Raw genomic sequence first — 72,089 nt, forward strand, 5'->3', positions numbered from 1 at the left:
CCCAGGTGCAGGTCAGTGGGACTAGGCAGAAAAATGGTTCGGCACAGCCAAGAAGGGCCAAAAGGCCTGTTTCTGTGCTGTAATGTTCTATGGTTCTCTGGTTTTAATGTTGTAAAACAATAAAAGATCAAAACTTCCAAAGCGGTGAATACTTTTTACAGGCTCTGTAAATGTGGCTCATCCAGAAATTGACACTATGCTGAAACCCATTTAAATCATACAGTCATAGATGTATCTGAAACCATGTAGGTATTCCTGCAAAGGAGGCTGTGAAGATTTACATTTTCCATCTGGACTCAGCCAGGTGATTTATTGATGAACAATATTAGTCTTAAGGACTATGATGGTGTTGAGAGAGTCACTCACAGAAAATTGGGACTTTGACATAATGGGCTTTGAAAATGGTCTCTTAGTACATCATGCAGACAATGCTTTCCCCTTCCACTCCAATGAGAGATCAGCCCAGATGGAACTTCCTTGGGTATCGTGCTGCTCCCACAGTCCTCAGACTCTGGGTCTGCATACTGTACTGTCTCTGGGACGAGCTGTCATCTGCCATTGGCTGGGTAATGAAGTGCCTTGAAGCTTCCACACTGGACTCATACAATCTGTTGGGTAGCCCAGGCTGACACCCAGCAACAGAATCTCAGGTTCAAGAACAAAAGCATTCTCAGTAATAACTCTGTACATGTGCGTCTCTCACTGCCTTGGTATTGTGCTGCTGTGAAGAGGACTGTAAATTGGTGAGTCTCTTGGAAAATGCAGAATATAGTTGTTGTGCCCTATCATCTATCCTTCTGGGTAATGCTAGCAACTAGAAGAAAAAAAGTGTAATGTGAGTGCTTTGTGAAAATATGGGTATTATGCGTGTTAACCATGTGGAAATTCTGTTGATGATCCACAAGCAGCTGTATGTATGAGAAAGCAAATGCATAAAAAGATCAGCATTATTAATGGGCACCATTATGGGCCCATGACTGCAGTTAATTGGATGTTTGCACTCAAGGGAAGCCAACACTGCTGACAAATCCCTGACTGAAATCCCACCAACTCCTCACTGCAATCATTGTGCAAGAATTCCTTTTGTTCTCCTGTGCCTGGTAACCTCACAAATATAATGATAAATGAGCAGAACATTGGGACATATGGCAAACATTCTTTTTGGCCCCTTTAGAAGGAAATTGTGATGGTGACGTTTACAGTAACTGAGTCGTGGCTGAAAGAAGGCCATAGTTGGGAGCTGAACATCAAAGGATATACTTTGTATTGAAAGGACAGGTAGGAAGGCATAGACAGTGGTGTGGTGGCTGGTAAGAGATGGAAATAAATCTTTGGAAAGAGGTGACACAGGGTCAAAGAATGTTAAGTTGTTGTGGATGGAATTAAGAAATTACAAGGGTGAAAAATCCATTATGGGAATCATAAATAGATCTCCAAAGAGTAGCCAAGATGTTGGGTTGAGATTGCAAAGGGAGCTGGACAAGGTATGTAATATGGGCGACGACACAATTGTAATGGGGGACTTCAATATACAAGGGGATTGGGAAAAAGAGGTTGGTGTTGGATCGCAAAAGAGAGAATCTGTTGAATGCCTATAAGATGGCTTTTTAGAGCAGCTTGTGCTTGAGTCTAATCGGGGAAAGGCCACCTTAGATTGGGTGTAGTGTAATAACTCAGATCTTATTAGGAAGCTTAATGTAAAGGAACCATTTAGAGGCAGTGATCATAATATGATTGGATTTGTACTACAATTTGAGAGGGAGAAGCAAGTCACATGTATTAGTATTGCAATGGAATAAAGGGAATTACAGAGGCATGAGAGAGGAGCTTACCCAGGTGGATTGGAGGAGGATACTGGTGGGAATGATGGCAGAGCAGAGATGGCTGAGGTTTCTGAAAATAGTTCACAAGGCACAGGACAGCTCTGTGCCACAGAAGAAGTTGTTTTTAAATGGCAGAGCTACGTAACCGTGGCTGACAAGATAACTTAAGAACTGCATAAAAGCCAAGGAAAGGGCATATAAGGTAGCAAAAGTGAGTGGGAAGTTGGATGATTAGGAAGCCAGAATAGGATCCCTTTATTCCCACTTTCTGTTTTCTGCTGACCAGTCTATGCTCCACCCATGCTAGTAACTTCCCTGTAATTCCATAGGCTCTTATTTTGCTCATGTGCGGCACCTTGTCAAAGGCCTTCTGAAAATCCAAGTACACCATGTCTACTGCATTTCCCTTGTCTACCCTGCTTGTAATTTCCTCAAAGAATTGCAGTAGGTTAGTCAGGGAGGATTTTCCTTTCAGGAAACCATGCTGGCTTTGGCCTATCTTGTCATGTGCTTCCAGGTACTCCATAATCTCATCCCTGACAATCAATTCCAGCAACTTCCCAACCAGTGATGTCAGGCTAACAGGTCTATAGATTCCTTTCTGCTGCCTCCCACCCTTCTTAAATATCGGAATCTTAGGACACTACCTCACTTTTTAAAAAAAATATACAGTATTCCTGTTTTTGCATGTTTTTTAAAAATCTATTCAATATACATAATTGTTTTACTTGTTTATTTATTATTTTTTCTCTCTCTGCTAGATTTTGTATTGCATTGAACTGCTGCTGCTAAGTTAACACATTTCATGTCACATGCCGGTGATAATAAACCTGATTCTGAAAAACCTAACAAAAGGCAAATAAAAAAGCTGTAATAGCAGAGAAAAAATGAAATATGGGGGCAGACTAGCCAATAATATAAAGCAAGATGCCAAAAGTTTTTTCAGTTATATAAAAAGTAAGAGGGAGGTGAGAGTTGATATTGGACCACTGGGAAATGATACTGGAGAGGTAGTAATGGGGGACAAAGAAATGGCAGATGAACTTAATGGGTATTTTGCATCTATCTTCACTGTAGCAGTATGCCAGAGGTCCATACTTCTTAGAGAGCAGGGATGAGTGCCATTGCTATTACAAAGGAAAAAGAGTTAGGCAAACTCAAAGGTCTTAAGGTGATAAGTCATCTGGGCCAGGTGGACTATCTCTCAAAGTCCTAAGAGAGGTTTCTGAAGAGATAACAGAGGCATTGGTCACCATCTTTCAAGAATCACCCGATTCTGACATGGTCCCAGAAGATTAGAAGATTGCAAATGTCACTCCACTGTTCAAGAAGGGAAAAAGGCAAAAGAAATTGTTAGCATAACCTCAGTGATGGGGAAAGCTTTGGAGTCTATTAACAAAGGATGAGGTTTTGAGGTACTTGGAGACTAATGATAAAGTAAGTAAAAATCAGCATGGTTTCTATTAAGGGAAATCTTGCCTGACAAATCAGTTAGAGTTCTTTGAGGAAGTAACAAGCAGGGTGACAAAGAAGAAGCCGTGGATGTCATTTATTTTGATTTTCAAACGGCATTTGATAAGGTGCCACACACGAGGCCTGCTTAACAAGATAAAATCCTATGATGTTACAGGAAGGATTCTAGCATGTATAGAGGAACAGCTGACAGGTAGGAGGCAGCACGTAGGAATAAAATGGACCTTTTCTGGTTGGCTGCCAGTGACTAGTGGTGTTCCTCAGGGGTTAGTATTGGGACCACTACTTTTCACATTGTTTCTCAATGATTTAGATAGTGGAATTGATGGCTTTATGGCAAAGTTTGTGGATGATATGAAGATCGGTAGAGGGGTAGGTAGTGCTGAGGTGGCAGTGTGTCTGCAGCAGAACTTAGACAATTTGGAAGAATGGGCAAAAAAGAGGCAGTTGCAGTACCGTGTTGTGAAGTGAACGATAATGCATTTTGGTAAAAGGAACAATAGTGTGATCTATTATCCAAATGAGGAGAATGTACAAACATCAAAGATGCAGAGGGATTTGGGAGTCCTTGTGTAAGACTCCCACAAGGCTAACTTACAGGTTGAGTTGGTGGTAAAGAAAGCAAATGCAATTTTGGCATTCATTTCAAAGGGAATAGAATATAAGAGCAAGGAAATAATGCTGAGCCTTTGTAAGACACTAGTCAGGCTGCACTTAGGGTATTGTCAATAGCTTTGGCTCTACATATCAGAAAGAATGCATTGTCATTGGAGAGAGTCCAGAGGAGGCTCATGAGGATGATTCCAGAAATGAAAGCGTTAACATATGAGGACAGTTTGGCAGCTTTGGGCCTGTACTCAGCAGAATTTAGAAGAATGTGGGGTATCTCATTCAAACCTATCCAATGTAGAAGAGACTAGATGGGGGTGATGTGCAGAGAATGTTTCCAACAATGGGGGTATTGAGAACTTAAGGGCACAGTCTCACAATTGAGGGGCGACCTTTTAGAACTGAGGTAAGGAGGGTTATTTTAGCTGGAGAGTATTAAATCTGCAGAATTCTCTGCCACAGACTGCAGTGGAGACTGTATAATTAAGGCAAAAGCTGATCATTTCCTGATCGGTCGGGGTATCAAAGGATATGGCAAGAAGGCATGGGCGTGGGGGTTGAGTGGGATCCAGGAACAGCTGTGATGGACTTGCAGAACAGACTCGATGGTCTGAATGGCCAAATTCTGCATCTATGTTTTATGGTCTTATTAACATGACTGTGACCACTCTACAGGGGGCAGTCCAAGGATGAGTGCACAGACCAAAGTTTCCCTACTGTGTTTCACTTTCCTTGTAATGATATTCTTGAAAGCACTGAGCCTGTGATCACTTTGCTCAGCAGTAAAATCCAGGTAATAAGTTAGCTGCAATTCACAGGATTGAAAGAGGCTGCCGAGAGTTGAAGACTCGGCCAGCTCCCATCGCAGACACAACTGTCCCCACCATTGAGGCGCCTCAGGAAGGCGGTATGAATCTCTAAGGAGCATCACCATCTGGAACATGCCCTCTTCTCATTACTACCATCAGGAGGAGGCACAAGAGCTTGAATAACCATACTTCATGATTTGGGAACAGCTGCTTCCTCTCTTTTATCAGATGACTACCTCATTATTCCTCTCTTTTTGTAATTTATAGTAATTTCTATATCTCACATTGTACTTCTGGCACAAAGCAACAAATTTCCCAACAGACTATGTTCGTAATAATAAATCTGATTCTGAACCTAGAGCCCCAGGGTCGCCAACCCTACCCATGTTCTGGCCATGAGCAGACAGACATGGCTGCAATAATGTTCTGCTGTAGCAGTGTCACTACTGAGGCATCCAATGCTCGAGAGGGCACCAAATTTGACCCTAAAGTGCACCATGAACTGGTTTTCTCAGAATTCTGAAGTGAATTCTGAAGCTGGCAAGTCAGACTTCCAAATACCAGTAGAGTACTTTCTAAAAGCAGACATCCCACCTCTCCCGGAAGTTCTGGGAATCTCCCGTATATTGATAGTAGCTCTCTGATGCCTGCAAATTATACGCAATATCCCAGAAATCAATTTTTTTTTGAGAGGGAGAGGAAGAGCTCCTCTGTGGGCGGGCTTTACAGTCAACCTAAAAAATAATGACAGTGTTGCTCGCTGCACTGTTTGCAACAGTGACTTTTCTATTGCCTATGGTGGGTTAAAATGTAAAAGACATGTTGAGGTGAGTTTAACAGGTGTCATTCATTCATTAGCATAACTAACGTTATTTAAACTAGCTGGCTAGCTGCTAACAAGCTACTCTATTGATGTCCTACGTGATGAGGCCAAACTCCCTGTACACCTGCTTAAAATTGTAATAGAATAAAAAATGACTCCATGATAATAGAAGTACATATTTTAATGTCATATTTTCTGCATATACCTAACATGAGATACAGATTAGACAAAAATCACGAAACAAAGTATTACCTACACCTTTGGAGATCGACCGGGGGTTGGAAGGGGGGGGGGTGCTACCTCCTTGAAATGAGTTTTTGCAGGGTGGGATATCTGTAAAAGCATCAAACAGAGTAGCAAAATAGTCCAATATCCTCCTAACTGCACTAAAAATGTTCAGATCTGGTGACAAGTTATGTCAAAAAGGCCAGAAATTAGCACTGTCAGTGCACACTCAAAGCTGAGAAAAGGTCAAATATTGAGGACTGATACTCTTCAATGACAAGATGGGCAGAGTTTCGCTGAGAAGTATCTGACAGTATAAGCCACAAAATGCAAAGTTGATTCTTGAATGATTAGCACCACAGAAGCAGACAATAATTAGTTTAAATTCTAAACACCTGGGTCCTGGCAGAACATTGGGTAGGGCATAGCCAAAGATGATTCAAAAAATGAAAACCATTCAAAATTGCACAGAGATTACTTCAAGCTCTGTGGATGATATTCAAAAAAATTGCTTGGACCAAGCTACATCAATGTCAGGCTTTATTTACAGTGATTCAGCTGAATGTTCTCCGCTTTGGAAAATGGTCTCATCACCATGTGAAACAGCGAAAAAAAAAGTTAATGAAGCACTAAACCTCTTAAGGCTATAGAAGGTTGATTTGAAATTTGTTTTTCATATTAACATTGTGTTGCTTTAAGGACCTAATGAACAAGGAGTCTAAGTTTGGAGTTGAAATAACTTTTAAACTCTGTAAATTCTGTGCTGTTAGGTTAATTTCATCCTGGTACCTTCTAGTCAAGCACTTCTATTTAAAATCACATGGGCCAAATGATTTGGATTTGAAAGTTATGCTGTATCAATTAAGTTTCTTTGTGTAAAATCCCATTGTTTTCTCCAGCCCTCCCTCTCATTTTGACATTGACACCCTCCTTTAACAGTGGCAACTATGGCAAGGAAACTTGCCACAGGAACCTTGACAGTGAGTGGCAGAAGGATAATTGATTGCCTGGCGCATCACTGCTCAACTTGACATCGTCCTAATGGAAAATTCTCACTGTCACCAAGCGGCAATCAGAAGAAGAAATCCTGGTTAATATTTCGCTTCTACCTCAGAAATGCCAAGAGTGATTTTATGACTTTTACTGCTGCCTGCACAGGCATTAGTTTTCAGAGGTAGGAAACAAAACATTCGATTTTCCGAATGCATGAGGCTGAGCATCATTTCATAACACTTAGCTACATGTACTCATCCTACATTAGCTCACAGGGATGTGGTTCAAGTCACTCGAGCACAGAATATTCCAACACCTTCAGTAATGCAGTGCAAATCAAAGATGTCATGACTGAGGTACCTATTGTTAATTGTTGGAGAAATCACTCATTTATTAGCTTAATCACTTCGCAATGTCTGAGATACCATCTTTCAAATGAGTTATTCCTACGAATTTTCATTTGTTTGCACAAATGTACGTAAAAAGAAATATGAAGGTTACTCTCCTTACTGTCTTATTGATGATTCACCAGTGTGCTGATCTCGGTCATCATTGCTGTAAAAACTGCTATTTGGTTTGCTTTGTTTTTGTGGGAATTTGTAGTGTCCAAATTGGTGACTTAATTCCATGTATAAAACTATTCCATTAACTTCAAAATAAATTCAACAAACTTCAAAAAAAATCATTTCTGGAAAGCAATTAGGAAGTCTGGAGGGTGTGTAACTCCCTGAAGAAATACTAGTTTTTAAAAACACACTGAAAATGGCAATTTTGGAAATAAGTTATTTCCTACTTTTAGGGGGAAGATCCCAACTGTGCCTTTCTTTTTTTAATTATATCAAGAACACATTCCTACCATGTGACAAACCCTCTTTGATGGATATTCACTGTCGTGGGATAGGTGGTCTCATATTTGCTAATCCTGCTTTTTAAACAACAACCGCTACCAACTGTAAGATCAAAAACAGTTGTAAGTAAACTTCCAACTTCAGTTGGAAACTGACTAACTGTTTAACTTCAGGTCATAAATGAGAGTTAGTCTTCAGTTCCTAAAATGTAAATGGAACATAGTAATCAGTTCAAAGTTAAAACAAAGTATCTTCTGTTGAGCAGTTTTACAAATAAACTCTGTAAATAGGAAGAAGCTCAGTCCATGAAAAACCAGAGACAAGTCACTGCATCTGCATTTTTTTTTACTGCTCAATGTATAGTATAAGACAATGGGCTGTTTCAAATGGACAAGCTGACTCTTAACAACACACACAGACTGCTGGAGGAACTCAGCAGACCAGGCACCTTCTACAGAAAAAAGTACAGTCGATGTTTTAGGCCGTTGCCCTTCCTGCCAAAGGGTCCTGCAGCATTTTGTGTCTATTGATTGGATTTCCAGCATCTGCAGTTTTTCTCTTGGTTGCAAGCTGACTCTTAATTTGCTTAGTTCAAGGAAGCTTGCAGAACAGATGGATAATATCATTTAGCATACCCATAAGTGATGTGTTTATATTCTGAAGGTTTTAAGTGCTCATAGAAGTTAGCTTCACAGCATTTAGTCTTAGTTAAGATCAGTCTCCAAAAAATGTTTCAGATTGTTTGTGTTAAAAGGATATCAGAGGAAATATCATATGCATGTGAAGTAACCCAAGTGAAAGAAAAAAGGTATAAGATGTAGGCAGCAGTTCAGGCTTATTTGGAAAGGAGTAAAGGATATTAAGAGAAACAGAAACACAGGGTGGACTTGAATCCATTCCTCCAACTTCAGTTTCTGTAACAGATGACTTGTTTGCTTTCAACTTATTAGTATGATTTTTGGTTTATAGGAATTGTAGCTGTGTGAGTTTTTAAAGTGTTTTAAGAGCATTGTATGGATTTGTATCACTGCAAATGAATATACCGTGTTTTAAACTATTTTGTTAGCTGGAAGTATCCTCTCCTTGGCCGGGAGATAGGACCCACCACTCAAATTATGGGTATTGGCAGTTAAACTTACTGTGGTGAATAAACAAGGAAGTGAACTGGACTTTGAAGTTTGTTGTTACAATATAATCTCCCTTTAGTCAGAGTACTTGTGGCTACTTTGATCCAATAGAGCTGAAGATCTTCGTCTGAGATTAGAACTTCGCGATTAGAAAATCCAATACTGTACCTCCACAGTTGGCCACCGATGTGGTCATGTTATAACAAAAGTATTATTTTAAAAAGAATTATTATTTAGCAGTAGTCCAACTCAGAGAGCTCTCAACAAGTGCTACGGCACTCCACCTAGCTCTAAAATGGTTGACATGCTTGTTTGCAGCAGTTAGTTGCTGGGGCAAATGCTGGTCAATATTATGAATGTGTCAATAATTCAGCAAAGATATGGGATAATACCCAACTGCTCCTCAACTGAGCACAATGAATATTTTATTCTTCCAGTCAGAGACTGCAATGATGAAGGGATATAACAGAGTGGGATGAAGGCTAGAGGGGCTAAACCTCACACTTTGACCTGTTGGACTCAGGCCATCAGAGTTTGTACCAGATCCCAACAAGGTAGCAATAATTTTTGTCCAGAGACAACAAATTGGCCCCTTTTTAGATAGAAACCAAGCATCTGAGTGGAGACCACATGCTTCTTTGATAGAACATGGTGACACATATTTTAATCCCGATGCATGGGAACATCATGTATTCCTACCAGGCACACAAGAGGTAGAGACCACACTAATGAAACATGAAGAACCGATGCTTTGAAAAATGCACTAGAATTACTAAGATAAAGAAAGATTGACTTTCATCAGGGAAAATAAAATACAAGGGCATTTTCCTATACAGAGAGCCATTACAGCTTCCCCTGTACAAAAATCTCATCACGATTTTGGACCTTTGACTATTCAGAGTTTGTGGGCCATATGCAAAACCCCTCCAACTGATGCTGAAGAAATTCTGAAGTAGGGAGATTACATGCCTTCTGAGCCAGTCATACTATTAATGTTACATCCCGTAGCATCAGTAGCACCTCCACCCAAGTGTGGGAATCCATATCAGATATATGTACGGATTTCTAAACATAGAAATAAATAAATAAATGCTAGAGATGTCGATGGAGGACATAGTACTGTGTCGAGTAAGACAGTCAAATGCAAGGGCTTAATCACAAATGACAAGAGTAGAGTGAGACCTAGCTCTTCTATAATGTCACCCCTCTATCCTAATGAAAATCTCCGCACAGTGTAGAATAGCCCTTAATCAACACCTAGTATGTGAATGTTTTCCTTCTGTTGAAGAGATCTGATGCACTCACATGTTGCTATCAGGATTATGGCTCATTCCCACACAAGGGCAACAAGGCGCTGCCACAGGGTCCTCCCCTTTTCCCTTTAAAGGGCATGTAGGGTCAGTAACAAAGTCATCAAGCCAGGTTCTCTTCCAGATCAGCTCAATGCATTTTATGCTCACTCAGACCACCAAAACATGGAGAAACCATCACGGGCTCCTGCAGCTGCACACCCCTTTCCCCAGTGACCCTGTGATATCAGGCTCTGAGTGTGATGTCGGAGCACCCCCAGGAGCATGAACCCAGACGGGGTAGTGAGCCATGTTCTAAATTCTTGTGCTGATCGACTAGCTGGAATGTTCACTGAGATTGTTAGCCTCTCACGTCGGTAGTGTGAGGTTTCCATCTGCTTCATGCAGATTTTACTTATGCTGCTGCACAAGACGAACACCAGAACCTGCCTCAATGACTATCATCTGGTAGCACTTACATCCACAGTGAAGAAGTGCTTTCAGAGGTGGTGATGTAACTTAAATCCTGCTTGAGAAGTGACTTGGATCCCCTCCATTTTGGCTACCAGAGGAACAGGTCCATAGCAGATGCCATCTCACTGGCTCTTTATTACAAAGCTGGAACATCTGGACAGCATAGATGCACACAATAGGATGCTCTTTACGAGTACAGTTTGGCTTTTTAGTACCATTATTCCTCAAAACTAATCAATAAGCTTCAAGTCCATGGCCTCAATAATTCATTGTGCAATTTTGGACCCCAGTCAGTTCGGATTGGCAGCAATAGCTTCTACACAATTTCCATCTGCACAGGTCCACCACAAGGCTGCGTGCTTAGACCCCTGCTCTACTCACTTTACAATTAGCACTGTGTGGCTAAGCACAGCTCCAATGTAATATTCAGGTTTGCTGACAACACCACTGTCATCGGCTGAATCAAAGATGGTGGAGAACCAGCATATCGGAGGAAGATTGAAAACCTGGCTGAGTGATACCACAACAACAACCTCTTCATCAATGTCAGCAGGACCAAGGAGCTGATTATTGACTTCAGGAGGAAGAAACCAGAGGTCTATGAGCCAATCCTCATCAGAGGATCAGAAATGGAGGGGGTCAGAAAATTTAAATTCCTCGGCTTTATCATTTTGAAAGATTTTTCCTGGGCCCAGCAAGGAAGTGCAATTATGAAGAACGCACAGCAGTGCCACGACTTCCTTAGGATTTTGCAAAGATTCAGCATCACATCTAAACCTTTGACAAATATCTATAGATATGTGGGGGAGAGTGCTGCATATTGACTGGCTACATCGCAGCCTGGAATGGAAACATGCCCTTGAATGGAAAACCCTACAAAAAGTAATGGATTTGGTCCAGTCCACCATGAGTAAAGCATTCCACACCACTGAGCAGACCTGCATGAAGCGTTGTCGCAGGAAAGCAGCATCCTGCTTTCATAAGGTCCCCCACCACCCAGGTGATGCTCTCTTCTTGCTGCTGTCATCAGGAAGGTGATACAGGAACCTCAGGACTCATACCACGAGTTTCAGGAACAGTTATTACCCCTCAACCATCAGGCTCTTGAACAAAGGTGATTATATCACTCAACCCATCATTGAACTGTTCCCACAATCTATGAACTCAGTTTCAAGGACTCTTCATCTCATGTTCTCGATATTTATTCTTTATTTATTATTATTATTTCTTTTATTTTGTACTTGCATACTGGTTGAATGCCCAAGTTGGTGTGATCTTTCACTGATTCCATTACAGTTATTAATCTATTATGGACTTAACTGCAAGAAAATTAATCTTAAGGTTATATATGGTGACATACAATATAAAAGTACTTTGTTAATAAATTTACTTTGAACTTTGAAACCACTTCTTTCCTCAGATCAATCACATTCATCGCATTCTTTTACACCAGCCCCTCAGCAGGGAAGATGTAACAACAAACTAAACAAGTTGCCTGAAGACAGTCTGCCTTAGGAAGAAATATTCACCCATAACCGAGATGGCTAGACAGTATGTATAGCTCACAATCTGTAGCTGCACACCCTTTCTTTGCAGTAAAAGTCTTAGACCAAGATACTCCTGTGACAGAGGGATCATTCAGAGACCCCACTGACATTATGGAGAGCATGAACGGAGCACACCTATGATGCCCACCTCGTCCTTCACCTTCTAAATATACAATGGGTCAGGGCCCATCCCAAACACCCACTCCCTTCCCCTGCAACTCAGGGACAACAAGATGTATAAAAGGAGGCAAACATTAATGTGATAAAAACTGCACAGGAATATCTCAGCAACAACTCTACTCAAAATGTTCTATCCATCAAATAGGATACAGGCATTTCCATATACCAAAGTTCATATTTTTGACAAAATTTGCCCCAGCTGGTTGATACAGGAACAGACTTTTCAAATGCTGCAAGGAGTGGCTCATAAAAAGAAAAACTTTACATAGATCTGGCCAGTGGCTTCTGATCACACCTACATCTTGAAAGTGACAGACAGAGGCTCTGTAATTCACATTAAAATATCTCAATTCTGCTGTACAGATGTAAATTTCCTAGGTATTACAATTACCAATCAGGGACATGGTTTTACATCTGAATTTAGACAAAAAAAATTGCTACAGTAGGATATCCAAAGACCATAAAAGCCTTACAATCAACTCTAGACCGATTGAATTATGCTCATCTTTCATACCTGACTATGCTCAATTGTTAAAACTGTTATATGACAGAGTTAGACTGAAAAATGAAAAACCTTTTGTTTTTACCTGATTATGAGGCACTAGAGAAATTGATGAATGCAGTTCAAATTCATAATTCAAAAACCACTGTAGCCATTTGCTATAATAAACAAGGAGAAGCATAAACCATCATACATTTCACTCAAGTAATGTCACCCCAACGGAAGAGAAATTTACTACCTTAGAACGATGTCTTATTATGGTATTCCATATTGTAGAAGACTACTGCAAGGGACAAGTCAATTATTATACAAATAGAGCTTGTGGCTTTAAAACAAGATAGCAAATTGCCAACAAATAAATGAATAGCTACCATAACTAGATATGGAGAACGGTAAATACTTTTACAAGATGACACCTTAAAGTGAGAATACGTTCCTGAGACCTCCGACTTACTTGTCATGGAAGGCGCAGAACAATTTTCTATGACCCAACATAGCACAACATCCTCAGAGCACTATTCTCAAATATGGTACTGTGAAGGATCAGCAAAGATGGATCTGCTCAATTATAATTCCTGCTCCTGATTATAAATGGAATTTTGTTTTTCAAATCAGATTCTGATTTTAAACACATCCTTTAGGGAATCATACAGCTCAATTTGCAAAGGCTAAACCCCTAGAATATGTCTAAAATAAACACCACAGAACCTGTCTTGACTCTAATTATGTTAGGAATGAGGAGATCAGGATTGAGAACACACTGAGGTAAACTGCTTCCACATTTATCCATGTGGCAAAATATTTATGGGTTATCATTGACTCACCATTAGTACAGATGTTACACGTCCCAGGATAAGCTGCAAGCCCCTTACACAGTTATGATAATAGATTAAACAACAAGCAAGCAAAACAAGCTGTTGGGATGGACCTCACTACAGTAAGAGATGCCAGATAACCAGGATGATGCTTTAAGGATTCTCCTAGATACTGACAAACCCAATTCCAAAGATTTTCCAAAAGATATAAATATGAAGGTGAAGGTAAGGTTTGGGTATGCAAAGAAGCAATTAACTCCTGGCCACACTCCAGGTACTCCAAAACTCTTCATTCCTATATGCTGGCACCCCCGGCTGCACACATGCAGACTGGGGGTGGTGGGAGATGTCTTTCTTCAGTGGTAAAGGCTTTCAAGCCATGTGTGATCAAACAGGCATGCAAGTACTCATTTCCAGCTGAAATCAGGTAGCATGGTCGAGCAAAGGCTTTGAGAGATTATGTAAGGCCTGGCAAAGCTGGTCTACTCTAGAGGCAAAGTAGGCTACACATGTCACTGAAGGGCAACAGTCTGTAAGCAATTGTGGAAGTAGGAGTACACAGGAAAGTTACACTTCATTTCTTCATTTCTTAGTCCATCTAAATACACCCTCAATTACTAACTCAAGCTGACCATCTCCTCAAATAATTGAGAGAGTTTATGGGAATTCAAGAAAAAAGCAAAAGAATGTGACAAGAAAGATTGGAGACTACAAAAACATCCAAGAAATGTCATAAAAATAACACTGACCCTAGTCTCATTACCAAGGTTATCAATAGAACTGTGGTAATTGAGACCGAAATGGGAAACAAGATTGTAATTAAAACCATCTCCAAAGGTAACATTAAACTTGACTCAGCAAGATTTATCCCTGCGGAATGAGTGAACCTCTTATATTAGATCGGCATATGGGTTCACCATGGAACCCGTGCAGGAAGGGGACTGAGCTGTATTGAAAACATTGAACATATATTTACATCTGAAAAAAAAACACACAGAAAACACCTGCTCACTTGAGGAGGATCTCAAAGATAACTGCCCAGGGATACAGTAGTGTAGTGGTCAGCACAACGCTTTAGGTTCGATTCCCACCACCGCCTGTAAGGAATTTGTACGTTCTTCTCATGACTGCGTGGGTTTCCCCGCAAGCTCTAGTTTCCTCCCACAGTCCAAAGACGTACCAATTAGTAGGTTAATAGGTCATTGTAAATTGTCCCATGATTAGGATAGGATTAAATTGGGGGACTGCTGGGCAGTGTGGCTCCAAGGGCTGGAAGGGCTTATTCCATGCAGTACGTCAATAAATAAAATAAAAATAATAAATCCACAATGCATCATCGTTTTCAGAATAAGACAGACTCAAACTCTAGGAAGAAATGTCACTCTTGCTGTATTTTACTTTTAACATTTATGTCTATAATAATATTGTTCACTTCTGCATTTGTTTATTTGCAGACAGAATTGCATTTACCACAGAAATTGTCTTATCTGGCTCAGACACCCCTAAAACCTAATGACTCAGAGAACAGTGGATTAAGGGGATCTGTAAGAAATGATTATTCTAATTTAACTCTCAATAAACGGCCCTTGCCTCTTGGTCATATGTGAACTAATACACTAACCCTTAATCTTTGCCTCTGGCAAAGTGGTTGTTCTTGTCCACATAAACATTCACTCTGACTGTTTTGCAGATGAAATGAGCGTAGATAAGTGAACAAAGATTCACTTGCAGAAATGATTAATAACACCCTAACAAAACTAAAAGACCCCAGCCCAGATGTTGAAGGTCGACTAATAGAGGAAACCCTCCACGTGGTTCCCTCTCCACTTGAAGAAAAGTATAGACACTGTTATGTTATTAAATGAACACACTCAAGGCATTGAAATCATTAGCATTTTGAATATCCCCAGAGTACTTTTTAATGAAAACTTCTCTATTAAACAGATATCTTATTGCACTTTCCCTTTAAGTCCATCAAGTATTTGAACATACTTACTACAAAGGTGTTGGACACCTCCACCTCTCCAATTATAGCCACTATTCCATTGTTAAATGTCAGGGTAATATGACAGTGTTCTGCATTTCTGGGTTATGTTCTAAATGGTTCAACGAAGACCTTGATCTGTGTTTTTGCACGGCAAGATGGAAAAATACTCTAAAACAGAAGCTAAGATGAAACACAAATGTTTTCCTCACTAGTCAACTGAAATTGTTAAGTCCAATAAGATTTTTTTTTAGAGAATGTAGTCCCGTAGACTATTGCATCTGTAAACTTTTAGAGACTTTTCATCCCATGGATTATTGTATCTAAACAATTTTCCTACTTGCCCTTAATCAAACTGTCATGAATAGTTTGTGCTATGGTATGAATAATACATTACAATGAAACTTAGTTCAGAACTACTGGCATCCTTACGAACTCAATTATAATTCAGACAGACTTAGACTACAAATTGGAAAAAGGGGAAATAAACCTATGACAAAATTTACTGTTGTTGGAGATCAATGATAATGTTAAATTTTGGGATTACAAGGATCACATTACATCCCAAATAGACAACATTACATACGCAAACGAGCCTTCAATTATTGCTATGTATTCAGTCGCATGGTGTTACATCAACAGGCAGAAAGAAAATCAAATGATTCAGACCTGAACAATTTTCATGATTTAAAACATCCGAGTAAAACTGCCTGTAAAGCTACGCCTTGGCAATGCTCACTCTCATAATAGCACTGATGTGATCCTTCAGTTAACTCAGAAGAGAGAAATTTATGATGACAATAGTTGTTCCGACATACTGCTAACAGACAATCACTCACTTTTTAAGGTTTATAAAGGAAATGGCTCTTGAAGTTATTTGTTTATAAATCCGTTGCAAATCTCAAAGACAGAAACGCAGGTCAAGTTTTAAGGAACAATTTATGATTGATGGAACAAAGAATGTTCTAGAAGGATCTGGTATTTGTCAACAATAGCTGGAAGAAACTCAGTCAAATTAAAAAAAACTTTATACACTACAAGAGTAATAGAGCTGACACAATCAGACGAGCAAGGCACCTTTTTATTTTTACACAAGTTTTTTTTTGCAGACCCATACTAAGCATTTGACTGTCTTAATGCTCTAGCTGAAACAATAGCTAAGAACTTCCAGCTGTTGTAAATCTGGCTTCCGCAGCAGCAAATACAGTTTCCGGGTGGATTGGCACTACTTTAAACTGGGTTGAAGTTTTTTTTTTGCAGTTTTCCAATAGACAACACCCTTAGGCATTGGAATTATTGTGTTCATAGTGCTCTTTTTGTTCTGATGTTGAAGCCTGCAAGGATGGAAGCTTGGTGACTTCTGCTTTTTTTGCATAAAGGCTTCACTCATAAGACTCCATTAGCTCACTTACGTAACCTACACTATACTGGGTTATCACTCATATGTCTGATTCACTATATACTTTCTCATACTAGCCTTTTACCTATTCCTCTGCTTCATCCTTAACCCCAGGAAGAGTGAAGAACAGAGACTGCCCTGATTATGTTATCCTTGCCCCTCTCCTTTTCCTAGTCCTGATCACTAAGGTTGTGTATGGGGTAGGCATGTTTCTTGCCTCATCTTGAGAGGAGTTAGGATGTGTCTTCATGAGTAATTGGTCTAATAACACAGTCTCATGGAAAGATGAGTCAACAAACATTATTTTTCACTTAACTATTTGAATTTGTACTTTTTTACATTCGACATGGTCTTGCTCTAAAATTCAACCTTTTTGGACAAATTTAAGACTTTTACTGGAACAAATTACAGGAACACAATTTCCCCATAATCCAATATTATTTTTACTAGGTGATATTGAAGGGATAAAACCGAAACTCAAACTAAATAAGTATCAGAAAGAATTTATAAAAATTGCACTGGCAGTAGCCAAAAAAGCTATTGCAGTTACTTGGAAATCGGATTCACATTTAAGTATAGATTCTTGGAAGAAAGAAATCTATGGTTGTATTCCATTAGAAAAAATTACTTATAATTTAAGAGATAAATATGAAACATTTTTGAAAATTTGGAGCCCTTATTTACAAAAGACAGGATTAAATATATAGATGCTTTTAAGATGAAACAATTGGTTACTAGGGGAAAGAAATAAATATACATATTAAAATTATTACGAACTCCATGGAGCATGTGGAGATCTTCCAACCACCAGGCATTCTTTCTTTCTTTCTTTCTTTCTTTCTTTCTTTTTTTTCTAAGGGGTAGTTAGGGGGGAGGGGTTAAGGGGAGGGGGTATGGGTTATATACATTGTTTTTTTCATACTTTGTAATCATTTAAAAATGCAATAAAAAATTATTTAAAAAAAAACTATTTGAATGTTGCATATTTACTTTTTAACATGGGTGATATTTATATACAGTTTATGGTTCTTAAGTTTTTAAACAATGTACTTTGTAAATGTGTTGCTCACTGCTAAAGATGGCATTATATTATTATGGTTTACATGTTTAACTTTAAAACCATCCATCTTACTGTATTTTGTGTATTATCTTATACAATGGTAGAAGACTTGCCAGGAGGAGAAGAAACACTACTTCCATGGAATGCTATACTCCTTTCTTTTCTTTTTCAATCTTTTTATTGAATTTCATATATAAAGAAAAACATAACATAATATAAATAGGTTATAAGTGCACTAGATTTGAAGTTAAATTTATAATAGGATAACAATATCTTATTAAATATCAGCCAAAAAAAACTTACAATAAACAATCAAACCTATTTTGATTGAACATGAAAAAGAATAAAAATGGTCATCAAAAGAAAAAAAATGTAAAAATGCATGAAAAAATATATATTAAAAAAAATAAACCTAAACTAACATGGGCAATAATACCAGTTTATATGAGTATGATAGTGTCAAAAACTCCGGAACTCCATACCAGAACAAGAATAAAAAGAGAAAAGGTCTGAAAGAGGCCAAATTAATTCATATGAAAGTGTCGAATGAACGGTCCCCAAGTTTCTTCAAATTTAATTGATGAATCGAAAATAGTACTTCTAATTTTTTCTAAACTCAGACAAGAGATAGTTTGAGAAAACCACTGAAATGTGGTAGGAGGGTTTACTTCTTTCCATTTTTGTAATATAGACCTTCTGGCCATTAATGTTACAAAGGCGATCATTCGTCTGATTGAAGGGGAAAGTCGACTACCATCCTCATTTGGTATACCAAAAATTGCAGTAATAAAATGAGGTTGTAAATCAATATTCCAAATTGAGGAAATGGTAGCAAATACGTCCTTCCAATAGTTATGTAAAGTGGGACATGACCAAAACATGTGGGTCAGTGAGGCCACATCTGAATGACATCTGTCACATTGAGGGTTAATATGAGAATAGAATCGAGCAAGCTTATCTTTAGACATATGAGCTCTATGTACCACCTTAAATTGTATTAAAGCATGTTTAGCACATATAGAAGAAGAATTAACCATTTGTAAAATTTTTTCCCATTTTTCTGTTGATATATTATATTGAAGTTCTTTTTCCCACTCTTGTTTAATTCTACCTGATATTTCTGGTTGTATCTTCATAATCCTATTATAAATAAGAGCCACTAATCCTTTCTGACAAGGATTCAAGGTAAAAATCATGTCTGAAAAATCTGTCAAAGTTGAATTGGGAAAGGATGGTAAAACTTTATATAAAAAATTTCTAATTTGTAAATATCTGAAAAAATTAGATTTAGGTAAATTAAATTTGTTGGAAAGTTGGTCAAAAGACATCAAACTACCTTCAAAAAAGAGATCATGAAAACATATTATACCTTTCCTTTTCCATATGCTAAAAGCTTGATCTGTTAAAGAAGGTTTAAAAAGAAGTTAAGGGAATGCTATACTCCTGATAACCTTTTTGCCTACTGCTCTGATTTCTTCAGACATGGACATATAATCCTCCATGGTGTACAACGTGCTATATAGTCACAAGGTAGAACTATTTGAATGTGATTTGTTTACTATTTGGGTATATGCATATATTGCATATGTGGCATTTCTAAAACACGACATGTAGGACTACCGAGCCTGCCAATATTACTATTTGTGTTATATTTAATCAGGTGGAATAATTTGTACATTTGGTTGATAAAATCCCATGGTTTGACTTGCTCAGTTAAAGATTTCTGGGAAAACTCAGAAGTTGTTCAGTTGTGTCACTTCTTTGCAACCAGATCCAATCCTTAACAACGGGAGAAGACCTGAATAAATTATACACAGAGTCTAGAATCACAAACAATTGGAAGAAACCTATGCAGATAGAATGTTTGGTATCAGAATGTTAAGTTACAGCATACCAATGGATGTTCACTCCCATGGGAGGGACTCACATGACTTGACATCTTTTTTTGTGAGCTTTGTATTAAATGTACAGATGGAATTCTCAACTGGAGAATGACACCCTTCTTGTTTTTGTAAATGTTTCATTTTTTATGTACATTTTATTGTGAAATCATGTAACTAATGGATAAAATTTTCTATAATTAATATGAGAGATTACTAAACCTTGGGCAAAAGAAGACAACAGTAAACAATCAATAACTTGTTTACAAGACTCGTTTGCTGGAAATAGGAATGAAGTTATGCACCATGTCTAAAGCAATGTCAACACCTCTGTGAAAGAGATCAACTATCTTTAGCTTATTGAGAGACATTGCCAGCTGATTTGATGAATGAATGGTAACAGAGACAGTGATCCAAACTTGCATCAAGAAAATGGCATGAACTGATTGTGGGGAAGAAGACTCATAAAAATGAACTAACACGGAATTGTAACATAGACATTGATATGTCATCACATTGTCATGGAAAATTGTAATGGTGACATTCCTTTGAGATGTTGGAATTGTGTGCAGCTGAGATTGAGGGAGTGAATAGTCTGAACAGAAAATCACATAAAAATCTATATTAGGAAGTACTCAATCTGAGCTTTGTGCATCAGAGGGAAGAGAGTCTTTTCTAGCATCGGTAACCGACTGGAGCGGATTGGTGGAGTGATAGTCTGTTCTCAGAAGGTGTCTTGATCTCAAAGCTGAAATCAGTAGGAAGAAACTGGGTTAGAAATCTTTACTTAGCAAGAGGAAGTGTGCTGGATACTCACTGTCCTGGTACAGGTCGTCTCATGTTCGTGATGCTTACTTTCTAAACAACACTAGCCATCACTGGTAAGATCAAAAACAGTTGTAAGTAAACTTCCAACTGACAGTTTGTTTAACTTCAGTTGTCAATGAGAGTTACTCTTCAGATCTTAAAAATTAAATAGAAAGCAGTAATCAGTTTTAACTTCAAACTAAGAATTGTCTATAAAGCAGCTTTGCAAACAAGCACTTTAGATAAGAAGACAGTCTTTCAGTAAGAAAGCAGATAGCAGTACTAAAGAAGGTACGATAACTGACATTTAATTTGGGTGGTTTCAAGTGGACAAGCTGACTCTTCATTTGCTTAGTTCAAGGAAGCTTGCAGGACAGATGGATAATGTCATTTAGCATATCAGTAACTGATGTATTTATAGCTGGAAGTCTTTGTGTGCTCAAAGTTAGCTTCACAGTATTTATAGTCTTAGTGAAGACCTATGTCTCCAAAATACATTTTGAGATTGTTTGTATTAAAAGGACATCTGAGGAAATATCATACATGTGTGATGTCACCCAGGCTTATTAGGAATAGGGCAATGAACATCATGAAGAAGCAAGAAGGAAACATGGGGTGAACTAGAATCCTTTCCTCCAGCATCATTTTCTGACTTGTTCATCAGCAACTTATTTGCGTGTCTTTTTAGTTTATAGGATTGTACCTTTGTTTTGGAAAGCCTTTATCCTCTGCGCTTAATGCTTTATGTTCAAGAAAAGCTTTGGGATTTGGAGATGTTTAAGAGAGAAATCCTCTGTGAGTTTTAAATGTGGTTTATGAGTGTTTTGTGGATTTGAAACTATATTACTGTAAATAAATGAACCGTGTTTTAAACTTCATTAGCCGTAAGTATCCTCTCCTTGGTAGGGAAAGGGGACCCACCACTCAAATTGTAAGGATTGGCAGCTAAACTCACCATGAAATAAACTAGTCTTTGAAGTTTGGGTAGTTACAGTAAAATCTCCCTTTAGTGGAAGTATTATGGCCACGTATGTTTATCTAATTGGGTTTAACATTTTTGTTTGAGTTTAGAACTTCATTGTCAGCAAACCCAATATCATCGCACCTTTGCCATTTAGACTGGCAGTGACAAAGAGAATGTTAGCATGATTCAAATTATCCAGATCATTGCCCGCTCCCAATTGTCAATCAAACTCACTTATAGTGGCAACAAATACTAAAATACACTGCAAACAACTTCAAAAATTGCACAAGAATATGGTCTGCTTTGTGAAGCAGAGATAAATCAAAACACAACAGATCCTATTACAAGCAGAGGCAGTTAGGAAACTTGTTGATTCTTCAGGGATAAAACAACAGTGCATCATTTAAACCTTATCGTCACAAAACTGAAACATGAATTACATCCTTGGAGATTCTACCAATGAAGTGTTCTTGCTTTGCTGAGATACAACAAAAAAAAAGATATTCATTTCTGCTATCGCAAAAATTATATTGACAAAAAAGTGGAATTCATTCCAATAAAAGCATAAAACATATGACATAGTTCATAAATATATTTGGTTAAATTGTTCACTTTTCTCACTCAACGTCTGGAGTTTACTTCTTATGAAATATTACTTCTTGTAACAGCAACAAGGTGTCTAACCTTTAAAAGCTTGAATTGATGATGACACTGTAGCTCATAGATAGATAGATACTTTGTTGATCCCAAAGGAAATTACAGTGTCACAGTAGCATTACAAGTGCACAGATATACAAATATTAGAAGTAAGAAAGAATTTTTTAAACAATAAGTTACCTCAAGCAATCTAACAGTAAGGGGTCATCACTTCCCCAGAAATAGGTTGACTAATTATAGAGCCTGATGGCCTAGAGTAAGAATGCCTCATATAGAGCTCTTTGGAGCAGCACAGTTGTCTCAGTCTATGCCTAAAAGTGCTCCTCTGTTCATCCAAGTTGTCATGCAAAGTGTGAGAAACATTGTCCAGAATTGCCAGGATTTTCCATAGGGTCATTTGTTCTACCACAGGTTCCAATATGCCCAGTTTGACTCGTATAACAAAACCAGCATTTTTAATCAGTTTATTGAGCCTGTTGGCATCATCCGTGTTGATGCCATTGCCCCAGCGCACCACTGCATAGAAGATTATACAGGCTACAACACACTGGTAGAACATGCGAAGGAGAGGTTTGCATTCTCCAAAAGAGCTCCCTCTCCTCAGGAAGTAAAGGCAGCTGGCAATTCTTGTACAGTTTCTGACATCCGGGTGCATCATGATTGACTTTTCAATTTTTCTTCTCTTCCTGCAAGAATACCTGTTACCCCAACACCCTTCCTCCATTTGGCAACCAATACAAAATCAACAGTCTATAGGAAATTGGCATCAACATTATTTTTGCTGCTATTAAAAGAAACTATATCCAATTTTGCTGATGAAATCACTAGGTGGCCATGTGGGCTGTCAGAAGAATGTGAACGTGCAGATGATTTGGGCCATAGCAATATGACATGAATAAACAACAAAATGGCAAAATGGAAAAAAAGCTAATTTGGAAGAATTCTGAAGAAAATTATAGATAGGAAGACTTCTTTAGTTGGTAAGGAAATGAAAGTATTCATATTCAGACAGCAAGAAAAGGTTCATTAAGCGATTCCTGAGATGGTAGGTGTGTCATTTTAACTGACATTAAGCAGACTGAGTTTATATTCTTGAGTTTAGAAGAATGAAAGGTGATCTCATTGAAATTTATAAGAATCCTTACATGATTTTTCAGAATTAATCTTTCCCTTGGCTGTGTTTTGCCATTCAAGATAGAAGTAAGATATTTTTCATCCAAGGGGTAGTGAAGGAGGATTTGTAATTACTAAGTGTATTCTAGAGCAGGGGTTCCCTTTTATTCCAATTAACCTATTTCTGCCGCTTCTCAGGTTCTCATGTTCAGACCACTGTCAGAGGAAGTGGTGTAGGCAGATACAATTGCAAATGTTAAGAAAACATTTAGACTGGCAAATGGAAGGGAGGGGTTTAGCGAATATAGGCTAAATGTGAGGAAATGGTGCTCCTGGGGTACTCATTGGAGCGTATCACCCACATCCCTCACGGCCTAGGCCAGGGAAACTGAGATGCCACAGCCATGGGAGGACAAGCAATGTGGTAAGCCGCCACCAATGCCACCGGAGGAAGAAGAGGATAAAATAGGTCCCACCAATCAATGCATCAAGGTCCACCCTGAAGCACCCCAGATACAATGATCCCAGCGGCCTGGAGCCATACCTGGCGCACTTGAAACTTGCTGCATGTCATAACGGAGCCCCACCGAGATGGCAGTGAACCTTGCCTTGCCCTGCAGTCCCTCCTCGGCCTAACACTGGCTGAGCAACGTGACTACAACGCCCTCATAGCGACACTGTAGTGGCGTTTCAGGCAGTGGTCATTGGAGGACGCAACAATGGAAGAACTGGGCAGCAGGTCGCATGGGAAAAAGCCTGGGGACGCTCAAAGCAAATCACTGCCACCGTGCTCAGCATGGTGTGGCAAGACAGGCTATGTGACCAGGGTCCGTCCCACGCTGGCACTACACCACAACCCAGCGCAGGCATCAAGAAATGCTGACTAGGTGGTGCTGCCCGAGACCTCCAGCAGAATCCCTCCATTGTCACCTTTGCGGGTGGGCTGTTTGGGTGAAGAGCAAGGTTTGTACATGGACTGCATGGCCCAGTCCACCTGGGGAGGGCATCACAAGCCGTGCATTGATGGATACAGGTCAGGCATCACCATCATCCATCCAGGTGTCCTCCCCAACATGGACTGGGTGGACAACAATGGGATTCCATCCAGCTATGGTCACCGGCGACTGTGTGGCAATGCGAGGGAAGAGGCGGTTGCTCATCACAGTGGGGGAAAACACAGTAGAGTGCAAGGTGTGGCTAGCCGACATCCGGGACCTGCTGTCCCCCGGGGGGGCCCCACATGTCTGTGCCAAGGGCAACACTCTATCTCGGCACTGAAGGTATGGCTCTCTGGTAAGGCAGCTCCAGAAAGCCGACTCGAAGGGGGCAGCAACAACCACCGCTGGTCTCACAGTGGCCTGCTGCAACACAGCACATCCTGCACCCTGCAGAATCGAAGCAAAACTGAGCTTATGAGCGGGCAGGGATAGGGGTTCAGGACATTACTTGGGGGGTGGGGAGCAAGGTATGGGTCTACTGCCCCTACCAGAAGGAAGCTACAGGAAGGGGCTGGGAGACGTGCTCGGCCGCATCTACGATGCGGTATGTCAGCGGCAGAAGGCAGTCATGCTGCTTCTCGATCGGCTGGCACCATACTGGCATCGAACCACCACCAACCCAGCGAGACTGGAGGAAGGAAGTGGCCCTCCTGGTGCCTTGCCTCACCAAACAGTGCCACCCTTGGGTGGGGGGGGGGGACTCCCGATACCTCCCAGCACCCCAAGCACGCAGTAGTGTCGACCACCATCAGAACTCTTGGAATTAGATGTGGGCCCTGGGGTTGCCGGGGATGGCTAACCCCTCTGGTGGGGGCAGTGTAGCACTTCTCGGATAGGGGCAGGGGTCGTGGTCAACGGCTCACCCCAGCATTCCTGGCCGCCATCAATATTTATCATCTTTGTTTTAACATGCATTTTTGGGATGTTCATGTTCATTTATTGCTACACTTTAGCTTTGGTTATACAGTTATTCGTAAGTGTGCTTGTGGGTCGCCCTGACAAACGGGGTGTGCGATAATCACCTCCCCTCGTCTATATGAGACTGAGCGGTTCTCTTCCCGGGTCGTAGCACCTAGTCTGTTTTGTGCTTATCGCAATCAAGCTGGCAGTTGAGCCAAATGAGCTTCTCCCATCTGTCATCATGGACCAAATGCTCGCCACAATATCCTAGTAACTGTGCCTACTTCAAATTTAAAAATAATTGGAATGAATGCTTTGAAAGAGAGGAAAATCATACCACTGGTTATTGATCAGTCTAGTTGATCCACTACTGATCAGCTAACTAATGAAGCATAAAACGAATGGGTATTCCAACACTATAGATGAATTGATTCCATTGATTTGAGATTGAATTGTTCCAAGTTAAAAGCAGAAACCTCTGCAGTGATAATGGATAGATGGTGACAATGGAAGGGGAGGGGGAGGTGAATAGTACACACATCAATCTTGCATGGGCGGACAGCACTTACATTGCAGAGCTAGAGTGCAGCGCTCAGAATTTTGATCATATCACAGTCTAGTAACCATTTGTATTTAGTGATAACGGATTAGTGCGCCGGTAGTGCAGTATACAACGCCTTGACTTCACTCCTATTGATATGTCAGAATGATGGAGAACAGAGAGGAATTGTATAATGGCCTCATCAGTTCATTCACCGTTTACAACAATTTCATTCTCACCTCAATCTGCCTTGAGTTCAACAATCAGCGTTGCCAACTCCCTAGGAACAGAAAATTAAAAGCCAGATTTGGTCTGATAAAATGTGTGCTTCAAAAGAGCCACAGCAGCCTCTCATTAACCCTTTTGTCGTCACATTTCTGGAGACACCATCTATGACTCCACTGTCTATTTAGTGAATGAATGATGGCACCTGAAATGCAGATAGCAAATACAACACCTTCCATCAGTCACAGCATCATGGAGATTTCGAGAGCTCATTGCAAAGATGGCATAGATAAACATCTCAATGCTTTAATGGAAATAGAGGCAAATAGTGGTGAAGGCCTAATCTTTGACATGATTGTTTTTTCAGCCATTCAAGGACAAGTGGTACAGAATTTTAGATAACATGGCTACTGTTTGACCGTGTCCTCTGCCAGAAGTCCCTCAGAGTGCAGAGGTAAAGAGCATGAAGCAAAATGAGTATTCTCTCAAGCAGTATTTGAATTTAATGCATGTTTGAGTATTTCAAAAGTGGGTGAAGAGAACAGACATCAATAGATTTCCAGATACAGTTTCTCTAATTGTTAAGTATTTTCTTCCTACTTCTGTGAGCTGCTGCTTGTAAGCGAGAAGATAGAAGTTAACAAGTGAAATGAGGGCTGTGCAAAGCGCAAATAAAAGGCTGTTAAAACAATTGGATTGTTACTTTGATTACAGCAACAATACACAGTTTACAAAGAGATTTGTCCATGTATTGTGAATAGCAATCACTTTCCAAAAACCAATAAAATTCTTGCGACATTGGTCGGAGCTAGATGGCAGCGGTGTGTTACCTTACTCACCATGGACTACAGTTTGTCTTTGTCAGGTTCTCCACTCTTGGCCTAGTCCTTAGTGGAGAAATTCTGAACAATGACAGCACCTTGAATGGGAGGGCCAAAGAAAAACCAACAGAAGCACCAAAAAGAAAAGTTTAATAATCACCAATAACTTCACTTGGCTTAGCTGACTGTTAAACCTGGAAAGGAGCATGGACATTGCTCAGTATCTCAAACTTTTAACATTCTATACAACTATTAACAACCTTTAATTTAAAAAAGCACAATAAAAACCTAATAGTGAACTCAACTAATTCAAAAATGTAGGTTCTTTCCAATCAGACTCTTCGAAGTAATGAATGAACCTGCTGTTACTGAGTTAGATGTAACCTGGCCCAAGTTCAGCAGGCAGGTTGCCTAGAGCTTTATGGACACTCTCGAACTCTGCAAGAACAGTCATGTTTCCAGCAAAGAGTAGCTAGTAAATTTGAAATTCTCATTTGCTTGGAGAAGTGTCAGTATGCATGGAGTGCCAGAATGTTACAGAAAATTCCAGTCCATAATCTCTGGTAGATAATCCTAAATTCCAATTCCATTAGTAAGTATATGTTTTTTTCAATTACTTGCACAGAAAAAAATGATTAGTCTTGAAAAGTATAACCTTGAACATATGACTGATGCCACAAAGAGAGCATTAACAGACAGAGAAGCATTCTGAGAACGTTGAGCAATACCTTGCATGGGCAGATGCCATTGCAAGCTTTGATAGTCTTCATCACTGTCCACTATACCCCTAATCTTGGTGTCATCCACAAACTTGCCGATCCAATTTACCACATTACCATACAGGTCATTGATGTAGATGACAAACAACAATGGATCCAGCACTGATCGCTGCAGAACTCCACCAGTCACAGGCCTCCAGTCAAAGAGGCAACTATCTACTCCCACTGTATGGCTTCTCCTGTGAAGCCAAGGTCTAATCCAATTTACTACCTCATCTTTAATGCCAAGCAACTGAACCGTCTTTGCCAACCTTCCATGTGGGATCTTGTCAAAGGCTTTGCTGAATTCCATGTAGACAACATCCACTGCCACGCCTTCATCAACTTTCCTGGTAACTTCCTCAAAAAAAAACATTTAAGATCGGTTAGACATAACCTACCACACACAAAGCCATGGTGACTTTCCCTAATCAGTCCCTGTCTATCCCTATATTTATTTATCCAGTTTCTTAGAATACCTTCCAATAACTTACCCACTACTGATGTCAGGCTCACTGGCCTATAATTTGCTGACATATTCTTAGACACTTTCTTAAACAACAAAACAACATTAGCTATCCTCTCACCCATGGCTAAGGACATTTAAAATATCTCTCTGTTAGAACCCCTGTGATTTCTGCACTGCCACAGAGTCCAATGGAATGCCCTAATAAGGGATCTAGTTTCTAGATTCTCTAGTTGGGACTTCTATTTACTTTTAAGGAAACTTTCCTGAACATATTTGACAAACACTTTCCTATCCAGCCATTTTATTGCCTGTGAGTGTCAGTCAATATGTGCAAAGTTAAAATCATTTTCTATCACAACCTCATGTTTCTTGCAAGAATCTGTAATCTCTCTATAAATTTGCTCCTTCAAATCCTAAGGACTGTTGAGTGATCTATAATATAATCCCATTAATGTGGTCATACATTTTTATTCCTCAGTTTTACCCATAAAGCCTCACCAGACAAGTTCTCCATTCTGAGCAATACCAGGACATTGCCCCTGACTAGTAATACCACCCCTCCCCTTTCAATACCTTCCCTCTATCATGTCTAAAACAACAGAACTCTGGAACATTGAGCTGTCAATCCTGCCCCTCCTGCAACTATGTCTCACTAATGACTAATTTCCTTCGAGTTCTTTTCTGGCTTCTTTATAATCCTTCAGGGCTTGGTTTGATTCTAACTTCCTGAGATTTATATACTTTTCCTTTTTCCTCTTCACTAAATTCATCACCTCCCTGGCATTCATTTCTTTTACCTTGTCATCTTTGTTCTTCCTTCTGATTGGAACATACTTGTCCTATACTCTTTGCAGTTGGTCTTTAAACACCCTTCTCATGTTAAATGTGGGACTTGCCAAAAACAGCTGTTCCAATTAACTCACCCTACTTCCTGCCTAAAGTTCTTGTAATTTGCTCTGCTCCAGTTTTAATACTCTACCACAAGGTCCAAGCTTATTGTTAGTGAGTATTCTGGAGTTATGTAAATATGGCCGATATTAATTCAAACACAAATGAGGCTTCAGTTCTTATTACGAATGTAAATAAGTTCAGGAAGCTCGCAATTAGACTTCAGTTCTTATTGTAGATTGCAGCAGTAAATTGAAATTAAACTGGCCTACAGACTAAGAGGTTGCATGTACTACAGCCAGACATTGAGATAATGGGGTTGTGTTAATTGGCTTGCATTGAACCAGGCATCATGGCCAAGTTACTTGCACCAGTGTGACGGAGTTCAAGCTGGCAGAACAGACCAGAGAGATGTTGTCACTAAGCATATCAAACATGGCACGGGTATAGAAAATCAATAGTTTTGTGTACTCAGAGACAGTCCTGACAACATTATTTTTGGACGTCTATCTCTTTCTGTCTTCAGACATTTTTAAAATATCTGTGTCAACAGGAGTATTTCAATATTCAGAGTTTGCTCCCACTGTAGATATGTAATTCAAAGGAAGCAAAATCAACCCAAAATATTGAAGAAAATAATGTGATTGTAACTTCTTTTATTGTATTGAATTGCCAGCTGTTACCTTTGATCTTAAAGGTATAAAAATGTTATGAACTTTTGGTTTAGTGAGCTTCCACCAACAGTGTCTCCAGAATGATGTCTGATTATTGCAACAAATAAAGGTGTCCATATCACAAGATTACATGACTCTCCGGTGATTTTGATCACAGTCATGTCATTTATCTATAGCTATCTTAAAGCTTAAGGGGTTGTGGTCACTGTTCCCCAATTGTGCCCCCACAGAAAAGTCAGTCACTTGGCCAGACTCATTATCCAACACCAGATCTAGTACAGGCCCTCCTCTTGCTGGACTATTATTGATTTAAGAAATCCTCCTGGATACACCTAACAAATTCTGCTCCATCTAAACCATTTGGCCCAAGAAGGTCCCAGTTTATATATGGGAAGTTGGTCCCTCATCACAACAGCCCTACTGTTTTAATATCTTTCATTAATCTGCCTGCATAACTGTTCCTCAATGTTCCGGTGGCTATTAAGGGGGTCTATAATACAATCTCAGAGTGAATGAACCTTCCTATTTTTGAGTTCTATCCACATGACTCACAGGACAAGCCCTCCACTAGTTCCCAAGTGCAACTGTGATATTGTTCCTGATTAGTAGTGTAACTTCAACCTCTCCCACCCTTTACCTCCCTATCTTTTCTAAAATATCAAAACCCTGGGGCATTATGCATATACTCTTCTCTGTCTCTCAATCAAATCGTCACAGCATCATAATTCCATTAACTGATCCATGCTCTAAATCATAGGTTTCAAACTCAAGGCCCGCGGGCCATATCCGGCCCGGCGTACAATTATATCCGGCCCGCGAGATCATTTTAGATAGATCTATTATTTCAATTATTAATGGCCTGGCAATATGAAACCTATGATTGTAAGTTAATACCAATCATAAGAATAATGCTTGCTCAGCAGTCTTCTTCATAAGAAACGGAATTTGTGTAGTGAAACACTTTGTAGTTATAGCAGAGACTGAGACACATGAGAACAGGCTGAAAAAACGGAGGCAATGAAAGCTGCGTTCGCACACGCCCGACTGATCCGGCCCGCATGAAGCTGCATTTTGCCCAATCCGGCCCGTGACCTAAAATGAGTTTGACACCCCTGCTCTAAATTCATCACTTTATCCCGTAAAACTCCTTGCATTAAATGTATACACCTCAAATAATCCATTCTGTCGATATTACTTTGTTCCTGCCTGTTTTTAAATGGCCATGACTCCTATCTTCCTCTGGATTCTGCTATCCTCTGACCTTCATCCCCCTGCCAAACTCAACAAAAATCCCCCCCAAGTAGCACTAGCAAACCTCCCAGCCACAATATCGGTATCCACCCAGTTTAGGTGCAACCTGTCCCTCATACTAATGTTTCCCCTGTCCCCTGCATCAGTTTCTCAGCCACTCATTCATCTGTACTATCATCCCATTCCTGCCCTGATTACCATGCGGCACCAGGAGTAATCCAAAGATCGCAACTTTGAAGATCCTGCTCTTTACCTCTGCTGGACCTTTTCTCCCTTTCTGCATAACTCATTAGTGCCAATGTGATCCACAAAATATGGCTGTTCACTCTTTTCCTTGAGGACATCCTGCATCTGCTCTGAGACATCCTGGACCATAGCACCTGGGAGGTTTGGTCATCCACAGTTAACAAGTTTCACATCACATGTTGGTGATAATAAACCTGATTCAGATTCTCTGATTCTCCTATCATTATTGTTCTGCCTGAGTTTTCCCTCAGAGCTGGCTACAGTGCCACTGGCCTGGCTGCTGCTGCCGTGCCCTGATAGGTCAATTCCAACCACCAGCCCCAAAAGTATCCAAAGGATATTTGTTTTTGAGGGAAAGTTGTTAACCAAAGAGTAACGAATCTGTGGAATTCATGGAGCTGTGGAGGCCAAGTCTTTCTGTATATCTAAGGCAAAGGTTGATATATTTTGGATTAGTCAGGACATGAAGGGATATGGGAGATGGGGTGGTGGGGGGAGGCATGAGGAAATATGAATCAGCCATGATGAAATGGCAGAACAGACTCAATGGGCCAAAGGCCTAATTCTGCTCCTATATATTATGGTCCACAGGGGAACTTGGCACTGACTTTTTACTCATCTTACTTCTTCTGGTGGTCTCCCATCTACTATCTGAAGCCTGCACTATGAGTGTGGCTACCTCAGTAAAACTTCCATCTATAATGTTTTGAGACTCCCAGACTATTTGGAATACATCCAGTTTCTCCTCCAGTCCCTTGGCCTTGTCAGTCAGAAGCTGAAATTAGGTGGACTTTCTGCAAATGTAGCCATCAGGTACTCTGAAATCCAAAGGTCACAGGAGGAGCTTTCCACTGCTTAAAACTATCCTGCCAATACTGATCTAAGAACTAAGGATTTGCAGACAATTAAAAAAGCTTATTTTTTTAATAAAATTCCTTCTCTCTGGAATCTTCGTGCTTCACACTCATCTAAATTGCTTACTCAGATTCTTCTCACCAAGCTTGTTATAACTTTAGCTCCAACTTCTCAATCCCAAGTTCCACAATCAAAACAAATGATAAGACACGACTGAGCACCTTCGCCTCCACCTGTTCTTGCTGAAGTCTGTTGAGCCAAAGCCTGACCACTCTAACACAGGCAGCCGACAATGACAGCTCGGCCTCAACCTCTTTTGATATTGACCGAAAGTAAACTCACTTCCAAGGAGACTTGCTCTTTTCAAATGGCTCCCGCTCAGCAACAATGCCACTCACCTATTCACTAATTCAAAGAATGACTTATTCCTGATGAGGTTTGTTCTTTTCAAATGTGTCCCACCCTTCATCAGTGCTGCTCTCTCACTCACTACTTCAAAGAATCTGTTTTATTATTAAATCTCACCTTTTTGAAGAGTCTATATTCTCTAGAAATGAAGTTAGAGGCACAAAAATAATAAAATATTGTAATTTCGATGCCAAGGGTAGCAAATAGTCAACACATTTATTCTAGTAAAAGGTAGTCTGTGGATACAAGAAATCCATTAATGACTTCAGTGCTGTAAAGACAGCTTTTGGCATAGCAAGAACAGGTTATTTTCTGCACACAGTACATCCCACATTTACTGAATATTGTATGGAATCATTTTCAATATTCGTAACACTCAGTGCTGAGAGGCATCAGTTAATCCGATTACCTCATTTGGAGGATAGATAATCCCCTCTCTCATGGGTACGTGTCAATCTAGAAGGACATAAGCAACCCACTAGTTTAGGTTTTGATTGTTAGCAAACAAGAGAAGACATGAAGCTGAAAGCAGCTGTGAGCTACATGCTTGGCTGCCTGACACAAACCTTAATGTTTCAATATATCCAGCAAAAGGGACTTCATTTATTTGTGGCCTTCAATACTGTGATAAAGTAGTTTGCAGACAATAATAGCTCATTTCATTGGGAGCAGATTGTTCCAAATTTGTTCATGGAATGCAGGGAGGTCTGTGAAAAGACAGTGGCTTTTCGAATTATATAACTTGAATTAATTTTTTTGGAGTGTGGGGAAATGTGGACAGGAAATGGTGACAAGAGAATTATTAAGTAGCACTGTGTTGTGCTGGCACGTGCACATACATATTCAGAATTGTACCTTTTTTCTAGTAAGACTGGGGAGTTTGACATCTAACATAGTATCTTCAATAACACTTCAATATCAAAACTTCAATATCAGAAGTTATTGAATGGAGAAATGTAATAGTCATTTTTGTTAAGGAACTGATATTTTGCAGTGTAAAGCTGAGTGTAATTCAGACTGCTAACCAGAACTTCACCATTCCCTTAGATTATCACAGAACTCACAAACCACAACCACAGCTGGAAGGGAGGCCTAATTTTAGGACGATGAAAAATGAGCAGAGAGCAGTGCTTCGTTATGTAAAGTATCAACACCATTAAAAATTGCTCCTTTCATCCCATGCAATCATTACCTGAGGTTCATCTACAGTAGGAAAGCAATCTGCAGGTGCTGCAGGTCCACATTGGAGTCCGATATCTGCTCAAAAGAAAACTTTAAAACCAAGAGGTCGAATTTACTTGAGGACAGACATGAATGAAGTTAAGGTACAGATTAGCCATGATCGAACTGCCGATTAATGTACTCCTGCTCCCATATGATCCCCATATTCCTGACTTTTTCATTTATATTTTTTTCCAAATAATAGCAAAGGTGCAGTAGATAATCTAGAGCATTGAACTTCAATAACTGCTTAATTCTAAGAAACAAAATGATTCACAGAGAAGAGGCTAATGAGATAGAACCAGCTTCATTGTCAATCGCGAACTTTCCAAATATGCTGTGGATTCTGGAAAACTGAAATAAACAGAAAAATGTTGGAAGTACTCCTAAATAGGTTAGGTAGCATCTGTGGAGGTTAATATTTCTGGAAATAATAAATAATTTATTTTTAAATTGCAGGGAATAATGGAGAGAACTAAACAGAAGATCTGTGATAGGTGAAGACCTGGGTAGATGGATAAAATGGGGTGGTTACAGCTAGTGAACCCTGATTGTTCTGATGAAGGGTCTTCAACTTAAAAGTTTACTTCCGTTTCTCTGTCCACTCACACAACTTGGCTTGTGGAATGCTTCCATCATTTCCCACCTTTATCTTGGGATTTTCATATCTGTAGTTTTGCTTTTGATTTTCACCTTAATTTAAAGTTATTCTAAACAATTTCTAGTGTTTAACAAAGTTCAATGCCATTTGTGCAAATTACCAAAAGTTTTGATTCTTTGAAACCCAGATTAAATAAAGCAGATCCCAGATTAAATAAAATTGCCTTAAGGAAATTGAATATTGTTGATTACATTAGCCAGGAATATTTTAAGGTTATCAGTCTACATCAGTATTTGACATGAACCAAAGGGTTATTGGTTTTGTCGGGTATTTTACCTTGAATATATTAATGGTCTCAATGCTGATGTCATCCACCATCACATTAATTTAGCTCATTTATGAACATTAATGCAATCAAGTCACTGAATGTCTGTAATCAATGAGATCTGTGTTCTCCCTAATCAGGTCCCTTGACTCCCTGAGATATGGAGTTGATATAAGGAAGTTATGGGTAAGTTTTTAAAAAGTAATAATCTTATTTAATGTTTGAGTAAGTCTGAATTTCTAAGTGGTCTATTCCTGCTACTGATCATCTCTTTCTCTCCCATTAATAGCTTTGCCTTATGTTGTCTTTAATGTTAGCGTTCTCTCTCCAAACCTCATCAGCTTTTCTCCTTCATAAAGTTCTCCTTAGAACCCACCTCTTTTGCAAGTTGTGTCCCAGAATTTCAGCATAAGGTTTGGTTTGACAGCACTCAAAACATGATAAAATTGTCTTTCAACTACAGGTCTTTAACAAAAATACCGTAATAGAATACAACAAAGTGAACTCCCCTTTCATCTGTATACACAAACAAGCAGCAGAGACTACAAAAACAGTTCTTTTTAATGCTATATTTTGCAAAGTCGTACACCTTGGTGGCAACAGATTGTGTGCAGTCACAGAGAAAAACAAGGAATTTCTAACTCTGTCTTGCCAGGTTTCCTTTTTTTTAAGTTATAAACAATCAAGCACAGCAGATAGTCGGTAAATTTAAGGTGAATGCTCAATGATTCTTCCTGGTCACTGCTGTGTGAAGGACGGTATTGCATCACAACCAATGTCATACACGAGAACACCCTGCCCGACTGCAGGATAGCATTCAGTGAACCAATTGCTTCTCACTGCTCCAGAATTCTAACTGGAGCTGCAGCCTCTCAAGCACCAACTGCTTACTAATCCCATTGAGTGACTGGTGGTACATTCAGATAGCACCAACCAACCAGATATTTAATGCGAACACAGCAGATTATTCTGTAGCTAATGATTTTGAAAGGTGAATTTGATTTCTTTTGAGGTTATGCTGCAGGTGAAAACAGTCTTCCCAAAAGGCTGGTTACATTTCAGGTGCTGATGACCCGAACTGATTAATCAACTCACTGGTTTCCTAGCAACATAGATGTGTTTATTTTGTCAATGTACAAGCTGGGATACTGAGACATACACTCGGTGGCCACTTTATTAGGTACACCTGTACATGAGCTCATTAATGCAATATTGAATCAGCCAATCATGTGGCAGCAGCTCAATTCACAGAGGCACGCAAACATGATCAAGGGTTTCATGTGGTCTTCAGACCAAACACGAGAATGGGAAAGAAATGTGAACTAAATGACTTAGACCGTGGCATGTTTGTTGGTGCCAGATAGGATGGTTTAAGTATCTCAGAAACTGCTGACCTCCTGGGATTTTCATGCACAACATCCTCTAGAGTTTAGAGAATTGTACGAAAAATAAAAAAAAAACAAATCCATTGAGCAGCAGTTTTGAGGCAAAAGACTCCTTGTTAATGAGAGAGGTCAGAAGAGAACGGCCAGACTGGTTCAAGCTGACAGGAGGTGACAGTAACTTACTTGCATTACCACACTACACAACAGTGGCGTGCAAAAGGTAATCTCTGAATGCACAACACGTTAGCCATGAAGTGGATAAGCTGCAACAACAAAACGCCACAAAAATACACTCAATGGCCACTTTATTAGGTAAAAGGAAGTACCTAATAAAGTGGCCACTGAGTGTACGCATCAATAATGAGGATCAAAGTTTTTTGGGTTAGATCTTGCTGAACTGAGCCCATTGTGTGGATTTGACACCCAAACAGCCGACACACTTGGACTTATCTTGGCGAGATACAGAGAGGTCACTCTTTGGTTCCCTGCAGAGTTCTTCTACAGAGTGCCTCTACTTCCTTCGATAATAAATTTAATTTGAACTTTGAACTCGATGACAGAAAGTAAAACTGATTTACACCCTGTCAAAGCTGGCAGTGTTTTTAACATTCAAGAGAAAATCTGCAGATGCTGGAAATTAATGTAATACACACAAAGTGCTGGGGGAACTCAGCCGGCCAGACAGCATGTTTCTGGCCAAGACCCTTCATCAAGACAGGGTAAAGGGTTTCAACCTGAAATGTCGACTGTTTACTCTTTTCTATAGATGCTGCCTGGCCTGCTGAGTTCCTCTAGCATTTGGTGTGTCTTACAGCAATGTTAACAGTTTAAAAACTATTGAAATTAAATAAAATAGAACAATTATGAATGTAAACATAGTTAATTAGACCACATAAATCACTGGAAAATAAATTAAGAAAATTAACTTGCATACACCAGTGGCAAGTGATCAGTCCACTGCACCAGTAAGCGTCCCTATCAAGATAAGTGGGGGTTCAGATCCTGTGTCAGATCTGATACCAGTGAAACACTGAAGGATCCCAGCAAGACTCACCCCTACCATTGAACTCAAAGGAGACTGCGACTTGTGCAAAATGAAGAAATCGTAGTCGAATAGCTTCACGCCAGTGGCATCATTCAGAGCAGCCAGCCTCAGCCCTATTGCGTAAACTATCTGTAATATAGCATCTTCCTATCCCTGTAAACAGCTGCTTTAAGGAACACTTCATTTTCCAAGTGCAGTTAGATCTGCCCTTGTAGTTTTCCATTAGTTCTGCAATGTGATTGCAGCAATTTTTGTTGTGTTTGTCAGGTATTTTAATTGTTCTGCAGTTGTGGCAGGATTAAGGAAAATTTAATCTAATATGGTGTGCTGTGTCTTTTAAAATCACCACAAGTTTTAGAAATGAGGCAGCTCAAATGTGATTATCTTACATAATGACAATGCACTGGAATGACAATGAATAATCTTAAGAAAGAAGGCACTTGCTCATCTGCAATATCAGGGAAAAAAAGAACAAGCCAAACTTATTAACTCACAGGATGTGAGGATATTACTGAAAGATCATATATATATTGTTCATCCCTAATATCCTTTGTACCTATGTGGCTTGTTGGTCACTTCAAAGCCACTTTAAAAGTCAGCCACAATGGTGGATCTAGAATCACATGTGGACAATAGGTTAGAATGCCTTCCTCAGTGACCCAGAACTCAAAGGTAGTCATACTGCGGTAGCACGAGGGTTTTGAAGTTTGGGGTCAGCGCAAAGCAATGGCGCTATCACTAATCTTGAAGAAAGCCATCAAAGATTCATTGATCCCATGGTGCGAGTTTTGCTTTCCCGTGTGCAGCCTCAGACAGCCTGTCATCAGCAGTCTTGTGATACAGAATAATTCCCACACACCACAAACCAAGAAGCAGCCAGCATTAACTTTTAAACCATTATACATTAAGCAGATTGTGTGGGAAAACACAAGATTAAAGGATAGACTAAAACATCAAGCAAAAATTAAAAACATTTGTTTGAAAATTGAACAGTTAAAATGAGGGAACTAGACTGCACATAAAATTAATGCTTGAAATAATATTTGATTTTACAACAAAGTAAATAGCATGCCGTTCAGCATTCGATATGAACTCAACTCAATGACAAAAAGTGTAGGGGTTTAATTTTACAGTCCTATTGGTCTTAACTATTTGATGGCTTTGTCCATTCAGTGACTCCTACCCATTATGCTGTTGGTTGTTATAACAATGCACCCCACAAGGGAGCAGAAGGTCAGTGATGGAAACACGTGGATTATCAAATTTATTTCTACATGTGCAAATGCTAGAGATTGCCCTGGAGGAACAAGGCACTACAGATGCTAGAATCTTCATCAAAAAACAAAGAATTTGGGAGATTAGGCAGCATTTGTGGATGGAAGTAGATAATCAACACCTCAAGTCAGGAGCCTTCATCTTAGCAGATAGAGAGTAACTGTAGAATACAGTGAGGGGAGGGGTGGGGTAAGTGCAGCCCTATCATTTAAGTTCTTTCCCCTACCACATTTACCCCACCTGACCATCACCTACACATTCCTCTTTCATCTGACAACAATCCCTCCCTTATTTGGTTCCTTTTCACATTCCACAATTTGCAGCTCTTTCACACCCCACCCCCACCTCTTCGTCTTTCCCTTACACATCCGACTCCATCTGCCAATCAACCCAAACTTGTCTGGATCCACCTATCACTTGCCAACTCTTGCCCCACCTCTCCCCCTTGCCTCTTTATACTGGTCATTTGCCCTCTTTTCTTTCAGCCCAGAGAAAGGGACTTCACCCAAAACATCAATTGTGATTTCCTACCGAAGATGCTGCCCAGACCCACTGAGTTCCTCCAGTAACACATTGCTTGTAAGTGATTGCCCTGTGACACCGTGATTGCCACCACTAATAATGATACCATACCATGTGGAGAATCATTCTATTATGAGCAGGGGCACCTTATCTATAAGCACAAATACTGCCCTGGGTAATTTACCAAACCCCACTGGAGCAGGATGTTCTCATTTTTATGAAACAGTTCTATACAATCTCTTTGCACCAGAAATTGACCAGGCAATCTTTGACATTCACAACACACACTATTCCCTCTTCATTCTTTGAAACTTTTAGCCTATTTATGTATTGATAACAGCGTGTGCTGTTAATGTACTATAATCTTTCAAGCGCCATATGGCCCAATCTATTTTGTGGATAGATGTAACAGTATGCATTGATGTGGAACTGCCAGCCTGAGTCAGCTTTTCCCAATGGTTTTGTCGATTGCTTCCCAACACATTGGCTACATATAATAAAAATTGAAATGTGTGAAGTTGCAACCATTCCCACCACTGGCAGTGGGAAATCCACTTGACTAGCCTTCGTCACTACTGGGATTTCCCTCAGGTATTCCATCAGTATGTAATCCAGCATGGTGGCAAAGAAAAAAAATTTCAGCATGCACATTTCTCTGGCATTAAATGTACCTATTGAAACCTATCGATTCTTCTGCTCTGCATCGTCAGAGGAACCCAGCTGAATACTCTACAAGGTCAGACCTTGCACAAAAGTAGCACCTCCATTCACTTCAATGGACAAGAACAAGGATCTAAGATAGGTCTTGGTGAATTTTGAAAAAAAACTACATATGCTGAAATCCATGAATAAGAACAAACTACAGGTGGCCCCCGTTTTTCGAACGTTCGCTTTACGACAGGTCGCTGTTACGAAAGACCTACATTAGTACCTGATTTCGCTAACCAGAGAATTTTCCTTGTTACGAAAAAAAAGACACCCACTTCATACGTGTGCTTACCCCAAGAAAGGCTACCATGACCGTGAAGCCTTGTGCGGGCAGTTGTGTGCGCAAGCGTGTACGTGCTGATATTTTTCTCCAAATTGATTTCAGCTCACTGTCTTCCTGTTTTTGATAAGTGAAACTACACTGTAATATAATATTTCTACTTCATATAGGCTGTATATTTATCATATCATTCCTGCTTTTGCTACATGTTTGTGTCATTTTAGGTTTTATGCGTTATTTGGTATGATTTGGTAATTATTTTTTGGGTCTGGGAACGCTCAAAAACTTTTCCCATATAAATTAATGGTAATTGCTTCTTCACTTTACAACATTTCGGCTTACAAACAGTTTCATAGGAACGCTCTACCTTTGGATAGTGGGGAAACCTGTATTGGAAATACTCAATAGGTCATATAGCATCTGTGAAGAGAAAAAGATAGTTAATGGTTCAGATTGAAGGAGACAGTGTTGATGTTTACATAGCTTTTCAACATCAAACTAAAGTGTTATTTATATTTTCTGCATGTGCTGCTTAAGTTGATGAATATTGTCAGAATTTCATAATTTAAATGTCCAGTAATTTTAATTTTTTCTAAAGCCTTTTTACAAGTAAACTTCAATGTAATTTTTACAATTAAAAATTTAAAACAGCATGCTGACATCAAAATTCAGTAAACATTGGAACTCAATGCTGGAGGGAAAGTAGTGCTGCTTGGGGTTGGTAATGTGTGTAGTTAATGAAAGTTTCAGACAGAAACCATTTAAATATTGTGAAGTGCTTAGTGAAGACTGGAGTACTTTTAAAAATAAGAACTTTCTAATACTAGATCTAATTAGTGGTTCATAGATAAACCAAATACTTAGAGGTTAAACTAAAAGGAAGAACTTCAAGCCTAAGATAAAGAAAAAAAGTATCTTGGAGTCCTAATCAACCAATCAGCAAATGCGACACCTTGGGACAACATGATCTGAAAAGAAAACTAAATACTCAGTTTTATTTCTGGAGAAGTAGAATTGAAGAGTAGTGACAATATGCATTTGTATTATGCCACCGACAGAATATTTTTATCAGTCCTGACTGCCATGTTAAAACGACAAAGAAAAGAGTATTCGGAGATGATTTATGAGGATGAATATGAAGTTTTGATTACTTTGAAAACCAGCTAAATCAAGGGGAATGGGTTAGTCACTTATCAAAGTTACTTAACCACCTTCAGGGAAAATCTTTCCACATCCTTAAACCATTTCATTGTGTTACAAAGTTTCACATCACCACACAGAACCTTATCTGACAGACAAAGCCAGCTCCTTGCCACACATTTCCCCCTTCAGCAACCTGCACCTTCTTCAAAAGCCAGCAACTCTGTACTGACCACAGATTCTGGATCTTACGTGCCATTCATAAACTAGCAAGGGACTAGAATATATATGGACCTGAAGTTGGTAAGATTTACTGGTTTGCAGAATAAGCCAGGAGAAATTAAAACAAAATATTACAGATTCTGGCATATTTTCATGTTTGATCTAGTTGGAATATTAACTCACACCAGCTGTGTGTTGATCTGAACTTATCTTCTGTTTTCATGATGATTAAACTACTTTTGGCTTGTGTTGTAACCTCTGCCTTGAGTTATCAGGCAGAGCCTTGCTGAGGTGAATTTGGGAGATCTGTTATATCACACACAGCTGCAGAGTAACTAGTAGTATAAAACTTCATACAAAATTTCAAATGCATTTCATTGCTTTTTGCGGGCTAGCTGAATTTAAATACCTCAACCATCCTCCTCCACTGTCAAGGGAACATTAGATTCCCGAGATGAAAAGCAGTCGTGAAAATATTGCAGCAGCACAAATGATAGAAGCAAGTCATTCTCTGTCATTTGTCAGTTGTCCTCATGTCCCCAGACTCAAATTGACATATTATGCACTATCCAACCTTGCCAGGAGGTTGGCAGAGACCCATAAGACTGGGCAGGAATGCATCAGTGCAGATCCCAACCCATCACCAGCTCTATTACAACCAGTTTATTCATAATAACATGAGTGCTATTAATAGGTGAATAATCATGGTCTCCATTCTTTGTTACAATTTTGCAGTGTTTCATTTAAGTTTTGCCTCACACTTAGAACTACAGTTGCAAGAAAAACTTTGTGAACCCTTTGCATTTACCTGCTTTTCTATATTAATTACTCATAAAATGTTGTCTATCACAATAATAAACAAACACAATCTGCCTAAAGCAATTGTATTTTTCATGTCTTTATTGAACACATTGTTTAATCATTCACAGTCCAGGCTGCAAAAAGTATGTGAACCTTTGCAGTTAATAACTGGTAGGATCTCCTTCAGCAGCAAAAACCTCCACCAAATATTTCCTGTAGCTGCTGATCAGACTTGCACAACAGTGAGGAGCAATTTTAGACCATTCCTTCACACAGAACTGTTTTGGTTATCAATATTTCTGGGACACCTTGCATGAACAGCCCTCTTAAGGTCATGCCACAGTATCTCAATTGGGTTAAGGTCTAAACTCTGACTTGGCCATTCCAAAGCATGAATTTTCTTCTTGTAAACCATGCTGTTGTTAATTCTATTTTGGATCACTGTGTTGTTGCATTATCCGATTTCAATTAAGCTTCAGGTGACAGACCGCTATCCTAACATTCTCCTGTAAAATGTCTTCATACAATTTTGAATTCATTGTTTCCTGAACGACTACAAGCTGTCCAGGCCCTGAGAAGTAAAGCAGCCCGAAGCCATGAAGCTCCTTCCACCTTGCTTCACAGTTGGGACGAGGCTTTCATGTTAGTGTGCAGTGCCCTTTATCCTCCTTGGCAGTGTGCACTTCTGCCAAGAAGTTCAAATTTTGTATCATCTGTTCACAGAGCATTGTCCTAGAAATGCTGTGGAACATCCAGGTGGCCTTTTGCAAACTTTAGATGTGCAGCAATGTCAATTTTAGGGAGCAGTGGTTTCCTCTGTGGTGTCCTTCTATGAACCCTATTCTTGTTCAGTGTTTTTCTTATACTGGACACATGGACAGAGACTTTATCAAGTTCTAGAGATTTCTGCAGGTCTTTTGCTGTTACCCTTGGGTTCTTTTTCACCTCCTTCAGCATTCATTGATTAGAACACCTTACTCCAAATAGCTTTTGTAGAAAGCATTACCCCAGTGGTTCAAATAGCTTTTTTTAACCTAGACTGTGACTATATAAATGGTGTACCCAGTATTGACAAGAATTACAATTGTTTGTGTGTTATTTGACCGTAAGATATAGGAGTAGAATTAGGCCATTTGGCCCCTTAAGTCTGCTCTGCCAATTCATCATGGCTGATCCAATTTTCCTCTCAGCCCCAATCTCCTGCCTTCACCCCAAACCCCTTCATTCCCTGACCAATCAAGAATTTATCGACCTCTGCCTTAAATATGCATAAAGGCTTGGCCTCCACAGCTGCGTGTGACAAAGAATTCCACAGATTCACCACTTTCTGGCTAAAGAAATTCCTCCTTATCTCAGTCCTAAAAGGATGCCCCTCTATTCTGAGGAGGTGTCCTCTGTTCTTAGCCTCTCCGATCATAGGAAACAACTTCTCCACATCTACTCTTATCCAGCCTTACATCATTTCATAGGTTTCAATGAGATCACCCCTCATTCTTCTGAATTCTAGTGAATACAGGCCCAGAGCCTTCAAATGCTCTTCATATGCCAAACCATTCAATACGGGAATCATTTTCGTCAACCACCTTTGAACCCTCTCCAGTTTCAGCACATCCTTTCTAAGATGAGGGGTCCAAAAATGCTCGCAATACTCCGAGAGGCCTCACAGTGCTTTATTCCTTACTTTATTATTCTAGTCCTCCTGAAATGAATGCTCTCATCTCATTTGCCTTCCTCCCCACAGACACAATATACAACTTAACCTTAAGGAAATCCTGCACAAAGATTCCCAAGTAACTTTATGCCTTAGCCTTTTGTATTTTCTTTCCACTTAGAAAATAGTCAACCCTTTCATTTCTTCCACCAAATTGTATGACCAAACACGTCCCAGTGTTGTATTCCATCTGCCATATTTTTGCCCATTCTCCTCATCTGTCTGTCCTTCTGTAGCCTCACTACTTCCTCAAGACTATCTGCCCCTGCATTTATCTTCCTATCACCTGCAAACCTTATAACAAAGCCATCAATTCCATCATCCTAATCACTGACATACAACATAAAAAGTATCAGTTATTAGTTTAGGCAGATTGCAGTTGTTTATTATTGTGATCAGACCACATTTTATGAATAATTAATACAGAAAAACATGTAATTGTGAAGGGTTCACAAACCTTTTCTAGCAACTGTATATCATTAATGAAATGGAAAAACAGGGCAATGGGAATCCTGTGAGAGATACATACTTTAAGTAGATCTATACTTTGAGTAGATCTATACTTTAAGCAGTAATCTCATGTTTTACCTGTCCAACAGAAAACCATCACTGGAAAGGATTGACTGCACCTTATGTGGGATTTTTTTTTTTAGGACCTATTTCCTTCAAATGCAATTCAGACAACTGCTTTTGAAAATTATAAGTTTCTTTAGATGATTTCGTAAGACAAGAGACATCCTACCATTCAAACTTGTTTCTGCTGCATTTGTAATGCCCAGCTTCCTGGCAATATTGTTTCAGAAGGAAGGTGACGAGGAGCCATTAAACCAGTTACAATATGATAAAAGAAATAAGGGTTAAGTCTATCTCCTCAGTCCAGTTAAGAGCCAAGGAGAAGCAGCTGTTGGATTAAAATTCTGCAAGTTCATGTGTCAATGCTGCTCAGCTTCAGACCTCTATGCGCATGCTGAGGTCAGCTCATTTCGATTATACCGCAACCTGCTCATTAATTAATTACTCATTAAGCTAATCATAGCTGGTGTACTTCACATCAGGAGTCAGGGAGCATCCTGTAATTATGGTGAGGACAGCAGAGCGCTCAGCAGTGATTGGGAGCATGAGAGACCATGATATCATTATTATGGGCGATAACAGTGAACATGGGAGATGGACTGTGAAAGCATGTGCCATAATGATTGGGGTCAGTCAGGAAAGGTCACTTTTTTTCTAAAAAGTATTCTGCAGAAATCAGGAGCATGTGAGGTAGAATTCTATTTTTTATTCCCATATTAACTTGCAAAATGGTACAAAATATGTTTTTATTATTATCCAGGGAACAGAAACGCAGCATCTATATCTACACTTCTCCTTCCTGTTAGAAAATGATCCCAACAATACAAGCTCAAAAGCATTATTTTTGGAGAAAGGTCATCCATTGGTTTAAATAATCTCATACCCTAAAAGAGGTTATTGTACTTTTACTGTCTTCCAGAAGACAATATTTTATAAGAATAACTTTCAGTGTTTGAACATCACCTGAAATTTGAAAGAATTTTCACATCCAGGTTCATAAGTGAACAAACTGATATCACTCTCTAACTGGCTTTTACAGCTGGTTTGAGATGGTCAATTGCAGCACAGATGGGCCATAACACAGGGCAGCACTGCATAACATTTGCTTTTCAAAAAGTGACAACGCCTTTACCCAAGATTAAATGTAAAATACACACAACTTGTTCATCAGGGACTCACTTTTGCTTCACTTGCATTTTTAAAACAACTTCAGGTATCGTGCTAACTTGTACATTATACATACTCAGAATTTACACTCACAATTAATTGCTTCAATTTTCAGATTCACTTCTACACTCGGATTGAAACTTAGAAAAGCAGATGTGTTTGTGCTATTTTGTGCTGTCAGCGTGCTGAATTAAAATTACACCAATACAAATACCAGCAGAAGAAGCCATGCACTGAGAAAAAGTATTGTTGGTCCATTCCATTTACTATGTTCAACAAAACAAAAATCCCTCTTGCTGAAACCATCTGCATCCCTTTCTAGACTCAATGCAGCATCGTAACAGCTTGTTTTGCATCTGGCTTTGCACCACCAGCAAACCTTGGATGTTAAGCTCCATCTTTTAATGTACAGTAAATTCCAGGAAGATGAAAAAGACAGGTGAAGAAGACTAGTTAAGCACATTCAATGTACATATCTTTAGCAATGAAATTTCTTCTGCATTGCTGCAGGATTTTTGACTGTTAGCTCTGAATTTTCTCACAGTGAATAGAAATTCCCCCACTTCTTTCCTTTTTATATTGTCACTTTGTCCTAAAGTCATAATTAATGCAAAATACTCAGAATTTGTATTTTCTTTCATAGTTGACCGTGTACTTCCAAGATAGCGTCATCATTCGATTTCAAGACAAAAATGGGCCATATTTTCAACATCCTCAAACTACACTTCATTCAAGACTGTTTGATGTCATTTTCAGTACAGAAGTGTAAAGGAGAACAAAATAATTGTTACTCCAGCTCCGATGCAGCACAGAAAAAAAAAAGTTAAAGAACATAATGGTGATTTTAAAAACCAACATGCAGTTGCACAGTGGTACATTTAGACTGAAGAGTAGGAGTTTGTTCACCAATAGTTCAATAATTGCATTTAATATCAGAGATATATACATCCTTAAATTCTAGTTCTTAGCAGACATCCACGAAAACAGAAGAGGGCCCCAAAGAATGAGTGACTGTTAAAAAGGTTAGCACACCAAAGCCCCCCACCCCCTCCTACCACAAGTAACAGCAAAGCAACAACCCTCCTCCACTCCTTCTGCAATAAAGCATCAGCACTCTCCCGAAGCAAAGACCATGATCTGCAGCAAAACAAAAACTAACTGTTCACCGGACAATTCGACATCTCTCTCTCTCTTTCTCCCCCTCCCTCCCTCCCCCCTCCCCCCTCCCCCCCCCCCAATAAAGGTGATTCCTTTCAGAACAAGTGGGGAGGCATAACAAAACAACTTGCTGCCTCATGGTGTTATATAGTGTTGAATGCAAGAATGAAATCAAAAAATGTAAGTGTCCATGATTTCCAGCTGTTTTAGGGCTAGGTGCATTACAGATGATATGGTGTGGATTGGTTCTGTTGGAAAGCATATTGGTGAGTGTCCAATGTAGCAGGAATGGAGTTAATGATATGTACTATTATCAGTTATTCAGAGCACTTCATGTTGATTGGCATTCACTGCCACCAGGCTGTAGTCATTTTGTTCTGAAAGTGTAGAATTCATGGGTACAGGGATGATGGTGGCTGATTTGAAGCATGTGGGGACAGCAGCCAGGAGGAGTGAAGTGTTGAAGATGGCCATGAAGACATCTGTGAGCTGGTGTGCACACTCCCTGCGTAGTCAGCCTGGGATGTTTTCTGCCTCGGCCGCCTTATGGGATTGACGCTCTGCAGAGTGTTTCTCACGTCTAAAGCTGTTACAGGTGGTGGCTGCTCACCTTGGAGAGGGGTAGCTTTTGAAGATGGCTTTGTATTGCATGCATAAAAGTTGTTAGAGCGTCATGGAGGGAGGCATTACTGGTACAGTCGACACTGTATTTCCTTGTGTTTTCACTAATGACCTTGATGCAAAGCCACATGTCGAGGATCACATTCGGACAGATGTTCCTTATTCTATTCCACCCCCCCCCCCCCAAGGGTCAGCCTCTTGATTCCTTTCTGCTTCATCTCAACTCTTGGGATAATTCACTCACAATTCAGTGATAATATTTTATTTAGGATTCGATACTACATCTTAACCAAGCTACAGGAGGGTGGCATCAAGGTGTACAGTCAACCAAAACACAAGCTGCTGGTGGTACTCTGTGGGTCAGGTGGCTTCTGTAAAGACAAAATGTTTAGTCCCCCAAAATGTCCTGGTCACTGACTATCCCTCCATCTCCATGAAACTGCCTGACCCACTGAGTTCCTCCAACAGTTTACTTTTTGTTCCATGTTCCACCATGTGCAGTCATGAGTCCACATGTAAAATCAACCAATTTAGAAACACAACTCAGTTTATTTCCTTTGCTACTTGTTCAAAGCAATGGTTGTATATTCTTAATGTTGTCTATTGGCACATTTCCGTCTCTCTCCAGAAAGATTAAATATCATTCGCAATGTAGGGATTCCTAATACATTTAGCTTCAGTTCTAAAACATGATGTCACATGTACAGATAGTCATAAGACCATAAGACATAGGAGCAGAAATAAGCCATTCAGCCAATCAAATCTGTTCTGAAATTCCATTGCGGCTGATTTATTACCCCTCTCAACCCCATAACCTGTGAAGCCCTGTCATTCTCCTCTGTTGCATCCAAATTATGTTGGACCACTTTAACCAAACTACCACCTTCTTCCATGCAGCAAAAGCAATTTTCAAGCTACTGACTCATTTGAATTTGAAATATGAGTGGTGGACACTGAGAAATCTCCATGCATTCACTAGTCCCCTTCAGAAATGTAAGATGAACTAGATACTGGCAACGCCTCAGGAGCAGGATGTGGTTTAATACCAATTTTCTCAAGTAACTATTTAGTTTAAAATTCCAAAAATTGAGCAGCTACCATCCTATAGACACCACTTTTACAGATAATTCAAAAATTTTCTGGTTCGGAACAAATCCAGAGTATGGAGCAGCTTGTATGAAGTTATTATTTTACTCACTTGAAAGATGAAAGGAAGTTAACGATCGTTAAATAAAAAAGGACCCTCAGCTGTGGTACAAATTAGTCAAACCCACTCTGATTGAGGATTTGACCAACTACACCACAGCTTCCACTGTGTTTCTAACTCCAAGAAAGGATGTTTTCTTAAAATTCAAACATAAACTTTATTTGCAACAAAAAATAAATCAAGGAAGTAACAGTGCAAAAAACAGAACAACATAACCCGGTCAGGTGCTAAGGGATTATGTGGCCCAGCTAAGAGAGGTCTTAATGGACATCTTTAATATCTCTCTGAAACAGTTCACTGTTGCTGCAGGCTTCAGGGCAGCCACCATTATTCTGCTGCCCAAGAGAGCAATGGCAACCAGACTAAATTATTACTGCCCAGTGGCACTGACTTCAACAATCATGAAGTGTTCTGAGCTATGGGTAATGGATCATATCAAATCCCACTTTGGACTATTTTGGACTATTTCCAGTTCACCGATGGGTTAAAACTGGTGCACTGATGATTCCATACCCTTCAATCCACCCTGTCCCAACTAGAAAATGATGCCCATTGTTCAAGGGGCTCCCCAACTAACTCTCACCCTCCACGGATAGTAAAGATGAAGCCTATACTGTAGTGATTCCTCATACAGACTTAGCATTCCTCATACAGACTTAGCATTGGTTACACTCAGCTTCAGTACAACCCTGAGCACATACACCTGCAATCTAGTCTGTGCCTATCTATGTACAATATTCCCTTGCAGACACATCTCATTATGCTGGAAGGCCAGCAAGTTTTGAGCAGACCAAAGGAAGTCTTTCACTGACTTGTTGATCTTCCAGCAGCACCTGATGTCTGTCTTGGTGTGTGTCCTTGAGATTATTTTTATTTCAAAAATAAACTGTATTCATGAATCAAAATCAAGTTGACTGTCACTGACATCAGTCATGAAATTCATTGCTTAGTAGTAACAAATTACAGTGTTACAATAAAAATGAATAAATACATTCCACACTGACCATTGTCTCGTGGACTTGTAGTCAAAGGTGCTTACTTGGAAGAACACTTCCACAAAAAACAGGTAATGTATGACCATCGAGCTGACTGGAATATTGCGCAGTATGCTGATGATACAGCCACAAACAAAGGTGGTCATCAGGAGGAGGGTAAACTTAGCTACACTTTTGCCACATTTTCAGGGGACTTGTGCTCCATCACCCATTGGACTCACCAAGAAGTACTGGCTTTTGAACAAAAGATTAAACTCAAGCTCGCTATGTACTCTCAAATTAACACAAAATGGTGCCACAGAACTATTAGAGTAGCTAGATAGTTCTCTCGTAAATCCCAATCAAACATTAATCTTTAAATTAACTAATGAAAGGACTGATACTTAACTTTTTAGGAAGGGGGTCTCTGCCCTACAAATTAAAAACTTTTTTTTCTATATAACAGAAGCAATTTAACTACTGCAGAGTGTATGAAACCAACCATAGGATTTAATTATTCTTCCTTATTCAGTGCTAAGAACAATGCAGGGAAGGACATTTGGTTCTTCTGGTCCATGTGAGCTACTGAGCAGTAATCATATTACTCCCAATCCTCCATTGTCCGAACCCCTGAAACTTAGCCCTTCTCACACACACCCATTCTTTTGGCCTCAGAATACACTGAGGGCCAACTTACAGTGACCAATTAACTCAGCATCAGAGCATTGGCATTATGCCGGCTGGTGGCTTAGTGGCATCAGCGCCGGATTTGGGAGCGAAGGCTCCTGAGTTCGGATCCAGCCCGCTCCCTTGCACACTTTCCATCTGTGCTAGGTTGAGCTAGCAACTCAACCTCGCAAAAACGAGAAAGCCTGCTTAAAAAAAAAACACCGTCACGATGGCGTTCCGATGACTCCACTCAGAGCTAAGGGCAAAATTTTTTAAAAAGAGCATTGGGAGGTGGTAGGAAATCAGAGCCTCCAGAAGGAACCCCTGAAATCACAGGGAGAACATGCACACTCCACACATTCTGTACCAGAAGTGAGGAGCTTCACTTCGTCCTTTACTACTACGTTGAACCAATTCTACAGATTCAAGGACTCTTTTCAAATCATGTTATCAGTATTATTTTTACTTTCACAGTTTATCTTCATTTCATGAAAAACCTTGGCCCAGAACATCGACTGTTTAGACCCCCTCCTCTCCCCCCACATAGATGCTGCCTGCCTTGCTGAGTCCCTCTAGCATTGTGTGTGTGTTGATAACCCATGTCTTACGTCTTGTGGGTAAGAAAGTACTATAGATCATTCACCACTTTGCGTAGTAATACGTATCTTTGAACAAACTTAAATTGAACCCAATTTGAAAGCAAGGGTTCCTGCACCTTTGCTGTTAATTGAAGTCACTAGGCTTTGGTCTTCCAGGTGTGAAGGTCAGCTCACAAATTGGGTCCTAATTGTATACTTCATTAACTACACTGCTAGATAAACTCCCCCAAAACTAATCCCTTAACAGCAATGGAAATGAATTATCAAATTTACTGTGCAGCTGAATAAGTTAAACAATGTTTCTCGTTTGCATTTCAAAAGCTACCTGTTAGCTTGTTAGTTACTTCCTTTTCACCAAGTTCTAAGGGGACCAAATATATCCATTGAGGTGAAAATCTGATGAAGCATACCTCAAAGGCAGTACATGAGATGGTAGATGACTGCATTACTTTCCAGTCCAAGTCTGCTGTGCTTTCTAGCTATCTGTACAAGCTTTAAATAAAGTGACAGAAGGCCATTGACAGAGTTGATTGAAAGTCAACCAATGAGAGGTAGTATTGTGGGAAACTTAGCCACATTAAAAATTTAGAAATTATCAGATGACTTAACCTCAAAATTTTCATTACAATGTAGATCTTTCAGAATTGGAAAATGACTCGATGTAAATTCAGAAAGAATTATTAGCTGGCATTATTTTTTGACAAACTTAAATAAATACTAATCATGTTGGAAGCAAATGCCTGTGGGAAGTGCCAGAATCCCAATCTGCTGATTATTTTGATAATTTTGTTTCAATTTCAGATGCCCGGCATCTGCAGCATTTTGCTTCTATTAAAGTTAAATTAGGTACAAATTAATCTATGGGACTTCCAACTGGCAAATTGCTTACCTGCTGAAAGAACAGTTGAAATAGTGATTCTAGAATATCATTTGAGGTTGTATTTAGCAGTATGGCATGCACAAGTTGTCATGTGCACATCAGAGATTCTCTATAAAAATTGGAATAAACATCACACACTAAGAATACTGCATGATTATGTAACGCTCACGCTATCGGCTGATGTATGTCTAGAGGAAAATCCACCCACCCGCCAAACAGTGTCTCCCGTGTACGTGGATGCTGTGAAATGCACACTGGTACCAACTCGCACACACAATATCAGACTGCACACGATGTACGGTTACAAAATACACTTTATAAATCTTACTAGAACTAGGTCATTAATAGCAATAAAATATATACGAAAGAAAAGAAAGAAAAGGTGCCAAAACTTATCAGAGTTCAGTCAATTCATGCACAACCACTGGAGCTCAACTATTGAAGTCTTCGGTCCACTATTCGATCTTCTCTGACCTCCTCAACCCGCCGCCTGGGACCAACCTCGGTGGTCGAGCAGAGCGCATCCCGCATGTCCTCCTTCCTCGCAATCTCCCCCTCAACCTCCCCAAAAGCCTGTGCAACACTAGCTTACAGACCCACAAGAAAGAATAACATCTATCCCAATAGGTTAACAAGTGAATACAATTCTCGTTATCAGTAATTATAACCAAAACAAACTGCGAGAGAAAGCACACACTCACCAGTTACCACAACAAAGAGGCATTCTTACTTTAAATGTAAGAAACCATTTGATTAACATATGCAGTAACATAAAGAAGAAACCCCTTACAACATCAAATTTCCATTCATGGAACAAACAAAATAACATAGGTTTTCATTCAATCAAAGCAAGTGAAATTATATGAGCAGTTCTTAGAAACAGCATTCCATCATGAATACATGGAAAAGATGATGAGAAATGGGCACCCATCTCTATAGGTGCAAAATGTTATGCAAAGATGGCTGCTAAAACTGACGACTTTCCCTCAAATTCAGATCTTTCGATATTACATCATTCAAATCCACACTAAACTTTAATTGATTAGTAGCATTTGTTGCCCAAACTTATCAACTATCAGACTGAAAATCACCCTTATCCAACTCTTCTATTTGAATCTTACTGTATCTTGTTAATTTTCTTATGACTGCCTTGCTTAATTTAAACCAAATATGCTTAACTCCTACTGAAATACAATCCTTGCAGAACCGTGGAGACTGTTCTATCTAAATAAATGCAGATTTCCACCCTTAATTTCCTTTAAAGGGAGCCAGATTTTGCCTTAAACATTAAACTTTGTTGCTGTATATGTAATATGGGGATCATCATCAGGAGGAAGGTATAGGAGCCTTAGGACTCGCACTGGCAAGTTGAACAGTTACTACCCCTCAACCATCAGGCTCTTAAATCAAAGGAGATAACTTCACTCAACTTCACTGCCCCATCACCAAAATGTTCTCGTGAACAATGGATTCGCTTTCAACGACTCTTCATCCCATGTTCTCAATATTTATTTATTATTAATTCTTTCTTTTGGTATTTGCAAAGTTTGTTGCCTTTTGGACTGGTTGAATGGCCAAGTTGGTGCAGTCTTTTATTGATTCTGTTATGAATATCATTCTATACATGGTGACATATGTACTTTGATAACAAATTACTTTGAATTTTGAATTCAACCTGAAGCACTTCCCTGCTGAAGCCCTGGCTTATTTAAGATTTGGTCATCTTTTACCTTAGATTTTTTCTCCAACTTAGGACAGGATGATAAAGGATTTCCTAACCTTTGGCTATAGTTTTGAAGAAAATCATAGAAACACTGGAAAAATAAAAAAAACCTTGTCTGTACACAAATACCCAGAAACAAAGAAGACCAGAGAAAGTCCGTCATGTGCAAAGCGCTTCCCACCATTCAGTATGCTTACATGGAGCTCTGCCAGAAGAAAGTAGCACCCATCACTAAAGACCCCCATATCAAGGCAGTGCTCTCTTCTCATGACTACTGTTGGGCAGGAAGTATAAAAGGCTTAGATCCCACACCAGCAAGTTCAGGAACAGTTATTACCCAGTTCCTGAACTGGTGTGGATGACATCACTCACCTCAACACTGAACTGGCTCTACAACTTACTGACTTACTTTCAAGGACTTTTTACAAATCACTGCAGAGTATCACTTTTCTTGCAAATCAGTGTTTGTCAGTCTTGTTCTGCTCAGGTATGGTTTTTCATAAAATCATATTGCATTTCAGGCACCATGGAAGCATAGTAGTTAGTGCAATGCTATTACAGATTGGGGCATCAGAGTTCAGAGTTCATTTCTGACTTCATCTGTGGGGAATCTGTACTTTCTTTCCTTGGAATGCTTGGGTTTTCTACAGGTGCTTTAGTTTCTGCCCACAATCGAAAAACTAGTAGGTTAATTGGTCATTGTAAATTGTCCAATGATTAGGCCTGGGTTCAATCGGGGGTTGTTGGGTAAAGTGGCCTAAAAGCCCAAAAGAGCCTATTCCCCATAGTATATCTAAATAAATAACTATTTCCTTTTTTTCCTGTAAATGCCTGCAAGAAAATGAATCTCAAGATGGTATATGGTAACATGCACATTTTGATGTTACATTTACTTTAAACTTGTATGCTTCTTCTGTCAAAGATAACTGTACAAATAATTCACCCTGTTAATTCCAACATTAACTTTCTGGAGCTCCACTTAATGGATGTTGAGATTAGAGAACTCCCAGAAAAGAGACCAGCTAATGTCATTGGAAGTTGTAAATGGTACCAGTTTAACTCCACTTAGCCCAATCTTTCCTAAGTCAAAATTGGTGTTAGGAACAGCACAAAGACTCAATAATTCAAAAATCCTCATAATATCAAAACCCTTGAACTGTCCTTACTCACAATGTAGTTATACAAAATTGCTCCTAAAAGCAACTCCACAGTAGGAAGTAATAATGTTAAATAAAAGAGCCAAAGTATTAATGATGGTCAGATTGCTGTTTGTTTTCTTCTGGATTTAGTATATGGAAGATCTGATTCAGACTTCAAATCTCATGTTAAATTAATTGTATTTTTTCCAACTGTAACATCTTCTGGCCAGGCTTGCAACAGTGCTCAAGGAAAAGCCGCCAGTACATAGTGCTGAAGGGGATAGTTGCCCCTCCGCTCCAAGGTACAGATCATTGTTAGCATTTATGATATGCAAGTGCTTTTTGAAAGCATTGTGCCTGCAACTTGATTAACATTGTAGCCATCGACAAATGTCCTTTAACAATATGCAGCCACAGGTACATCAATTTATTTCAATAAAGCTCTCTAACAGCTGGCCATTCTTGGAGCAGCTTGGCATTCATGTGACTGAATATAGACAGAAGTGTCTAAAATCTCCTGACACACTATATTTTATTCAGATACATAAATCAATTTGCTTACCGGCTGATGTTGTTTCTAAAGCACAAGATGAATACTTCTCCTGTTTTGATGTCAAAGGAGGCTAGATTACATTGCAAAGTGAGGTAGTCATTCCTTTCAGATGCAGATATTTTGGAACAATCAAGTTTGTACAGGTTCACAAAGCTTAACGCAATCACAGCAAGCGCAAAAGCAAAGAAAGGACGAACCTATACAAGTTGAAGCAGTAGCTGCGATTTCAGTGGCCTTGTTGATAAAGTCGAAGTTAGTGGTACGTTTATTGTCATATATACAATTTCAGAAAGAACCTTACTTGGAGCAGCATTACAGTCACACAGCATTATATGCAATCAGAAAACAAAATTCACCATTGTGCATCAGTCCACAGCATCCACTTGAATGCCCCAAAGTAAATTGGGCATGTATGAGAATTAGTTTGATACATTGGCGGTGAGGACTGGACAAAAGCCAATCAGAAAACTCATCTTCAATTATCTGGTGTTTTGCTTCTTTACCAACAACTAATGGAATGTCAAACCAAGTTTTCCAACATAACAAAAAAAAACATTAAGTGTGCAATTTTAACTGGAAGGATATATTTTACGTTATAGAAAACCTTCAATTTTTTTTTCAGATACTTACTTTAGAAATCCATCCCTGGATAATTGTGCTGGATGCACTAAATAATCATGGACGGACATCACAACTGCCTCAAAAATGCAGCTTAATGACCACCTCCATGCTCATCATATGATACCACCACTCCCCCTAAATTACCATGGTCAAATCAAGGCAGCAGACTTGTTTGTTCAGATGTTCCAAGACATGAGCAAACAGGTCCTGAGTGGCAGTAGGACCTTGACTAATGTAATGAAACATCTTGAGCAAGTTGCTGTTCTGGAAGCCATTGAGAGAGAATAAAACCCCCAAGTTTGACTAAGGTCTAAAAACGCTTTTCATTTTGTCCAAATATCTCTCGGACATTCAGAAACATATTGAAATGTTACAAACGAAATACAGGCGTTAAGACGAGTTTTACATGCTTAATTGTAAATATTTAAAAGTTTTAAAAATACATGAAACAAATTGCAAATAATCACAAAAGGAACTATCTTTTTTTTAAAAACGTGGTTGACCAGATCTCCAGTGAAACAAAATGGCTCACAAATTCTTGGCCATTTCTGACCTGGTTCAGGATCTGAGTGAAAAGTGCCCAATGCATTGTTCTACCACAGCACTCCAGGAGTTCTTGTTTTTTTGCATTGAGGAGTTTTCACTTGTCTTGACTCCTGTATTTCATTTGTTAACATTTCAATGTTTCTGAATGTCCAAGAGATATTTGGACAAAATGAAAAGCGTTTTTAGACTTTAGTCAAACTTGGGGGTTTTATCTTCTCTCAATAGCTTCCAGAATAGCAACTTGCTCAAGATGCTTCATTACATTAGTGTCCAATGTGTCTGGGACTTCTATTTGTTAAGTCATGATGCGATTCATGGCTTGCAAATAACACACAAATCAAGAGGGCAAAATTGATGAGCAAATCAAAGAACTTCATCATTCACTTAGCCCAGGGGTTCCCAACCTTTTTAATGCCAGGGACTAATGGGAACCCCTGGCATATTTAAATTATTTTGTGTCAATTAATCCATCTAGTAAACTGAACTCCCCCTCCCTTCACTGCCAGCAAACTGCGGATGCTTTGGGCACATCTACAAATTACACAAACGTTTCTCAATTAGGCAGATATAATAGCTAATACAAGCCCACCAAAGTGGACAGGGGCAACATATCATGATCTTGTTATTTCAAATGATTCAATCAGGAAATCATCTGGTAAATAAAGTTTTGAGGTAATCTCTGGAAATGTTTATAATAATCGGTGGGAAGACCAATCATTAAGGAGTTAGTGGGAAACTCATCCCTCCCACATATTTTCTAAGTGATACAAAAAATGGTGACTGTAAATAATACATTTTATGTAAGTCACAATTGCTTCATTTAGCACTTCATAAAGAATGACAACTGAATATTTATTAAGCCTGCCACATTCTTTAAAATAAAATGAATTTTTAAAATTTCCAAGGACAAATCATAAAGCAATTACTCCAGTGTTTGCAGAAATCTAATACATACTTGTATACCTGTTTTACCAGACCATCCTTGTTTCTACTGGGAAGAGACCTGTGCAGTCTTGGGAGGCACTCAATACCACCTTGATTCTCTTTCCCTAGCTTTAATTAACTACAGGTACTGCTGCCAGAGATAGTCAAACTACCACATCTGGTAAATGGTCAAAGTCACTTGGATCACATTTCTTCCCAATTCTGGTGTTTGGTCTGAACGCCTGAAAATCTTGAACATAAGTTTTTCTCCGTCAATAAGTGGTGACTCTGCATGCACCTCCAATGGGAGCCTTCAAATGTTTCCATTTAGAACTATTGCAGCTGAAATCCACAACAGTGCATACTTCAATAGGCAATATAGTTTTAATATCTTTAAATAATATAATAATTCGCCAGGCTAGTGCGATTGGCGGACCCTGGACAGAAGATGTGGGTCACAAGTACAGTTTCTCTTTAAGAAGATGGAAGCATGTAAGCCAAGCCGGTCCTTAGGTACGACCGAATCATAGAGACTTTAGCCCCCTCCCTCCTGACTATCCTGCTGGTGAATATACAGTCTCTGGAAAATAAAACTGAAGACCTCAGAGCAAGATTGCAATGTAGGAGGGACATCAGGGACTGCTGTGTACTTTGCTTCACGGAAGCATGACCATCACCCACCATTTTGGGTGCATTACTGCAGCCCGCTGGCTTCACCATTCTCTGCAAACACAGGACAGCTCATTCTGTGAAAGGCAAAGGGGGTGGAGTATGCTTTATGATTAAATCTTCATGCTGCACAAATGCAAATATTCTCTCTCAGTCCTGCTCACCCAACCTAGAACATCTAGCAGTCAGGTATTATCCATTTTATCTACCAGGGGAGTTTTCCGCCATGTCCATTCCACCTCATGCCATTATCAGATAGGCTCTGGAGTTGCTGAGCACCATGATCAACAGTCACGAAACAGCACAACCTCATGCATTCCTTATGAATGTGGTGGGATTTCAACTAGGCCAGCCTGAAGAAGTCTCAGAATAACTACCACCATCTTATCACCTGTGGAACCAGAGCAGCCAATACACGTGACCACTGTTAAACCACCATCAAGAAATCATACTGTGCCATCTCACGATGACACTTCAGAAAATCCGATCACCTGGCTATACTTCTTCTCCTGGCATTTATGCAGAGACTAAAGACTGTGGCACCAGTGGTGAGGACCAAGAATGTTTGGTCAGTGTAGGCAGAGAAGCACTTACAGGATTGGCTTTGAGTCAGTGTATTGGACAATATTAGGGACTCATCTCAAATCTGAATGAATATGCCACAGTTGTCATCAACTTCATCAAGATCTGTGTGGATATGTATTCGAGAACATACCAGGCGCACCCAAATTAAGAGCCATGGATGTACCAAGGAGGTCCACAGTCCGCTGAGGGCTAGGTCTGTAGCATTCAAGACTAGTGACCCAGAACAATACAATAAGTCCATGTAGGACCTACGGAAGGCTATTTTAAGGTGAAAAAAGCATTCCAATTGTAGTTAGACACAGAACTGAATGTACATCAGCTCCAGCAAGGCTTGCAAGTTTTTACTTTCTACAAGGCAAATCTAACATCATGAATGGCTGCGATGCTTCACTCCCAGATGAGCTCAATGCCTTTTATGCATGCTTTGAAAGGGACAGTAAAACTCTACCTATGCAAATCCCTGCAGCATCTGGTGACCCTGTGATCTGTCTCGAAAGCCAATGCCAGAACATCTTTCAAGAGGCTGAACCCATACAAGACATCAGGCCCTTGTGATGTACCTAAGTAGGGCACTGAAAACCTTGCACCAACCAACTGGCAGGAGTTTTCAAGGACATCTTCAATCTGTTACTGCTGCAGTTGGAGTTTCCCACCTGCTTCAAAAGGATGACAATCATATCAGTGCTCAGGAGAGCAGGGTGAGCTGTCTCAATGAATATCACCCCGTTGCAATCATATTTATTGTGATGAAGTGTTTTGAGAGGTTGGTCATGACCAGAATCAACTCTTGCCTAAGGAAAGACCCGGATCTGTTGTAATTTGTTAATTGCCACAATAGGTCTACAATGAATGCAATCTCATTGGCCCTCCACACAGCCTTGCATCATCTGGACAATTGTAATACTTAAGTCAGATTGCTATTTATTGATTACAGCACAGTGTTCAACACAATCACAACCTCAATTCTAATCAGCAAGCTCCAAAACCTGGGCCTCTGTACTTTCTTCTGCAACCGGATCCTTGACTTCCTCACTGAGTGCTCCTTAAGGATGGGTGCTTAGCTGACTGCTCTACTGTTGCTACATACACAACTCTATTGCTAGGCGCAGCTATATTTATTAATTTGATAATGACATAATAATTGATGGCAGAATTTCAGATGGTGACCAGGAAACGTAGAGGAGTGAGATAGACCAGCTGGTTGATTGGTGTTTCAACAACAACCTGTACTCCACAACAGTGAGAACAAGAAATTGATTGTGGACTTCAGGAAAGGAAAAATGGAGGGAACACACACATCATCGAGGGATCAGCAGTGAAAAGAATGAGCAATTCTTGGCTATCAACACCTCTGAAAATCTATCCTTGATTCACATATTCATGCAATTACAACGAAGGCATGACAGTAGCTATATTTCATTGGGAGTGAAAGACCTCCATCATCCAGGACATGCCCCTTCTCATTGCTACCATCAAGGAGGTGATAGAGGAGCCTGAAGACACACACTCAACATTTCAGGAAGTTTCTTCCCCTTTGCTATCAGATTTCTGAATGGATAATGTATCATTATCTCTTTTTTTTTGCACTCTTCTTGCACTACTTAATTTTTTAATATATATTTCTCATTGTAGGTTATAGTTTTTTTTAAATTATCATGTATTGCTGCCACAAAACAACAAATTTCATGACATATGCCTGTGATATTAAACCTGATTCTCATTCTCATTCTGATGTCTTGCATGCTTGTATGCATTGAGTTGTTGCCACATGGTTGGCTGATTGGATATTTGCATTAACGAGGTTTACAGGTGTACCTAATAAAGTGGCCACTGAGTGTTGATCAAATGATACAGGAATATACAAGCAGGAACAAAACAAATGCCTTAAGCAAAAAATAAAAACTGCAGATGCTGAAAATCTGAGATAAACACAAAAATACTCAGCAGATCAGGCAGTATCTCTGCAAAGATGTTGCTTGACCTATTGAGTGTTTCCAGCATTTTCTATTTGCTGCTTCAGAATTCTTTAACCTTTGAACGCAAAATTACTAAGTACAAAACATTTTAAAGCACTCAGTCTCCCAGACCACTAATAAAACTATGAAAACAGCCACCTAATAATGCTGCTAGTATATTGTTACAAAACACAATCTCTACCATCATGGTAGAGCAGGATATTTATCGAACTCTGCGAGAAGCACCTCGCAAGGTCACAAATACTACATGCTTTTCAGATAATGATCGTGGCAGATCAGCAAGAGGTATAACAAAAGAGGATAAATACACTCAGCGACTGAGATGTTCGCACAACCAATGATCTCACGTAAAAGACTTTTTATCTTGTTAATTCATGCTCTCGTTATTTATTACTATTTATTTCTATTTACACTTACACAGTTGTTGTTTTCTATGCTTTACTTGATCTTTCATTGATCCTGTTTACAGTTACTATTCTATAGATTTGCTGAGTATGCCCACAGGAAAATGAATCTCAGGGTTGCTTTCAGTCTCCCAAAGTACTAAAAGAACTATCAAAACAGCACATCATAGTGCTGTTAGTATATGGTTTCACATCACAACCTCTACCATCTACTCTGATAATAAAATTTACTTTGAACATTATCCCAAGTTAAGCTTTCTTCTATCCTGTGGAATCTAAAGAGTTAAAGATGATGTGCAAAACATCATCGATAACCTTCATGTACTTGGAATAATGGGTTCAGAAAGAATAGTTCAGTGGTGGCTGAGCCTAACTATACAGTTCATTGGTCCCAGAACAGTCAGTGAAGCTGCAATTCAACAGAAGTCACATTTGACTGGCAGTTACTGTCACGTTGACCCAGGAAAACAGCACCAGACTTGCACATGTGACAAGAGCGTCTGCTACCCGAGAGACATAAAATGACATGGTTGCCTGGATGAGACCACTTAACTTTCCTGGCGGCACTGGAAATTAAATAGAGATTCAGCAGGTCAACATGATTTAACTTTGATTCAGACCGGCAAAAGCAGGATTACAAATTCCCTTTGAACTGTCAACAGACTTTCAACACTTAAGTGCCCAAGTCTCTATTTACACAGATTTTTACTGTCTGACCAAGCAAGCAAACACGTCCTGACATTAAACACTGGAACCTCCTTTCCCTGAAAGAGATGACAAAGCCTCACTTACCTTCCTGTCGTAGTGACACCAAGAGTGAGGCTTTGCAATGCTAATGCACCTTGCAAGTGAATGAGCACAGTATGAAGCTTTGCTAATTCTATTCTCCACAAAAGTGAGATTTTCAGATCAACAAAGTTGAGAGAATAGCACCAGAATACTAATTGGATGGACTACGCTTCCATTTAAATACTTAATAGCTGTATTCAACAAAAATTACATGTCCACGCCTCTATCTGAATGCTTAATGTCAGTACTCAGTAACATGTCGTCAGCCACATATAGCTTCTATAATACTACAGTTTGCGAATAAAAGGCTTCTCAAATGGCTTTTTACAGAAAATGATCTAAAATTACAATTTTATAGCTTTGTAAAAGAGGATCGAGTTGAATAGCAAATGTCAGAAAATGGTGATAATTCATCAACAGCTGCGAAACGTGTTGCTGGGAACTCAGGGTAATTCTCACCTTCAACACAACCCTCCCCTGTCTTCCTCTTCCATTTGTGTTTTGCCCTATGTTTGTGATTGAACATAAAATGCTTGTGAGATGGCTGTGGAAGAGTTAAGTCTGGGTAATAGAGATTAATGATGAGTTCTTCTTCTTACTTCCCAACAGAGGCTGTAAAGTCCAGCCCATAGTGCTTCAGTCATTAATTATCATGAATAGATAGTTTTACAGCTGAGAGTAAATATAAAGGTGACAAAAATGTCAAAAATTGAGGGCTGCTTTATTAGACAGGAACGCATGAAGGTTGCAAATGAATGAGATTTTAAAAGGTACAATTACAACTGCAGAATACAAACATCCAGGTGCAATAAAATTAAAACTTTCTTTTGTATTCTTCCATATTGTGATATAGAAAGAAATGAAAGTTTACATTTTAAAAATGTTTTCCCTGTTCACCAAGGCTTATGCTGTAAGGAGGGATCCATCAGAGTAGCTCTGCTGATTGGTCTATTAACATCTCCACTCCTCCAGGAATCCCCATAGAAACCACAAGGTTTGTCTATCTTCGCTAATTTTAATGAAAAGCTATCTATGAATAAAATGCACTGTGCACGTCAGAAAATAAAACAGGTAGTTAATCATACTTACCACTGCTCGGACACTTTCCACACTCCTACAAATTGTTTAACATCAGCAAACATTTGCAGCATACCATAACCCCATGGTCAAACTAAAAGGTAAATTATCCCAGGGCAGGCAAGTCTCATACCAACTACAGGATTGGATCGAACTTCAGTACAATGGTTGTTTGGTAGTCTTTGTGTGTAATTTTTCATTGATTCGATTGTATTTCTCTGCTCTACTGCGAATACCTGTGAGAAAATTAATCTCAAGGTGACATAATGCATATGGTGACAATAAACACTTTGATAATAAATTTACTTTGAACTCTCATCTTGGCCATTAGTAGCTCAGGCCACATGTGAACAGGAAAATATAATACCATGCACACAACTGAACCAACTGGCACTGATTAAACTTCCTTGCAAACTTACGGAGAACCCATGTAGCTCAAGTATTTAGTTGAAAGACGCTGAAAGAAAGGATACAGGGTATCCTTGTTCCCTTGAACAGCAGGAAAACTGGAATCTAAATTAAGATATCAATAGGAGGTAAATGAAACTAATTCAAAGTCTATAGGGCATACCTGTGGCGCCAGCTAGAGTAACAAGCCAGAAAGAAGCATAACATGAATAAATTAAACTTAATATATTATTTGGTTTAGAACTAATCAATATTGGTTTGTCAAAAGAATAACATGTTTTGCAGAAGAATTCATCAGCTCAACATCCTCACCATTAGTAAGTGAACATAGACCATCCTCCAGTCTTCTGCTTGAAACTCGTTTCCTGCTCTAGTGTCTACCTCACATTCCTTTCTCATGCTTAATTGCTTTACCTCATCAATGGGAACTTCCCTTTCACTCACTCACCTCACCTGAACCTATGGACTTACTTTGAAGAACTCTACAACTCATGTTCTCAGTATTATTTATTATTATTGCTTTCCCACAGTTTGTCTTCTTTTGCACATTGGTAACTGTCAGTCTTTCTTTGTGGTGTGTTTTGCATTAATTCTATTGCATTTCTTTGTTCTACTGTGAATACCAGCAAGAAAATTAATCTCAGGGTACCATATGGTGACATACATGTACGTTGATAATAAATTCACTTTGAACTTTGAGCCACTATGCACTCATTCTCATTTGCAGCTAATGTTAATGGGAAAACATACTTAAACAATATCTCTCCTTCTGTAACTGCCTCCCCATTAACTGCCATCTGGGCACCATTCACTACATTCATCACCCCCCCCCCCCCCCCCGCCACCAATGAATAGGCACCCATTCAGTCACACTTGTACTCAAATCTATCCTCAGCCACTCTATTCTGATGCTCACACCCCTCTCCATCCCAAGTCTGCTCATTCTTGGGGCATACAAGAATGAGCAGGACTCTGGCATCCATTCTCTGCTGTATTCTGCACATTCTGGTGGGTTTGAATTCCCCAGTGTTCCCCACATAATCCTTCTTTTGGGCACTCACGTACTGCTGTTTCTTTCTGCGAGGAAGGAAGACAACAGACAAATGGCAATCTTATATCGCAGGATCACAAACATCAGATCAGCCACAATATGAAAGACAATTTGGCCTGTCACATGCTCCCAAGATTAATTCAACAGGCCCACTCTTTCTTTCTCCCAGTGTGGCTTTGCAAATAGTTTCTTTTTGTTTTATTTCCTTCCTGAATGCTAAAATTAATTCCCTAGCAGCAGACTCCAGACCATATTATTACCGAGAAGGTTTTTGGAATGGCATTTCAGGTTTTTTTGCCAATCACCTTCATTTGATATCCTCTGGTTCCTTCCCCTTACACTATTGAAATGATTTTTCCCTTCATGTACTTAAATATTAAATCTGACCTGTTGACTATCTCCAAGACTTTCTGTTTCCATATCAGATTCTCAGCATCTACCATCTTTATAATCTGTTCTTTGCTTAATTTATGCTATTCTGCTTTTCTGCCCAAATGAGTGCTACATTTTGGTGCGGTTATTTTAGAAGCAAATTCTACCTGCTAGATGAAGGATAGTCAAATGATCTACCGGTAAATGCTTTGACACCCAAGATCTAAGAGGCTTACTATTTGCACTTACAACACAAGAACAACACAAGCCATCACTGCAGCTAGCTTTTCAATGAGATTCAATTACTGTCATCCCAAATGCTTGCACTTGCCTCATTTCCCCTTCTCAATAATCCATTTTAAATAATGCATTCTACCACAATGGTCTTCAGTGGAAAAAGAACCCTCCAGCACGGAATTCTATTGCACTGCATTATGCTTCTTTAAATTGCTGAGAGTGATTGGGGAACTTATGGATCCATAGTGCGCTGGGAAATTACTTACAGGTCTCAATTGCACATGAGGAACATACATGGAGGCAGTACATCATATGCAGTATGGAACGGCACAGATCTGATCATGGTATATTGATGCAAGTTTAAAAAAAGTTACTTTAGGCCTAAGCCTCAACTTAATCACAGTCAGGAAGTCTGATGCATCTGTGTTGTTCTATATCCATTCACCTATAGTTCTTTCCATTGCTCTTTGAGACTACGTTCTTTGTACTATATTGCATAAGTTTGAGTCCATTTACCCTTCAGACTTTCAGAAGCACTGTACGAGGGGTGATTGATAAGTTCATGGCCTAAAGTAGGAGTCAATTTGAGAAAATCTAGCACATTTAACTTTCAACATAGTCCCCTCCTACATTTACACACTTAGTCCAGCAGTCATAGAGCATATAGATCTTGGACCTCTTGAAAGTGTCCACAGATGGGTGATTGATAAGTTTGTGGCCTAAGGTAGAAGGAAATGAGTTATACAGCTCTCGTTACATACACATGCAGTTCAACTCTTGAAGTGATTATGCAGAAAGTTTGAAGTTAATAACTCATCTCCTTCTACCTTAGGCCACTAACGTATCAATCACCCCGATGAGTTATCAAATTTCTCCTCACCCTAAAACACCAGCCTTTCTCCAAAGAACAGCATCCACCTCCCCTGACTTTCGGCTCGTGCTTCCTACAATCTTCAATATCTGCAAAGATGGGAACACAGACAAGGCCCATTATGTGGATTTCCTACACAAGACAGATTCTGCCCTGGAGCTTGTGTAATAGACAATGGCTTGAAAACTGGAAAAGGCATCCCCCCCCACCATTCCCCAAGAAAACACAGCTTTTATGATGTTGCGAATCTTTGATCTCCATGTTAATTTTCCTAATGAAAATATTTCTAAATTCTTCTTTCTCTTTCTTCCCTCACATTCTTCTTTTTTTTAATTCTGAGAATTTTGTATTTATCATCTGCTAAGATGGCGTTTAAAATATACAGTATACATATAAAGAAAATTAGGAAAGCAAGCTGTAATTGTTGACAGCATTGCCTACGAGTACTACATCTGCCACATGCTAAATTCTCAAGCCTGCCATCTGGCCATCACTCCCTGATGAATTTTTGACAGTCAAATTAAAAAAAAAGGAAGGACACTCGTGCCCTGATTGGCCATTTGCTGTGAACAGTTGTAAACTAACAAGGGAAAGTCAACTTTGATGAACAGCAATAAATGTGCTCTCCATGGTTTAATCTGGAGCAGTGAGGTGATAAGACACCACCTGTTGTGCTGAATAATATTTCTCAATGTCCACTACTGGGAGGAGATTCCAAGTCCTTCACTACAATTGGATTGAATGTTGGGCATTTCAGCCTCTTTGGATACCCACATATGCAATACAATCATCTTCCCTGCAATGTTTTGAAATTTGGCTTGGTGTGCACATTGGCATAAGCCAATTCCAAATGCAGTCTCCAGCTGTCATTATCCCATTATTTTCATTGTCTCCTCTTACAGAGATGCCTCTACAAAGACTCCTGCTAATGCAGATGAAGCTGATAGAGAAATCACAGCTGGGGTTAAAGTGCACTGCAAGAGTACAATGATCATTTCTCATGGTTAATCTATATATTTTTAAAAGATATAAACAGTCACAGAATTTCACCAGTGAATGAAAACACACTTTCTGACCAGGGAGATTTCCCTTTTCCCTGGTCGGAGCAGATATGACCTTGGATCTGACGAGCCCCAACTTTCAGTTTGCCACAAGAGATAGACGTAGGTTCATTTGAGTTTTTGCCAATTCAACAGTGGATTGCCAGTCCTGCTTTTATTTCTCTTTTGTCTGTGGTTTACCTAATGCACAGCCTTACTTCACAATCTGAGGCACTTGTAAGTGTTGGTAGACACTCTCTAAGTACTTACTTATACTTGTTTATCCTTACACATCAAATGCAAGTGCTATTTCATCTAGACAAATTCAAGTTCCATTGCAGGTCGTTCAGCTAGCTGGGCACATAACTATGTGACATTTCCCTCTATTTTACTCTGTGACTCATATACCTTAACCATTTGCAATATTTTGCAATGATCAAAGGGTATCCCAGCAAATTTTATAAGCTCGTTGGTACAATCTAATAAACTTAGGCACCTAAACATGAGGACTGCATAAAGTAAAAAAAAAAAATCAGAAAAATCAGATTCAAATACTTCAGGTTTGCAATACAAAATCTCAGGTTTAGGTTCCACAGAAGAAATCTAAATCAGCAGAAGATTTTCTTCAACTGTATCTGGATGATTATCCAATTATGGAAGTCATTTAATACTTTCAACATTCATCTTCCAGAAGCTTTGCTGGTATACCCATTGATCATCGCACATAACCACAAAAAGAAGACAAGTGAACAAGCCATGTTGTACCATTTTTAATAAGAACATCTGGAATGTGATTGATGAATACAAATCTATTCTTTACTCTTTCAGCAACTAATGGGATTAACCTTCATATGAACAAGATCAATAATATCTGATTTGGAGTGGACCCAATGCTCAAAGTCTGGTAAATTATTTAAAAATATACCCAAGATCAATGATATAAGTAGAGAATAAAAAAATTAGGGAAATGAAGTAACTCACTCATTTCTTTAAACAGTCGCTGAACAGTTAATCAAACATTTGTACAATTTATAAATGTCAATTATTGGTAACAATGTAAAACAAATATTTAATTTAGTTCTTAATTCATTCCAAGTTATTCTTTGCCAAAGAGATTAATGAGAAAAATTCTATGAGGCATTAACACAGAATTACTACAAGTTTGCACAGAAGTCAGAAGAGGAAAAATAATGGAACCCATACTAATGAAAATCTTTGCGTCGTTATTATAGGAAATGTGGTTCCAACAAATTTCCATCAAGGAAGAATAAATTCATGGCTACTGCCCATATAGCTGCCTTCGATTATCCTTGATTGGAGCAATTTTGTGTTGACAGACCAATAAAGAAAGGTCAGCCTATCTTCAGTGAAAGACCTTGGCTTTTGCCATTAGTGATTGTGAAAACATGGATTAGAAATTAGGCTTTTGTTACTGGTGATAATAGTGTAATAGAGAAGAATATGTGCTTTGTACATACTCAGAAGTTTTATTCTACTTACTTTAACAGTTCTGAATTTCAGAAGCACTGTACAACTTGCATATGCAGTGATATTTTACATTTAACACTTACATATTTTTATTCATGCTGACATACTGACAAAGTTAATCTACTCCCCACAAATGAAGCACATTATATAATTCTGGCCATTACAAGGCCGAAAAATATCTGCGTTGTGCAAACACACAGACACACACATATACACAAGCTCATTCAGTATATCACACTGAAATGTTTAATTACATTGGAAAAGATCATTTCCATTTTAGATTTAGATTTCATATTTTTTAAAATAAGTTGCAGTAAGTTTATAGCCATCTATCAATCCTACTTTGTCAGATTTGAATGTCAGGATTGAAGAAAGAAAAAACCTGAAGTGAAATATAAAACTAGGTGGACATTGTCTGGACCTTTTGGAAGAATTGTCCAAGATACCCATCAGGCTCTAATACGTTTAATCGCAGATCAAATTATTTTCCCCTGCCATCAATTTCAACGTTTTAACTGCAAATTAAATCCACTGTCAAGGGCTTTATTTTATTGAAAGGTGCAGTGAACTGCATAGCAGCTGAAGCAATCACTGAACTAAAGGCTGTTCTGTGATAGGTTTTCTTTTGAGCCAATTTGGCTGAAATAGACTCCAAATTGAATGCTAAATATTTTTTTGTTAGTTTTCTTGACAGAAACAATTGGCTTCCAACCAGAAAGTGAGCAATTATAGAATCTCCTCCAAGTCCACTTGAGAAAATTTCAGGTTTCTCTCAGCGTAACTGAGACAAGCAACTTGTGCTTGGCCTGATCTTTGGCCTAATACTTCACTTGCGAATGATGCACATGCTCCCTCTGCTGGGAGGAGAAACAAACAGATCACAGATTCCATTTGGGGAGCTAGCTGGGAGAGCAGATGAAGTCATGGACATTCTGAAAGTAGCACTGCATATTGCGCAATTAAGCAAAAATCTTGCAACATTCTTGTCATGAAATTTCTCCACAGATTCTTGACCCATGCATGAACACTTTTGGATGCTGCCCAACAGCAATATTCCATTTCAAAATGGATACATGGACAATTTCAAAGGGCATTTGGCCGAATGATTACCACCGAGGTAATGGCTGTTTTTATCCTGAAAGCATTTCATCAATCCAAAGCAGTTATTAACAATGCAATTTTTGTACCAAAGTGCATCTGCCTTAAATTGTAACAGATCAAATCTTAATTGACATTGTACAGTTCAGGAAGGAGGCTAATCCAAAGTTCAGTTTTACAGTTTTCATCATCTTCTTTCAACAAGGATGCATTAGAAAGAATTCAAAGAAGGTCAACCAGAACAACTAAACCTTGGGACATTAAGATTAAAGACCAGCATCATCATAAGAGAAGCCAGCCCTGACTCTTCAAAAATAACATCTAATGATAAGATTGAACTAAGTATCCAAAACTTATCATAAAGTCAGGATTACAGAAGACAAAGTTCCAAAAGAAGATAGTTAATTTTGTGTCAAGGAGAAGCTTCCATTACAGATGCCCACAGGGAAATGATGATGATAGCAAAAATGGTCACAAACAAAAGATTTAAGGCCTAACATGTCTCAACAATGGGACAATGTTAACATTTTTCTTCGCCTTTCAGCTGGCAGCAAGCTGTCAGGGATTAACCTGAGGGCCTTGACTATGAGTACTCAAGACCCTTTGACGTACCAGGATTGCTCGATGAGATGTTTACCCTGTGGAACAAACAAATGCTCTATTTTCACTGGGAAACTCTTGCAAGAGTAGTGAATTTCAAACCAATCTCTCAATGGCCCTCTCTTTACCATATTTCAATGTGCTCATTTCTCCAGATTGGAATCCTTTGACGGTTAACTGAGGTGAGAGGTACTAAGTCATATGGCACAGAAGGAGGCCCTTCAGTCCACCCTGCCCATTACACTTACCTACACCAGTCCCACGGTCTGCCCATCTGCCCATGGTCCTTATATATATTTTGTTGGAGGCCCACTTTTTAAGCCAGTCCTAATCCTCATCTACACATGGTAGAATAGTTACAGATTACTTGAACATCCTTCCCTTTCAAATGAAGCTGTTGAGAAATAATTTCTGCCCAACAAATGGTAAAAGCTTCATGCCAAAAAAAAACCCACCATTGTCTAGATGAGGAAATTACCCCCTTGTTATTCTTTAGAGTAGATAATCACTAGGTTCAAGCACTGGCCAGAATGACAAAGGTGATGTCCGAATAAATCTTTAACCTAGATTCTGGGTGGGTAATGTCTGATAACTGCCTGGCCTGCCCTACTCCAGACTGCATTTTAAAGAAGCCTTCCCCAGGCCCTTCTCTAATATCACATCAACACAGAATGAATATTGATTGCCATGTCTGCCGAGTTGGAGCCAAAAGTAGACATATTTTTATTAATCTCTCCTCATAAATGGAATACTTAGTTTGCATAGAAGAATAAAATCTGAAAAGTAGACCCATTTCACAAGTAAAGCAAAGTGAATAGCGATTTAAACAATCAACCTAGACCTGGAAATTTCTACATGATATGTTAATTGGCTTTGTGAGGCTATTTCTTGATCTGTTCTCTCAGTCTTCAATTCCACTTGTAATTAACTTGACAATCAACAGCAAGGGATGAGCTAAACACATTTTAGCAGAGCATCCTCTTTATGTTTTAATTAATTAAAAGGCTTCTTAGAAAAATAATATTTGGTCACATTTTGAAAACTGGTTTTCCTCCTTTTCATTGCGTCTCAGTACTTGAAACCAGTGAGAAAGGGGCCATTTAACACCTTATAGTTTCAGATTCCTAAAAATCTTAATAAATATAGTACAAACTGGATAAACCCTTATTAACACAGGATTTGCTGTGGGTGAAATAGTAATTATTTGATTCAATTTACCTAATTTACTCATGTGGGGCATGACAAACCAGAGTCATTTGACATGACTCTGGAGATGGAGATAGAGTTTTGACTGCTATATTTCAATAATGTAAAACACAACATGTGGCCTCACCAAAAATAATAACTTTCTTGCTTCAAATTTAAAAAAACTTTTCTTGAATTTGACTTTGTTCAACATTTTGATCAAACTTAATAATCAGCATGTCACAGTGTGCAGCGGACAGCATACACTGTAGGGACAGAGTAGACATTAAATCAGTTCAGTGATGTTATCGTGGCAGCAGTGGTGAGCATCATTAATCAGTCAGTTCAGTTATCCAGTTGCCGAACCTGGCCTTTAGAGGCAGAGATTGACAATGGTGCCATAACTAAATTAGACCTGGAGCAGCAAAGAATGGCAATGACTTTGGAATAGAACAATGATCGGCAACTGAATTACACCTCTTCATACCAGAAAAGGACAATTTTGTACCAGAGATGGATATCTGTAGCAGAGATTGACGATGATCCTGTGCCAGAATCTAATCCGAGCACAGAGAGTGACAAAGATTTCACACAAGAACCAAATCTCTAGCAGCAGCGATTGACTATTTCATACTTCAACAGAATCTGTACCAGCAGGGACAAGCAATGATTTGGTAATTTAATTAGACTTCTTACAGCAGAGATGAATAATGATTTCATACCAGAACTGGACTTCTAACAGCAGAGTCTGACTATCAAGCTCATGGCAGGATCCTGAGGGGCAACTTTGCTGGGCTATCGCTAATTTATTGGTACAAAATTCATACTGCTTATCGCAGGACAACATTCCCCTGCGCATTATGCAGAATGAATCCATAAAGAGCTGATGTCTGTGGACTAATGTAGATAAAGTGAGTACTGTGTGTAAATTAAACTAGGGAACAGATGCTATTTGATTAAATACAATTCAGTGAATGTGTAGAAGCATCAATTCTCTACCAGGCAGCATTTTTCCCATTAAACAGCCAAACGTTACGAGTACTGTTTGTACCCCATGTCATCCAGACATTACGCCAATTCCCTCTCTGGTCACCTTTACCTGTAGAAGAAAATTCCAGTTTCCTTGCACTGGCAGAGTATGCAGACTTAGTAGACCTTAGCACCAGATTACAGTATTGATTGTATACAGTAAAATCTCAATTAGAGTCTGCTAA

Source organism: Hypanus sabinus, chromosome 23 (assembly GCF_030144855.1).
Source record: "Hypanus sabinus isolate sHypSab1 chromosome 23, sHypSab1.hap1, whole genome shotgun sequence".
In the NCBI taxonomy this organism is placed as follows: domain Eukaryota; kingdom Metazoa; phylum Chordata; class Chondrichthyes; order Myliobatiformes; family Dasyatidae; genus Hypanus; species Hypanus sabinus.